Source organism: Erythrolamprus reginae, chromosome 1 (assembly GCF_031021105.1).
Source record: "Erythrolamprus reginae isolate rEryReg1 chromosome 1, rEryReg1.hap1, whole genome shotgun sequence".
NCBI classification, from domain to species: domain Eukaryota; kingdom Metazoa; phylum Chordata; class Lepidosauria; order Squamata; family Dipsadidae; genus Erythrolamprus; species Erythrolamprus reginae.
This window is the reverse complement of record NC_091950.1, coordinates 386,726,991-386,799,079: the sequence shown is the minus strand read 5'-3', so window position 1 is coordinate 386,799,079 and position 72,089 is coordinate 386,726,991. Positions and strand designations below refer to the sequence as shown.

The 72,089-nt window shown below is 40.6% G+C and overlaps 2 long non-coding RNA genes across 2 annotated transcripts; both read right to left on the bottom strand.

The window, feature by feature from the left end:
• Positions 1 to 1,091: 1,091 nt before the first annotated feature.
• LOC139157736 (uncharacterized) lies at positions 1,092 to 9,953 on the bottom strand. Its single transcript, XR_011557560.1, has 5 exons — positions 9,875 to 9,953; positions 6,515 to 6,621; positions 4,286 to 4,412; positions 2,285 to 2,414; positions 1,092 to 1,266 (listed from the first exon to the last, which is right to left on the bottom strand). It is a non-coding gene; the product is annotated as an uncharacterized lncRNA (long non-coding RNA).
• Positions 9,954 to 22,710: 12,757 nt separating this feature from the next.
• LOC139157737 (uncharacterized) lies at positions 22,711 to 34,262 on the bottom strand. Its single transcript, XR_011557561.1, has 5 exons — positions 34,176 to 34,262; positions 26,152 to 26,258; positions 24,560 to 24,695; positions 23,411 to 23,540; positions 22,711 to 22,899 (listed from the first exon to the last, which is right to left on the bottom strand). It is a non-coding gene; the product is annotated as an uncharacterized lncRNA (long non-coding RNA).
• Positions 34,263 to 72,089: the final 37,827 nt, after the last annotated feature.

Below are 72,089 nucleotides of genomic sequence, written 5' to 3'. Positions count from 1 at the left end.
ATGTTAAGTACCACCTGACCTGCTCTCTGGCACTATATTAATCATATTATATCTTCTCTCCATGTGGTTTTCTTGGTGAGAAATACAGAATCACCATTGCTTGCACAATATACACTATGAATTGATGCCTTTGATATTTGTTTGTTTATTCCCCTTTATTATTTTTTGCAAACAACTCAAAGTGGTAAACATATTGAACACACTTTCTTCCTATGTTTCCACACAATAACAGTGGATGTGCAGTGGATTGGGCTAAGGGAAAACGACTGACTCAAAGTCACTCATCTAGCTTTGATGGCTAAGGCCAGTACTGTCACTAAAGTGATATAGGAAAAGGAGTGGTAGAACCTGGTAGCAGAATTAAAAGGTGGATCCATCTGGAAATCCTGTGTAGCCAGAAGTGAAGTCATTCTAACCCCTTCAGTTCTGTTGACACTTATCTAATTTCAAGCGGATGTCAATTGCTAGTTGAAAATTTTCCATGTATAAACATGATAGCAATACATCAGTTTAATTGGATCTTTGATATTTTGTGTCTCACAATTGATGATCCTCCAGCCTTTTCTTATATTGTTGCAGCTCAATAAAGTGCCTATTTGTTTAGGGTAACCTTCATGCCTTTGATAACCCTGCTGGGAATATACATGCTTGTCATACAGTACTGGCATTCGTTGGTCATCCCACCCAGGTATTCTGCCCCACCATGATGAGGCAACACAGCAGGACGCATGGGGGGACGAGGGTTTGGAATGTAACATGGTTACTATATTGTTGTTATTGTTAATTGTGAAGATGTGTCTGCTCCATCACAACCCCATGGACAATGTTCCTTCAGGCCTTACTGTTTTCTACCATCCTCTGGAGTCCATTTAAGCTGATGCCTACAGCTTTAGTGACTCAATCCAGCGACCTCATTCTCTGTCATCCCTTCCTTCTTTTGCCCTCAGTCTTTCCCATTGATATCAAGTTATATTGTTAGCCAGATATAACTCATTAATTTTTTTTAGAATGCATGGATTTTTCTACAGAAATAATTCCTGAAAATGTGGAAAAAAGCATCAGCAAAAAGAACGGAGACTGAGGCATGGCCATGAAGTATGGAAAGTAGCAGTTTTAATGCATATGAGCTTCAGCATTTGACAAGAAAACAGCTTTTTAATCAGCAAGATATTAACTCTTAAAAACCAACATTTTGGGGAACTTAGGTAATTTCCGAATGCTCCATCAACTGTTAGAGGGTATTCAGATGTTTTTACTTAGCAGGAACTGAAAAATAATGTAGAAGGAAGCTGGTTGTAATCACCACAGTCATATTAGTTATATAAAGCCATCAGATTCTGAAAACAACTTAACAATCATGGGCTTTCCCAAAAATGCCCATATAACACCAACACTCCGCACTCTGCATTGGTTGCCGATCAGTTTCTGGTCACAATTCAAAGTGTTGCTTATGACCTATAAAGCCCTCCATGGCACCGGACCAGATTATCTCAGGGACCCCTTCTGCTGCATGAATCCCAGCGACCAGTTAGGTCCCACAGAGTGGGTCTTCTCCGGGTCCCGTCAACTAAACAATGTTGTTTGGCGGGGCCCAGGGGAAAAGCCTTCTCTGTGGCAGCCCCGGCTCTCTGGAACCAGCTCCCCCCAGAGATTAGAATTGCCCCCACCCTCCTTGCCTTTCATAAGCTCCTTAAAACCCACCTTTGCCGTCAGGCATGGGGGAACTGAGATACTCTTCCCCCCTAGGCCTTTACAATTTATGCATGGTATGTTTGTTTGTAGGTATGATTGGTTTTAAAATAAGGGTTTTTTAGTTGTTGTAGTATTGGATTTACATGCTGTTTTTATTATTGTTGTTAGCTGCCCCGAGTCTACGGAGAGGGGCGGCATACAAATCCAATAAATAAATAAACAAATAAATAAATAAATAAATAGGCATGAAAAAAGCTGAGAAAGCCCTTCACCCAAAGAAGTTCCTCAACTGGCAATTGATATCATGGTTAATAAGGGAGGGAAAGAGGGCAGTAGGAAGTAATTTCAATCATTCTTGTCAACTTTATCCCAAGAAATTCATTAATAAGGAAACTGAAAAAAATGCCTCCTGCTCTTTTGCATGACTGTGGTCATTCTGTTTCTCCCTTTAGGTAAGGAAATACAGTATCTCTAAAATGATGACCCACCAGGTCACAGGTTATCTAATGTTATAATTATTGCCCTGAAGATATATATAGACAATACTAATGAGAACTAAGGAAGAAAAATATTTATGTGTAATTAGAGCTACCTGAATGACTGTCACAACAGTTTATTTTGGTGCCTCACTTTCATCATAAAATATTTGTGAAGTTGTCGTTTCAGGAAAAGAAGTTTCAGCTGGCGAAGTTGCATGTACACACTCTGGAAGCCACCATATTCTGTACATAGAAAAGGAATAAATTATTTCAAATAGAAAACTATTTTGTAGGTTTAGAACATGGGTGTGAAACTCAAGGTGTCATCTTAGCATCATGTGATGTATCACAACATTTTCCCCCTTTGTGGAGCTGGCATGGGCATGGCCTATGCAAGTTGCATTCAGCCAATGGGCCACCAGTTTGATATCCTTGGTATAGAGGATTAGATAAAGGATCTTGAGGATTGACTACTGCAATGCTCTCTCTACATGGGGCTACCTCTGAAGAACGTTCAGAGACTGCAATTGATCCAAAATGCAGCTGCGCGAGCTGTCATGGGCCTTCCAAGATATGCCCATGTTTCAACATCACTCCGTGAGCTGCATTAGTTGCCAACTAGTCTCCAAATGCAATTCAAAGTGTTGGTGTTGGCCTTTAAAGCCCTACATGGCTTAGGACCTGATTACCTAAGGGACTATCTCTTGCCTCATGTATCCCATCGACCAGTTAGGACCCACAGGGTTGGCCTTCTCCAGGTCCCGTTAGCCAGACAATGCTGACTGGCGGGCCCTAGGGGAATGGCCTTCTCTGTGGTTGCCCCTGCCCTCTGGAGACACTCCCCCCAAATATCTGTACTATTCCCACTCTCTCGGCCTTCCAGAAGAGCTTAAAAACACATTTATGCCAGCAGGCATGGGGCTGTTGAACTTGGTTGCTTTGTGCCAGCCCCCATTATCGTATGACTGTTGGAGATGGGACAGAATTGTATGAGGTGGGCTGTCTGTGAGATGTTTTAAGTTAAGGGTTTTTTTTATAGTGTTGTTTTATTTCATTTCAATTTCTTCCATTGTTATGTATTAATACGTTGTAAGTTGCCCTGGGACTCAGGAAAAGGGTGGCCTAGAAATCAAACAAACAAACAAATAAATAATAAAATAAAAGATAAAAGAGTCCCTGTGAATTTTACTTTGCTAGTTTTTGCAACTATAGGGGACAATGCTCATCTCTGTTTCGAAGCCATTGAGTCAGGTGGCCAGCATAACCACATGAGGCGCTGTTATTTTACCACATAAATTGTACTTATTTATATACCCACATTTGCATATTTTTGAACTGCTAGGTTGCCAGGAGTTGTGGGAGGATGGGAACTCACCCCATCTCATGATATTCATGTCCCAAACCTGGGCTACCAGCTTTCCAGTTGATAAGCCCAGTGTCTTTACTGCTGAGCCACTATGCCACTCATAAAATGTTAAAAAATATCTTAATTAGACATATAATTGATAGTTGTTTGATTGTAGGTTGACACATGAGTGAATTTTTAAAAATTGCCTTGAAATTATTAAGAGGAAAATAAAATATTAAGGGTTAACAATGGATTCCTTTGAAGACCTAATTTTTTTAAAAAAGAGATTGCAACCCTTTGATCTGAATACTGTACAAACTATCACATATTTTTGCTAAAAGAGCATATAGCCAACGAACAGAAAATTGCATGGACAAACTCTTATGCCTTATACAATTTTATAGAGTAGAACAAGTAATATTCCAATATGCACATTAATCTGATAGACAGCGATCTATCATGCTCCACATAGCTGGCAACAGTAAAGAAGCAGGGCAAGTACAAATTTCAGTTTCATGTCTTTAATGCTAGTCAGAAGTAAATGCAGAATGTACACACTTAATAGTTATTTTCCAGGAATATTATAGTAAATTAATACAGATCTCTTATATTTCTACACATTCAATATTGATTCTTGAATTGAATAACCATACTGTAAATTTAGAACCACCAAAATTTAGATTGGAAACTATGAAAGCAAAAATCAAATAAAAATGTTGATCTGATCCACAAGATCTGTATTTGTACCCTGGGAAAACTGACTTACTTTGCACAGCACTGGAGTTCTAATTTACAGTATCCATAGAAAGTAAAACAATCAGGACACAGAAGGTCTTTTGGATAACAGAAACCATTAAGACGCTGTTGACAATCATGTTCAGTTCCAGACAAATCTACATGAAAATTTAAAAATATATTTTAAAATCCTTTGTGCATTATACTGTATAGAAATACAAACATATATAAAAGTATCTCCTAGATACACGTTCCTAAGCATGATTGTGGGTGAAATATTTCAACTCAAATTACACAGATGTCAATGTAGGGAGAGGGAGAGAGAGGGAGTGTATTTGTGGGGGGGGGGGTATATTTTTGCTGATAATGAAAAGGAAGAGAGAGTAGTATAGATCTATTTTGATCTTATTATGCTCTCATCAGTTAGATCTCATCAGCTAGCCATACCCTTACCGGGAGCTGATAATAAGCTCAAAATAGATCTATACTGTACTAGTCTCCCTTCCTTTTCACTATCGGCAAAAATATGCTACACATGTACATTATAGTTTGTCGGCTTTGAAAAAGTTTTACTGTATTGGATATGGCCCCTGGAGGGGCTGAGAGGCAAAAAAGGAAGCATATGCTCCTCCCATATTTGGGTATATATACCGTATGTAGGTTGTTGTGAATTCAGGTTCGACGTTTTGGCAAAATCACCTTCTCCATCTTCAGGCTGAAGTTATTAGCTTCTGCTACTCTGAGTATGAGCAAAGACACTCAAAATACAGGGGGGAAACCCAAACTCACAACAACCTACATACATATCTAGATATTTTGAAAATCTACAAAAACAAATGCAGAGCTGAAGGGATTGGATATTGTAGCCTAGAGGATAATTCTCTGCCTTACAAGGCAAAGGTTGCAGGTTCAAGTCCCAGTGGGTATGGCTAGCTGATGAGGCCAAAATAAGGCCAAAATAGATATATCCTAGTCTCCCTTAATTTTCAAATTCAGCAAAAAAACATGTGACATATATATATATATATATATATATATATATATATATATATATATATATATATATATATATATATAAAAATAAATTAAGGGAGATTAGGATAGCACTGATGAGGCCAGAACAAGGCCAAAATAGTGCTATCCTAGTCTCCCTTAAGTTTTTTTAAAAATCAGCAAAACATGTGATACATACAGAATATAGTTTGTCGGCTATGAACAAATTATCTGCCTTGGAAATGGCCCTGGGTTTGGCCAAATGTAGCTAAATATATTACATTGCAATGTGTTTCAAGACTGTTCATTTTTCTACCCGGACCAACTACAGCTTTCAGAAAGAGATTCAAAAAGAAAAGATGATAAATCTTCATAGCTGATAACCAGAAATTCTCCTTGTACATAACCTTCTTTACAAGATTATTAAGGAGGACATTTTTGTCCAGTATGTGTGGACCTTGTTTATTCTTGAGTTTTTAAAATGTATACTTAACAATGGAATGCTAATATACATACTTTACATATTATTTTCAAACATATTGAATTCATCTACAATATCATTTTGAAAGGACCTAAAATATTTCATAAAGATGTCTGGCAAAATTCCATTTCACACACTATTACTATATTAATGTAGCTAAATATATTATATATCTCAGGGACCACCTTCTGCTGCACGAATCCCAGCAACCAGTTAGGTCCCACAGAGTGGGTCTTCTCCGGGTCCCGTCAACTAAACAATGTCGCTTGGCGGGACCCAGGGGAAGAGCCTTCTTTGTGGCGGCCCCGACCCTCTGGAACCAACTCCACCCAGAGATTAGAATTGCCCCCACCCTCCTTGCCTTTTGTAAGCTACTTAAAACCCACCTCTGCTGCCAGGCATGGGGGAACTGAGATATTCTTTCCCCCTAGGCCTTTACAATTTTATGCATGGTATGTCTGAATGTATGTTTGGTTTTTATATTAATGGGTTTTTAATCGTGTTTATTATTGGATTATTATTGTATGCTGTCTTATTATTGCTGTTAGCCGCCCCAAGTCTCCGGAGAGGGGCGGCATACAAATCCAGTAAGTAAGTAAGTAAGTAAGTAAGTAAGTAAGTAAGTAAGTAAGTAAGTAAGTAAGTAAGTAAGTAAGTAAGTAAGTAAATATATATATATATATATATATATATATATATATATATATATATATATATATATATATATATAAAAATATAAACAAACAAACAAACAAATAAATAAATAAATATTGCTCATTTGTGTACCTGGACCAACTACAGCTTTCAGAAAGAGAGTCAAAAAGAAAAGGTGACAAATCATCACGGGTGATGGCTGAAGTAAAAAGTTCAGTGTTCATGGACAGAAAGTATTCCTGTTGGGAAATAAAGAGTTAGTATCCTCATTGACAAAGATGAATAAGGCAGATCATTCTTTCAGCCAAAATGAGAACTGCTGCCCTGATCCAGACTGAAATAACACCCTCTCCCAAACTCTCATATAGGAACACTATCCAGGCAAAACATTTATTTACTTATTTTATTTATTTATTTATTTATTAGATTTGTATGTCGCCCCTCTCCGCAGACTTGGAGCGGCTAACAACAGTAAAAAGACAATATAAACAAATCTAATATTAAAAGTAATTTTTAAAAACCCAATTTAAAGTACCAATCATACATACAGACATACCATGCATAAATTTTATAAGCCTAGGGGGAAGGGGATATCTCAATTCCCCCATGCCTGACGACAGAGGTGGGTTTTAAGAAGCTTACGAAAGGCAAGGAGGGTGGGGGCAACTCTGATATCCAGGGGGAGTTGGTTCCAGAGGGTTGGGGCCACCACAGAGAAGGCTCTTCCCCTGGGTCCCGCCAAACGGCATTGTTTAGTCGACGGGATCCGGAGAAGGCCAACTCTGTGGGACCTAACTGGTCGCTGGGATTTGTGCGGCAGAAGACAGTCCCAGAGATATTCTGGTCCGATGCCACGAAGGGCTTTATAGGCCATAACCAACACTTTGAATTGTGACCGAAAACCGATCGGCAACCAATGCAGACTGCGGAGTGTTGGTGTGACATGGGCATATTTAGGAAAGCCCATGATAGCTCTTGCAGCTGCATTCTGCATGATCTGGAGTTTCCGAACATTTTTGAAAGGTAGCCCCATGTAGAGAGCATTACAGTAGTCGAGCCTCGAGGTGATGATGGTGATTCCCTTGCAACATGTTAAAATTCTGTGGTGCATTTCCAGGATCCAGTCCTGTTGAGTCATTGGCAGTAAAGCTATGAATAAATTATTGCTACAAGAGAAGATGCTCACTTCTACCAGGAATAGCATTCAAATTCCCCCTCCCTCTGGTTCTGGGGGTGTGGCTTGGTGTGGGGGTCATGTGACTGAATGGGTATGGCCAACTTGACATCACTCACAGTAAAGTGGGGCATGACCACTTCACCAAGTCATGCACATAGAACTGACAGAAATGTTCGGCCAAATCTTATAACCTGGCTGCTTCTCACCTCCTCCTTCTGTTTGCTCTGTGTGTATGAGCCTGAAGAGAGAAGGAGTGAGTGGGAGGGGCAGGGTGGGGCTAGTCAGTGGTGTGATTCATTGGTTTTTGAACTGCGCATAATCGCTACCACTGGTTCTATAGACTCTTTCCAAAACTGCTGAAATTCTACCCAAACACTTTGATGCATCAAAGAACTAGTGCAGGGGTGTCAAACTGGCAGCTCATAGGCTGGAGGCATCATGCACAGGCCATGCCCACCCCAGCTCCATGAAGGGGAAAATATCATAAATGTCACGTGATGGAAACGTGACATGGCGAGTTTAACACCCATGAATTAGGGTTACTAGACTGTAATGACTGGCAATCTCATAGTCTTTTGTTTTTATGCTCCCATAGTTCACAGTGTCCCAATGCATAAAGTCCTATTTAGTTCATCTATTGATTCACACTTCTTGACTACTTTCAGATTCATTCATGATATGAGAACAGATGTATGCCTGCAAATTAATAGATGTTATACATTCAAAATACTATGGCTAAGAATATTCAAAAGTATAAAGATCAGAAAAAAATGCAGACATACTGCTATCTGGAACTAACCAGAACTCTTGCTGAATTCAACAGCAAATTAAGCAACCATGAACTTCCTTCATTCTTGCTTATAAATGGGGACTAAGCAACCCTCCCCTGCAAATCCCACTTTTTTACACTTTCTGTAGAAATATTTCTTTCTTTGTATATATACTTATAAAAATAATAATGGCAGAATATAAAACAATAAAATAATGAACATATGAACGTACAGATGTGTGGAAATAAAAAAAATGCATTTAAATCATATTTTGAACTTGAGTAACAACAAAGTTTTTCCATTTGCATGGGAAATAAATTCTAATCTGTTCAGATATATTTCTTGCATTCTTCCATATCCACTTTCCATTCCTGGGGTTTATACCTTTTAAAGCAATCTGAGTTTCACATTGTAAAATTATTTTTATCTATTAGTCCCTTTCTAATGGTCAATTTAAGACTGAAAGGCTGAACTCTTGAGCAAGAATGAGCCATCAATGAGCTGCAGGTGCCCTGCACATCTTCATTCTTTTGGGTGGTCTCTAGAATCATCCAACAAAAACTTGGGGAGAAACAATAAAAAACCAACTAAAACTGACATATTAAATCTTACATCAGTAAAAAGCTTTTTTCCATCCTCCAAATTCATAGGTTTCATTCCATGCCCTGTACTGAGATCTTTATTATATTATTATTATTTTTATTATTATTATTATTATTATTATTATTATTATTATTATTATTATACAATTTATGTATGGTATGCTTGTATGTATGTCTGCTTAATAATGGGTTTTTAAAAAATATTTTAAATTGTAAATTATTAGATTTGTCATGAACTGTTTTATTGTGTTGTGAGCCGTCCCGAGTCTACGGAAAGGGGCATCATACAAATCTAATAAATAATAAATAATATTATTATTATTATTATTATCATCATCATCATCATCATCATCGTCGTCGTTGTTATTATTATTGTTATTGTTATTATTAATTAGATTTGTATGCCACCCTTATACATTATTCTATTCTTACCTTATAGGAAATAAATAAATATATATATATATATACAGTGGTATCTCTACCTAAGAATGCCTCTACTTATGAACTTTTCTAGATAAGAACCAGGTGCTCAAGATTTTTTTGCCTCTTCTCAAGAACAATTTTCCGCTTACAAACCTGAGCCTCCGAAACTAGTCATAGTATAATATAAGTGGAAAAGCCAGGGAAAAGCCACCGTGGGGCCTCTCTAGGGATCTCCTGGGAGGAAACAGGGCCTCTACCCTTCCTGTGGTTTCCCCAATCGCATGCATTATTTGCTTTTACATTGGTACCTATGGGAAAAATTGCTTCTTCTTACAAACTTTTCTACTGAAGAATCTGGACATGGAACAAACTAAGTTCGTAAGTAGAGGTACCATTGTACAAGCTTGCCTCCATGATGCTAAATAGATTTAGGCTAAACAGACAAAGAAAGAGAACTGCTATTCCCTTGAGAGACACCCCCAGCACATATGAAAGCCTTCTTCCATCTCCCAATTCTCACCTTTACCAGGACCGATAGGTGGACAAAGCTCAAATTTCATCTATGGTTGTTGCTTTTATCTAGAGGGTGTTACCAGATCCCTCCCATTTTCATCTGTTTTTCCCCACCCCACACCTGGCTGTAAAAGTATGCTATCAACCAGTAACTAGGTCCATAGGAGGTTGAAAATTGCTTTCAGAGATGTTGAGAAGAATGATCTATTTGCACCAGAAGGTAGTCACTAAAGGTTTGCAGAGTTTTTAAAAAGTAGTTTATATTTATTTATTTGTTTGTTTGTTTGTTTGTTTGTTTTGATTTGTATGCCACCCCTCTCCGTAGACTCCTTTTCAAAAAGCTTTGACAAAGAAAGCAGACCTCAGTTTCCACATGTCAGAATGGAGTGGATATACTAAATGTGACTGAAAGTCTTTGCACATGTAGAACCCTCCTATTCTTGGAGTGATCAAATGAGACAGATTGATCCCAAATCAAATAGTTGGTTCTTTAACATGCATCTTTCATTGTCATAAAATGAAATCCAAAGGGCTGGTGCTTCAGACATTTCCAAATAGACAAAGAAGATACTACTCTACTGAGGCATATCATTTTAATTTGCTTCTGGGCTTAGTCAGTATTTCAAGCATTGAACTGAGTGTATTTTTAGGCAGGAACAACTGATTCTCTTGGAGTAGAAAAAATAATAATCTCTTCTGTTGGTACTATTCATTAATATAACAATAAATAGATCTTTATACTCACACATATATCTAGCCATAGTTTCAGGTAGTTTAATGAAGAATGCTGAATTATTAAATTAAGAGGCAATATTAATTGAGTAATAAACAAAGTCCTAACTATCAAGACTTCCAATGTAAGTAAAGAAACCTAGAGAAAGTTGGTAAGCTTTACAATCAGATTAACTGACTGATTTTCTCTTTGTTTTTATACAGATAAATTTTGAGCTTGTGAGAAAAATCAAACTTGTCTGTCAAGTCTGGTTAGAGTAATTTTCTTTTCTTTCTTCCTATACAAAGATATTTGTGTGTGTGTGTGTGTGTGTGAGAGAGAGAGAGAGAGAGAGAGAGAGAGCACATGAGAGAGAGAAAAAAAAACATTTTTCTTTTTCAGATAGACGAAGTTAGACAATGAAGGCAGTCTGGAGACTTTATATTTATTTATTATTTATTTATTTATTAATTACATATACACCCGCTATTCTATTAGATTACAATGTCACATATCCTTACCAACATCTCCTTTCTCTTTTCTTTTCTTCTTTTTCTCTTCTCTTCTATTTCTTTTCGCACTTTATAGATTCACTACTTTATTATATACTGTGCACACGCATTTTATATTTTTTGTTATGTAATGTAATTGTGGTCACAATAAAGTGATACAGATTACTTTATGTATAGTTTAAGATTTGTTTTATTATTATGTAATGCTTTTCTTTTCCCTTCCCCTTTATTCCTATTACCCCTCCGCACCCTTTTTAACTATTTAAATTCAATAAACTCTTTTTACATATAATTTATTAATTGGATTTGTATGCTGCCCCTCTCTGAGGATGCGGGGTGGCTCACAACATATCAGTACGACATAACAATACATCTAAAATCCAATTAATATGGCTAAAAAGACTTAAAAACTCTAATATATATTTTTTAAAAAACATTCATTACCATTCACTCAAGAAAACATACTAAACATTAGTTGATCAGGGGGCTAAGATCTAATGGCCCCAAGCTTGACAGCATAAATGGGTCTTTAAACTTTTACGGAAGGTGAGGAGGGTGGGGGCAGTGTGAATTTCCGTGGGGAGATGATTCCAGAGGGCCAGGCCCCCCATAGAGAAGGTTCCTCTCCTAGGCCCTGTCAAACAACATTGTCTGGTTGACGGGACCCTTAGAAGGCTGAGTCTTTGGGACCTGACCGGGCGCTGGGATTCATGCGGCAGAAGGCGGTCTCAGAGGTAATCTAACCCAATGCCATGTAGGGATTTGTAGGTCATAACCAACACTTTGAATTGTGTCCAGAAACTAATCGGCAACCAATACAGTCCGCTGAGTGATGGTGAAATATGGATATGCCTTGGAAGGCCCATAACCGCTCGCGTGACTGCATTTTGTACAATTTGAAGTTTTCGAACATACTTCAAAGGTAGCCTAATTGTTTTACTAATGCATAATTTTTACTATCTGAAGGAAATCCATCAAATTCCAAGAGAAAAATAAAATGCAGATGGCTGTTTATGCCAGGATAAGGCATAAGAGGCTAAACCAAGAGGATTAGGAAGAACTGAAGAAGTTGCACTTTGGACATTGCTTGACTGGTTTTAATTTTTCTACACCCTACTGGGAATTTGTGCCAAAATGGCAAGTCATCTATTGGTTAAATACTTCCTCTTATATACAAAGGCACAGTGAATTAACACACAAAAATGGTCGAACCCTGGGAATTATTCTGAAAATTAAACTTGTGTTTATTCATAAAAAGTACAAATAAATTATCTCTTTTCTCAGAGTTCCTAGCCATATATTTACAATTTAAGAGCAAGTAATTTGTAAATGCTTAGCCAATCCTCTGACTGTACACAAATAAATTAATACACAATATAAAATGTTCTATAAATGAACTAAATAACCAGGAAATAAAAAAGGAAAATATATGGTGAAATGGTTGGGGATATTTAAGTTTCAGTTTTATTATATTTCTGGTCAATATTAATTCTGCTCCTGTAAATATTTGGCTTAGACATTTGATTTATATTGGCATATTTCATGTAAGAAACTGGGCTATTCCTTTAAACACAGTTTTGCTTAATCAACAAACAACACAAAAGATTCATTCATAAAGCAGCTTCTGAAAACAAAATGAAATGTTCTCAGCTTTGGTAATCATTTCCTATTAATGTTGCTATGGCTCAGTAAATAGAAGGGTTTCTATATATCTCAATTTTATTATTGATTGTTTCCTGATTGCTTATTTGAACCCTATGACAATCATTAAGTGTTACACCTTATAGCAGGGATCCCCAAACTTGGCCACTTGAAGACTTGTGGACTTCAACTCCCAGAATTCTCCAGCCAGCTATGCCACAAGCTATGCTGGCTGGAGAATTCTGGGAGTTGAAGTCCACAAGTCTTCAAGTGGCCATGTTTGAGGACCTCTACCTTATAGCATAGCTAGAGGTATAACAAGCAGGAAGAGGGAGATTGTGATCCCACTATATAGAGCACTGGTGAGACCACATTTGGAATACTGTGTTCAGTTCTGGAGACCTCACCTACAAAAAGATATTGACAAAATTGAATAGGCCCAAAGATGGGCTACAAGAATGGTGTAAGGTCTTAAGCATAAAATGTACCAGGAAAGACTTAATGAACTCAATCTGCATAGTCTGGAGGACAGAAGGAAAAGGGGGGACATGATCGAAACATTTAAATATGTCAAAGGGTTAAATAAGATTCAGGAGGGAAGTGGTTTTAATAGGAAAGTGAACACAAGAACAAGGGAACACAATCTGAAGTTAGTTGGGGGAAAGATCAAAAGCAACATGAGAAAATATTATTTTACTGAAAGAGTAGTAGATCGTTGGAACAAACTTCCAGCAGATGTGGTTGGTAAATCCACAGTAACTGGATTTAAACATGCCTGGGATAAACATATATCCATCCTAAGATAAAATACAAAAAATAGTATAAGGGCAGACTAGATGGATCATGAGGTCTTTTTCTGCAGTCAGTCTTCTATGTTTCTATGATTCTTGATGAACACGGTTAAGCCAGCAATTTTTCAAATGTTAGCTCTTGTTCAAATGTTAGCTAGGGCAGTGTTGTATTAGATCATGCAGCACTTTGCTCAAATGTTCTTGCTTATCCTTCTAATTGTTGCAACATTGCATGGTTCTGGGTGAACCAACCAAGAAAACAGAAACCCTTGGCAATTTGTGTTGCTTTAGCTGTCTGTGAGGAATTGATGTTAGCCATGACTGAAGAGGGGAAGGACTATTTCAGATAGCCTTATTCATGGGTTGGAATGAGATGAACACAATATCATGAACATAACAGTATATATTTTTTCTTGGGAATCAGTTTTGTACCCTAGTGGCTACATGGGTTAAGTCTATGTAGATTTCTAGAGGGCATTTCAGAATTGGTTTGTGTGACATATCCCTCTAAAAAGTTGGCAGAAAATGTTTGTGTCATATTTACATACAAACAGCAGCTTAATAAACCTTTTCCATAAGTGTTCAACTTCAATTTGAAAATTCTGGTTCTATTTTTTTTTTCTGGTTACTTTCCTCAATCCTTGTAGCATTCAGTTTAACATCACCAATGCTCCAGACTTAATTTTTTAAAATCACTGTTATATCAGGAATGTGACAAATAAGGTGCCTGCCTGCTTGGATTTTAAAGTCCTATAACATCTTAACCTGTTCCTTTTCCAAAACCATCTCAACTTGATGGTCCCAGAGGTTATTGCTAAATTCAAACTCAAATGTCTGGCAAAGTTTTCAAAAATTTTGGCAACTCAATATTGAAAATGTCCATTTGTGAAAGTTCACTACAGTGGAACCTCGACATACGAGCAGCTCTACTTACGAGCTACTCGAGATACGAGCTGGGAGAGGAGAGAAATTTTTGCTCGACTCCCGAGCTCAAATCCGGGATACGAGCCGAGAAGAGCCGGGCTGGCTTGCTTTGCTTCCTTCCCGAGCTGATGCAGAGCCAAATAAAGCGTCACGCCCCCCCCTGACGCTTTCGGCGGCTTCCGAAGCGACGCTGGGCTCTTTTGCCACCAAAAGCGTCAGGGGGGCGTGACGCTTTGTTCGAGTGGCTCACTCCGGAAAGGAAGGAAAGTAAACCAGCCCGGCTCTTCTCGGCTCCTATCCTGGCAGTTGGTGAGTGGAGAGGCGGTCGCCTCCCCTGCTGCCCCACTCTGGGGGTCCTTGGCTTCTGCTGGGGGTGGGGGGGTCCGCGCACATCGAAGAGGCACCTCTCGCCTTCTGCCGCTGGCCGCCCGCCGTGCCGCTTTCCTTCTTCCCGTCGCACCTTCCAAAGCAGCGCTGGGCGAAAGAGAGCGGGCGGCCAGCGGCAGAAGGTGAGAGATGCGTCTTCGTGCGCTCGATCTCGGGGGTTGGGGGCGAGCTTGCCACCAGGCTCGGCTGGGGGGGGCTTGGCTTCTGCTAGGGGGGGCGGCGGCCGGGTCCGGCTCCCGCCGCTGACGCGCCCCTCTGACGGCGTTCGGCGGCTTCCAAAGCACAGGGAAGGCTTAAGCCGCCGCCTTTTCCCTTCCCTGTGGGAGCGCCAGACCTCTTGTCTGCCAGGCCCGAAGGCTCGCCTGGAACGCCAACAATGCCACCGGGCCGATTGCCGAGCGGGGGCGGGGCGCGGGAGGAGGCAGCGCCCCCCCGGACCCCTCAGGCCGCTCCGCCCGGGATGGGGCTCGACCCGGGTGGAGCGGCCTGAAGGGTCCGGTGCGGCGCTGCCTCCTCCCGCCCCCCGCTCGGCAATCGGCCGGGCGCCATTGCTGGCGTTCCAGGCGAGCCGCCCGGCATAAGCAGCAGTTTCGTGGGTGCTGGCAAGCCCCCAGGTCGGCTGCAGTCTTTTAAAACAGCCCCGCCGCTTCTCCGCTGACTCCTGAAGCCAAAAGCCAAAGGCGAACTTCCGCGCTTCAGGAGTCAGCTGAGAAGCGGCGGGGCTGTTTTAAAAGACTGCAGCCGACCTGGGGGACTTGCCATCACCCACCCCCCACCCCCCAACTCAGAACCGCGGCGGCGGAGGAAGGCGAATGCGGCTTGGAAGCTGGGAGGGGGGCGGAAGAGCTAAGTGGCCAAAGACGTTCCGCCCCCCTCCCAGCTTCCAAGCGGCGAAGTAACGTGAAGGATTGGAAAGCTGAAAACGCCCAGTTTCAGCTTTCCAATCCTTCACGTTACTTCGCCGCTAAATCGTGTGGCACCGAACATGCTTTGGGGGTTTAGCTGGGGAAGAGAAGTAGCACCTTCCAAACCCCCAAAGCATTTTCGCTGCCACACGATTTAGCCAGGAAAGGAGCAAAGGAACGTGGAGGATTGGGGAGCTGAAAACACCCGGTTTCAGCTTTCCAATCCTTCACGTTACTTCGCCGCTAAATCGTGTGGCAGCGAACATGCTTTGGGGGTTTGGAAGGTAACATGCTTTGGGGGTTTGGAAGTAACGTGAAGGATTGGAAAGCTGAAACTGGGCGTTTTCAGCTCCCCAATCCTCCACGTTACTTCGCCGCTTGGAAGCTGGGAGGGGGGCGGAAGAGCTAAGTGGCCAAAGATGTTCCGCCCCCCTCCCAGCTTCCAAGCGGCGAAGTAACGTGAAGGATTGGAAAGCTGAAAACGCCCGGTTTCAGCTTTCCAATCCTTCACGTTACTTCGCCGCTAAATCGTGTGGCACCGAACATGCTTTGGGGGTTTAGCTGGGGAGGAGAAGTAGCACCTTCCAAACCCCCAAAGCATGTTTGCTGCCACACGATTTAGCCAGGAAAGGAGCGAAGGAACGTGGAGGATTGGGGAGCTGAAAACGCCCGGTTTCAGCTTTCCAATCCTTCACGTTACTTCGCCGCTAAATCGTGTGGCAGCGAACATGCTTTGGGGGTTTGGAAGGTGTTGTGGTTCAGTCTGGGACCCCTCCGGGAATGGCTGACCTTCTGTCGGTTTCCAGCTCAGAGGGAGAGGCTGAGGAACAGGAGGTGCAGACTGACGAGGAAGAGGAATCCCAGGCTGAAGAAGAAGGACAGCCAGAGTCCCACCAGGGGGAGCTCTCCCCAGCAAGCAGCCTGGATTCCTTAGGGGAAAATGCTCAAGACATCATAGATATGCGACAAAGGAGAGCTAATCAGAGACGGACTCAATTGGCTAAGTATTTCCAGCATTAGAGGTCACAGCTGGGTTTGGGTGTGGTGCTCTTGGGAAAGGATAAAAGGCGGACCCACCCTTCCTGGCTTGTGGAGTTTTATCTTGGAGATTCGTGAGACCTGTCTGTGAACTTTGGTGGCTTACAATCCTGGTTTGTGCCTTGGACTATTGAAACCTTGGGGGGGGGGGTGCCAGCAAGAAGCTTGTGGTATTGACTGGACATCAGGACCCTGCTGTAACGTATTATAGCCTGTCTGTTGTGAAGACAGGTTTTCCTTTGTGCTTATTTTTTCCAGCTATAAAATACTTTTGGCTTTTACCAGAGTGTCTGGCTGTTTTTTCAGTTGGTGTTGAGGTCTGGGAAAACCCAGACAGAACAGAAGGTAACATGCTTTGGGGGTTTGGAAGTAACGTGAAGGATTGGAAAGCTGAAACCGGGCGTTTTCAGCTCCCCAATCCTCCACGTTACTTCGCCGCTTGGAAGCTGGGAGGGGGGCGGAAGAGCTAAGTGGCCAAAGACGTTCCGCCCCCCTCCCAGCTTCCAAGCGGCGAAGTAACGTGAAGGATTGGAAAGCTAAAAACGCCCGGTTTCAGCTTTCCAAGCGGCGAAGTAACGTGAAGGATTGGAAAGCTGAAAACGCCCGGTTTCAGCTTTCCAATCCTTCACGTTACTTCGCCGCTAAATCGTGTGGCACCGAACATGCTTTGGGGGTTTAGCTGGGGAGGAGAAGTAGCACCTTCCAAACCCCCAAAGCATGTTCGCTGCCACACGATTTAGCCAGGAAAGGAGCGAAGGAACATGGAGGATTGGGGAGCTGAAAACGCCCGGTTTCAGCTTTCCAATCCTTCACGTTACTTCGCCGCTAAATCGTGTGGCAGCAAACATGCTTTGGGGGTTTTGGAAGGTGCTACTTCTCCTCCCCAGCTAAACCCCCAAAGCATGTTCGCTGCCACACGATTTAGCGGCGAAGTAACGTGAAGGATTGGAAAGCTGAAACCCGGGCGTTTTCAGCTCCCCAATCCTCCACGTTCCTTCGCTCCTTTCCTGGCTAAATCGTGTGGCAGCGAACATGCTTTGGGGGTTTGGAAGGTGCTACTTCTCCTCCCCAGCTAAACCCCCAAAGCATGTTCGCTGCCACATGATTTAGTGGCGAAGTAACGTGAAGGATTGGAAAGCTGAAACCGGGCGTTTTCAGCTCCCCAATCCTCCACGTTCCTTCGCTCCTTTCCTGGCTAAATCGTGTGGCAGCGAACATGCTTTGGGGGTTTGGAAGGTGCTACTTCTCCTCCCCAGCTAAACCCCCAAAGCATGTTCGCTGCCACACGATTTAGCGGCGAAGTAACGTGAAGGATTGGAAAGCTGAAACCGGGCGTTTTCAGCTTTCCAATCCTCCACGTTCCTTCGCTCCTTTCCTGGCTAAATCGTGTGGCAGCGAACATGCTTTGGGGGTTTGGAAGGTGCTACTTCTCCTCCCCAGCTAAACCCCCAAAAAATGTTCGGTGCCACACGATTTAGCGGCTAAGTAACGTGAAGGATTGGAAAGCTGAAACCGGGCGTTTTCAGCTCCCCAATCCTCCACGTTCCTTCGCTCATTTCCTGGCTAAATCGTGTGGCAGCGAACATGCTTTGGGGGTTTGGAAGGTGCTACTTCTCCTCCCCAGCTAAACCCCCAAAGCATGTTCACTGCCACACGCGAGCGATCCAGGAGTCCAGGAGGGGGAGAGAAAGAGAGAGGGGGGAGAGAGAGAAAGAGAGGGATAGAAAGAGAGAGAGAGTGAGAGATGCTCAGTGAGCCTTTGAAGTTGCCTTTCTTTCTTTCTTTCTCTTTTTCTTTTCTCTCTTTTACCTTCCCTTCCTCTATTTCTTCTTTTCTTTCTCCTTCCCACCTTTTACCCTCCCTCCCTCCCTTCACTCATTCCTCTCTTACTCTCCCCTTTCATACGTTTCCTTGCTTCCTTCCTCTGTTCCTGTCCTTCCCCTTTCTTTCTTTCTTGCTCTTTTTCTTTCTCTCTTTTACCTTCCCTTCCTCTATTTCTTCTTTTCTTTCTCCTTCCCACCTTCTTCCCTCCCTCCCCTCCCTTCACTCATTCCTCTCTTACTCTCCCCTTTCATAAGTTTCCTTGCTTCCTTCCTCTGTTCCTGTCCTTCCCCCTTTCTTTCTTTCTTTCTTTCTTTCTTTCTTTCTTTCTTTCTTTCTTGCTCTTTTTCTTTCTCTCTTTTACCTTCCCTTCCTCTATTTCTTCTTTTCTTTCTCCTTCCCACCTTCTTCCCTCCCCTCCCTCCCTTCACTCATTCCTCTCTTACTCTCCCCTTTCATAAGTTTCCTTGCTTCCTGTCTCTGTCTCTGTTCCTGTCCCTTCCCCCTTTCTTTCTTTCTTTCTTTCTTTCTTGCTCTTTTTCTTTCTCTCTTTTACCTTCCCTTCCTCTATTTCTTCTTTTCTTTCTCTTTCCCACCTTCTTCCCTCCCTCCCTCCCTTCACTCATTCCTCTCTTACTCTCCCCTTTCATAAGTTTCCTTGCTTCCTTCCTCTGTTCCTGTCCTTCCCCCCTTTCTTTCTTTCTTTCTTTCTTTCTTTCTTTCTTTCTTTCTTGCTCTTTTTCTTTCTCTCTTTTACCTTCCCTTCCTCTATTTCTTCTTTTCTTTCTCCTTCCCACCTTCTTCCCTCCCTCCCTCCCTTCACTCATTCCTCTCTTACTCTCCCCCTTTCATAAGTTTCCTTGCTTCCTTCCTCTGTTCCTGTCCTTCCCCCTTTCTTTCTTTCTTTCTTTCTTTCTTTCTTTCTTTCTTTCTTTCTTTCTTGCTCTTTTTCTTTCTCTCTTTTACCTTCCCTTCCTCTATTTCTTCTTTTCTTTCTCTTTCCCACCTTCTTCCCTCCCTCCCTCCATTCACTCATTCCTCTCTTACTCTCCCCTTTCATAAGTTTCCTTGCTTCCTTCCTCTGTTCCTGTCCTTCCCCCTTTCTTTCTTTCTTTCTTTCTTTCTTTCTTTCTTGCTCTTTTTCTTTCTCTCTTTTACCTTCCCTTCCTCTATTTCTTCTTTTCTTTCTCCTTCCCACCTTCTTCCCTCCCTCCCCTCCCTTCACTCATTCCTCTCTTACTCTCCCCTTTCATAAGTTTCCTTGCTTCCTGCCTCTGTTCCTGTCCCTTCCCCCTTTCTTTCTTTCTTGCTCTTTTTCTTTCTCTCTTTTACCTTCCCTTCCTCTGTTTCTTCTTTTCTTTCTCCTTCCCACCTTCTTCCCTCCCTCCCTCCCTTCACTCATTCCTCTCTTACTCTCCCCTTTCATAAGTTTCCTTGCTTTCTTCCTCTGTTCCTGTCCCTTCCCCCTTTCTTTCTTTCTTTCTTTCTTTCTTTCTTCTTTCTTTCTTTCTTTCTTTCTTGCTTGCTTGCTTGCTTGCTCTTTTTCTTTCTCTCTTTTACCTTCCCTTCCTCTATTTCTTCTTTTCTTTCTCCTTCCCACCTTCTTCCATTCCTCCCTCCCTTCACTCATTCCTCTCTTACTCTCCCCTTTCATAAGTTTCCCTTGCTTCCTTCCTCTGTTCCTGTCCCTTCCCTCTTTCCTTCCTTCCCACCCTCCGTCCATTCATTCACCCATTCCTCTCTTGATCGCTTAAAGCCGGTCCCTGGTGCAAAAAGGGTTGGGGACCTCTGTCCTACAGGATTGGGTGGCAGAGAAGTTGAACATATGTAAATTTAAAAGTTTAAGAAAGTTTACAAGTTAAGTGAAAGAAACTTCATTATTCATTTATATATACATGTACATTTCTTCATTAAAACATGTCTTTCTGCATAATTTAGACTAACTTTGTGAGTTTTTTGAGGGCTGGAACCAATTAAAATTATTTACATTAATTCCTATGGGGAAAAGTCGTTCGAGATAAGAGCTGCTCGACTTAAGAGCCCAGTCCGGAACGAATTAAACTCTTATCTCGAGGTACCACTGTATAGCCATTGATCAAATGGGCAATCGCTTCATCTTTTTCACTACAACAGTGATATTTACTATTATTCTTGACAAATTTTCACTTTTATCAATTAGTTGACCAAGTTCATTCTTGCGTCTCTAAAGTAAAGCCTTTAATTTTTTTTTCTTCATGACTCCTGCTACTACTATTATTATGATGATTTGTTGCACCATCAGTGAGATGTTTAGACTGGATTACTCAAGTACCTCTTTCCAGTGATGGGCTACCAAATTTTTTACTACCACGCTGTAGGCGTGGCTTATGCATTTTGTTTTAACATCTTTCAGTTGCAATTTGGGTGCTGTGAGGTGGAGCTGTACTTTTGCTACCCCACTGCGTTCCTCCCTGTCCGGGCAGTAGCCCACTCCTGATTATCTACTTTATAAAGTGTATGTGCACACACGCACTCACAGCTCTTCTAAAATTATAGAAATTCAAGCTCATTTACTGTGATAGGAAAAACATACCCAGAGCCCAGAAGGGAAAAAAAGAAAAAAAAAATCAAAATTTTGCTACTGGTACTGTGTAACTGACCAAAATTTTGCTACCGATACTGCATATCTGACCGTACCCCGTAGGAGCCCATCATTGCCTCTTTCACATTTTCATCTCCAATGATAGCAAAATTTCAAGACAGGGAGCCAAATAGATGAGTCAAACTTTATATGAAATTGTAGGTCATAGTAGGCAGATCCATCATGGAAACTGATGAAGTCATGCATAACTGTAATTATATTTTCAAATGTTATTAACCAACACTTGGAAAGTTTATTTATTATTTTAAATAACATAAAACTTTCTATATATCTTGTCTCAACATAGCAAGAGAAATGTCACTAATTTTCAGCACATTTGGAGACCCAGAGGCTACAAAAAGATGTTTGAGAGCAACATAAGACTCATCAATTGTCTCTATTTGATGCTGGTGATGTCACAATGGTACCACAGATGTGATTCTGTCAGTGCCAGTCTGGGGAACCCCCATCTTTTTTACAAAAATTGTGAATTTTTCCATCTGGATGGCTTCTCCTCTTCCGCTGCTTGAAACATGGCCCTCTCACCTGTCACCGGGTTCATACTGACCTTTATTTCTTCGTACGAAACACAGCTGATCAGCTGTGTTTCAGGCTGATTCCTGATGCTGAGCATGGGCAGAAGCCAAATTGCATGAAGGGATGTTGGGGTGGTGGTGATATCACTCCTGATTCTTCTTTTTATTGAACTAGACAAACACAATTGCTGCACAAAACATCGCAATGCGAACCGATGGTGAAGGTAAGTGGAGCCCAGATCAGTTTTACATTCTTTTAATCTGTCATGACTTGATATCAGCTTAAGGAGAAAACACCATCTTCATAAACATTCACTCCTTACTAGTAGTGATAATGTTAGCTAGTTCAGTAATGAAACATCTGCATAAAAATGACCAAGCTTGGAGGGCACCAATTACCCCCTCATTTTCCACCTTGATTTTTAGAAGGTGGTTCTTCTATGTTCTTGATTTTGAGCTGCTGACATTTGAAAAATACTTTGTTTCCCAGCCTAACCCTGAATGCTTAAGGATCTAGGAAGAATCAACTGCAGCATATATTCTACATCTGGAGAGTTCAGTGTTTCTTTGCTGTTTCCTTCCATTCTGTCTACCAAAGTCTTTCACAGAAGAGGAGGTACTTTAGAAAGGATAAAAAACTCTTCTTCATAGTATTATTAGAGGAATGTGGGTGAAGAGATAGCTTTCTATGTCTGGTAGATATAGAAAGGAATTCTGGGTAGAAAAGTGCAGAAGGGCTAGGTTGTATTCATTCCTAACTAAGGTTTTTCTGTGCATCTTGTTTCCTTCCTCTTTTTCAGTTAAATGGATCACAGGAATGGAGTCAAGGAGCTTATTACAATGAGAGGCAATCTCCTTCCACACCGAGTTTCCACAATTGGAAGAAAGTGAAGAGAAAAGCATCAGCAAAAAGAACAGAAAACTGAGGCATGGCCATGAAGTTTGGAAAGTATCAGTTTTAATGCACATGAGCTTCAGCATTTGACAACAATAAAGTTTTTTAATACAGCAAATAAAGTATTAATTCAATATTAATTCACAATAAAGCATTAATTCATAAAAACAAACATTTTTGGAAATTTATGTAATCTCCAAATGCTCCATCAATTTTTAGATGATACTCAGATGTTTTTACTTAGCAGGGACTGAAAAATAATGTAGAAGAAAAGTTGGTTGGTTGCTTGCTTTCTATACTGGTTATAGAAAGCCCGAAGATTCTGATATTTAATCGAATAACAACATAGGACAGATATGAATAAAATTGACAATAACAAGAGGGAAGCTTGGGAAGTAATTGATCAACTGGAGTAGCCATTTTTTAAATGCCCTCTACCATGTTAATATTGAAATACTGGTAATTGATAACATAGTTAATAAGGGAGGGAGAGAAGGGCTATAGGAAGTAATTTCATGTCAGCTTAACCCACCCCCCAAATTCCTCAATAAGGAAGCTGACAAAAGTCTCTCCTGCTTCCATTGCTCTTTTGCATGATTGTGATCATTCTGTTTCTCTTTTTAGGTAAGGAAATATCTCTGAAATGCTGACCCAGCAGGTCACAGGTTATCTAATGTTATAATTATTACCCTGCACATGTATAGACAATATTAATCAGCACTAAGGAAAAAATATGTGTAATTTGAGCTACGCCAATCTACCTGAATGACTGTCACAGCAGTTTATTTTGGTGCCTCGGTTTCATCATAAAATATTTGTAAAGTTGTTGCTTCAGGAAACAACACTTCAGCTGGTGAAGTTGCATATTCACACTCTGGAAGCCATGTTTCTCTGTATATAAAAAATAATATATTATTTAGATTTGAAAACTACTTTGTAGGTATAAAAGATTAGGTAAAGCAGTTGTAACTTTCACTCCAGTAATCTCCAGTCATCTCTGATTCAAGGCCATTGAACTTGTGGTGAGATTTCCATGGTCATGTGGCAAGCATGATGTCACAGAGGTCTGTAGTTTCCCACCAAAGTGGTACCAATTTATCTACTCATCTGTCCATCTAATCACATTTTCATGCTTTCCAACTGCTAGGTTAACAGGAGCTGGGGAAAGTTGGGAGCTCACTGCTCAGATCTCAAATCTGGGCTGCTTGCTTTCCAATCAACAAGCCCAGTGTCTTTACTGCTGAGCCACTTCCACCACCCATAAAGGATTAAACTATTTGTTAATTAAATGTATAATTGGTGTTGTTTGATTGTAGGTCGATACATGAATGGTTTTTTTTTTTTCAAAAAACATGTCATGGAATTATTAAGTGGAAAATAAAATGTTAAGGATTATTGATGGAAGTCTTTGAAGACCTTTTTTTTTAAAAAAAGCTTTTAGCCCTTTGATCTGAATTATGTATAGTAATAGTGTGTGAAATATTACACTATCACATACTTTATTTACAATAGCACATAGCATACAAACAAAATTACAAGGACAAGGATTTTGTAGGGTGGAACTAGTCATAATTTGGTATGCCCATTAATATGATAGACAATGATCTGTTGTGTTCCTATTTTGTTCAGCAGGAAAAACACAGATTTCAATTATATACCTTTAATGTCAATTGAGAGTAAATGCACTATATAGATAATTAATAGTAATTTTCCAGGTATGTAATAGCACGTAAATTAATATGGATTTCTTTTATTGCTACCCCATTGAATATTAATGCCTGAAGTATGAAATAACCATAAACTAAATTCCAACTAAATTCAGACTATAATTGAGATTGGAACCTGTAAATACAAAATGCCAAATAATTTTGTTCTGATCTGTGTTCTGTACTCTGGGAAAAATGACTTACTTGGCACAGCAATGGAGGTTAAATTCACAGAATCCATATGGGATAAAACAGTCAGGACAGGGAAGGTCCTTTGGATGACAGAAACCATCTAAACGATATTGACAATCAAATTGACCTCCAACACTAGCAGCAATATCTACATGAAAAATTATATATATATATATTTGTTTTAGTATATTTTCCCAAGTATAGGTATGCATATCTACCTATACATATGTACATATACCTATACATACATACATACATATATATATATATACATACATATTTGTTTTCATAGATTTTCACAGGTACAAGTATGAAGGTCTTGGCATATTCGGGTTTACACAGGAAGAAACCTGAATATGCCAAGACCTTCATACATACATACCTACATGCATACATACATACATACATACATACGCACACACACATACACACGCACACATACATATGACCAAAAATTCTCTTTCTACACAACCTTCTTTACAAGATTATTAAGGAGGACACTTTTGTCCAGTATGTGTGGACCTTGTTTATACATGAGTTTTAAAAATAATAATAATAATAATAATAATAATAATAATAATTATTATTATTATTATTATTATTATTATTATTATTATTATTATTTATTGGATTTGTGTGCTGCCCCTCTCCGTAGACTGGGGGCGGCTAACAACAACAATAAAAACAACATGTACAATCCAATAATAAAAACAACTAAAAACCCCTATTATAAAGCCAAACATACACACAAACATACCATGCATAACTTGTAATGGCCTAGGGGGAAGGGCTATCTCAACTCCCCCATGCCATTACAAGTTATGCATGTATACTTAAAAATGGAATGCTAATATAGATACTTTATGTATTATTTTCAAATATATTAAGTTCATCTACAATATCATTTTGAAAGGACCTAAAATATTTCATAAAGATGTCTGGCAAAATTCCATTTCACACACTATTACTATATTAACGTAGCTAAATACAGTGATACCTTGTCTTACAAACTTAATTGGTTCCGGGATGAGGTTCTTAAGGTGAAAAGTTTGTAAGACGAAACATTGTTCCCCATAGGAATCAATGGAAAAGCAATTAATGCGTGCAAGCACAAAATTCACTCCGTTTTGCCAGCCGAAGCGCCCGTTTTTGCACTGGTGGGATTCTCCTGAGGCTCCCCTCCATGGGAAACCCCACCTCCAGACCTCTGTGTTTTTGTGATGCTGCGATTTCACTGAGGCTCCCCTTGCTGGGAAATCCCACCTCCGGACTTGTGTTGCCAGCGAAGCGCCCGTTTTTGCGCTGCTGGGATTTCCCTGCTGGGATTCCCCTGCAGCAGCACAAAAACATGGAAGTCCAGAGGTGGGGTTTCCCATGGAGGGGAGCCTCAGGGGAATCCTAGCAGTGCAAAAACAGGTGCTTCCCTGGCAACGGAAGTCCAGAGGCAGGGCATCCCAGCGGCGGCAGTGGGTTTGTAAGGTGAAAATAGTTTGTAAGAAGAGGCAAAAAAATCTTAAACCCCGGGTTTGTATCTCGAAAAGTTTGTATGATGAGGCGTTTGTAAGATGAGGTATCACTGTATATTACATTGCTCATTTGTGTACCTGGACCAACTACAGCTTTCAGAAAGAGAGTCAAAAAGAAAAAGTGACAAATCATCACGGGTGATGGCTGAAGTAAAAAGTTCAGTGTTCATGGACAGAAAGTATTCCTGTTGGGAAACAAAGAGTTAGCAATCTCATTGATAAAGGTGAATAAGGCAGATCTTTAAGGAAAAATGAGAACTGTTGCCCTCATCCAAACTGAAACCAAGTTGTCTTCCCAAATCTTGCATAGGAACACCAGATATACAAAACATCTCAAAGGTGCTTTTTCAAAAGACAAATGGGCTGGTTTCTTTTTTCCTTGAGAAAGGGGAAGAAAACATTTTACTTTTCATTCAAAAGATTCATCAGTTCTGAAGCTTCTTCATTGAGAAGCAAAAGTTTCTTCTTCCTCAAGGAAAAAAAACAAAACAACTCCCCTTCACCCTCAATCCAGCTGGATATTTGGCAGAACTATGACCTGGATGAGTGAGAATCTCCACAGATATGCTTGTCAATCAATCAATCAATCAATCAATCAATCAATCAATTGGATTATCTGAACAGATTATTATTGCCCTGCAACATGTTAAAATTCTTTGATGCAGTTCCAGAATCCATGTCAACTGCTGAGAAAACTATGAATAAACTATTGTTCCAACAGAAGTTGCTCACTTCTACCCAAACAATTTAATGCATCTAAGAATTATTGGAACACCGCTATCATGTCACCCAGGGGTGAAATCCACTGAAGTCTGCTACTGGTTCACTTTGTGCTTGCTTTGTGTGCATGCCTAGACGCCACAGGCACTACTGTGCAGCACTGAAAAGGAGCATTTTCAAGCCACCAGAGTCTGCAAAGGTTAGTAAAACAGCGAGGACGGGGGGATATCAGCTGTGCCATGTGATTTAGATTAGCTAGAAAGCAGCAAATCATTGGATATACCAGTTCGTCAGAACCAGTAGAATTTTGTTACTACAGGTTCGGGTGAAATGCTACAAAACTGGTAGCATTTCACCTCTGATGTCACCCCTAATCCTTCTTTTCATTGAACTAGACAAACCCAAGTGTATAAAGCCCTTCATGGCACTGGACCAGATTATCTCAGGGACCGCCTTCTGCTGCATGAATCCCAGCGACCAGTTAGGTCCCACAGAGAGGGTCTTCTCTGGGTCCCGTCAACTAAACAATGCCGCTTGGCGGGACCCAGGGGAAGAGCCTTCTCTGTGGCGGTCCCGGCCCTCTGGAACCAACTCCCCCCAGAGATTAGAATTGCCCCCACCCTCCTTGCCTTTCGTAAGCTACTTAAAACCCACCTCTGCCGTCAGGCATGGGGGAACTGAGATACTCTTTCCCCTAGGCCTTTACAATTTTATGCATGGTATGTCTGAATGTATGTTTGGTTTTTACTTTAATGGGTTTTTAATAGTTTTTACTATTGGATTATTGTGTATACTGTTCTATTATTGTTGTTAGCCGCCCCGAGTCTCCAGAGAGGGGCGGCATGCAAATCCAATAAATCAAATCAATCAAATCAAATCAAATTCCTGCAAATCATTCTTCATATAATTTAGAGCTTAGTCCCCTAATCATCTTTGTTGCTCTTCTCTGTCCTCTTTCTAGAGCAGGGGTGTCAAACCGGCAGCCCATGGGCCGGATGCATCATGCACAGGTCAGGCCCACCCCAGCTTCACAAAAGGGAAAATGTCATAATAAATTAACGTGATGGCAATGTGACATGGCAAGTTTACCACCTTGAACTAGGGTTACCAGACTGTATTGACTGGCAATCTCATAGTCTCTAGGCTCCCATAGTTCACAATGCCTCAATACGTTATGTCCTATTTAGTTCATCTATGATTGGTTCAGGCTTCTTGACTACTTTCAGATTCATTCTGAGATCGGGATGATGTGAGCACAGATATATGTCTGAAAATTAATAGAAGATACACATTCAAAATACTGTGGCTAAGAATTTTGAAAGATTTAAAGATCAGGAAAAATGCAGAAATACTGCTATCTGGAACTAACCAGAACTCTTGCTGAATTCATAGAAACATAGAAGACTGACGGCAGAAAAAGACCTCTTGGTCCATCTAGTCTGCCCTTTTACTATTTCCTGTATTTTATCTTAGGATGGATATATGTTTATCCCAGGCATGTTTAAATTCAGTTACTGTCGATTTCCCAACCACGTCTGCTGGAAGTTTGTTCCAAGGATCTACTACTCTTTCAGTAAAATAATATTTTCTCATGTTGCCTTTGATCTTTCCCCCAACTAACTTCAGATTGTGTCCCCTTGTTCTTGTGTTCACTTTCCTGTTAAAAACACTTCCCTCCTGAACCCTATTTAACCCTTTAACATATTTAAATGTTTCGATCATGTCCCCCCTTTTCCTTCTGTCTTCCAGACTATACAGATTGAGTTCATTCAGTCTTTCCTGATACGTTTTATACTTAAGACCTTCCACCATTCTTGTAGCCCGTCTTTGGACCCCTTCAATTTTGTCAATATCTTTTTGTAGGTGAGGTCTCCAGAACTGAACACAGTACTCCAAATGTGGTCTCACCAGCGCTCTATATAAGGGGATCACAATCTCCCTCTTCCTGCTTGTTATACCCCTAGCTATGCAGCCAAGCATCCTACTTGCCTTTCCTACCGCCCGACCACACTGTTCACCCATTTTGAGACTGTCAGAAATCACTACCCCTAAATCCTTCTCTTCTGAAGTTTTTGCTAACACAGAACTGCCAATGCAATACTCAGATTTAGGATTCCTTTTCCCCAAGTGCATTATTTTACATTTGGAAACATTAAACTGCAGTTTCCATTGCTTTGACCATTTATCTAGTAACGCTAAATCATTTACCATATTACAGACCCCTCCAGGAATATCAACCCTATTGCACACTTTAGAGTCATCGGCAAATAGGCAAACCTTCCCTACCAAACCTTCCCCTATGTCACTCACAAACATATTAAAAAGAATAGGACCCAGAACAGACCCTTGTGGCACACCGCTTGTAACCTGACTCTGCTCAGAATACTCGCCATTAACAATTTATGCAACCATGTCCTTCCTTCATTCTTGCTCATAAATGGGGCCTAAATAACCCTCCCCTACAAATTCCACTTTTCTACACTTTCTGTGGAAACATTTCTTTCCACAGAATATACTTATAAAAAGAATAAAGGCAGAATGTAAAACAATAAAATAATGAACATATGAACGTGCAGATGTGTGGAAATGTAAAAAAATGCATTTAAATCATATTTTGAGTTAGAGTAACAACAAAGTTATTCCATTTGCAAGTGAAACTGATACTTGCGTGGGAAATAAATTCTAATCTGTTCAAATATATTTCTTTCATTCTTCCAGGTCCACTTTCCATTCCTGGGGGGTTATACCTTTAAAGCAATATGAGTTTCACATTGTAAAATTATTTTTTTCTATCAGTCTCTTTCTAAGAGTCATTTTAAGACTAAAATGCCAAACTCTTGAGCAAGAATGAGCAATCCCTGAGTAGCAGGTGCCCTGTACACCTTAATTTTCTTTTGTGGTCTCCAAAATCATCCAGCAAAAACTTGGGAAGAAACAATTGAAAAAGCAAGTAAAACTGATATATTATATTTTATCATACTTGCAAAAAGCTTATTTCCATCCCCCAAGCCCATAAGTCTCATTCCATTTCATATACTGACATTTTCATATATCATTCTATTATTTCCTTATAAGAAATATATAATAATAATTAATAATAATAATAATAATAATAATAATAATAATAATAATAATAATTTATTAGACTTGTATTCCACCCCTCTCCGAAGACTCGAGGCGGCTGACAATAAAAGCTTGTCCTACATGATGATCAGAAGCAACGTGAGAAAATATTATTTTACTGAAAGAGTAGTAGATGCTTGGAACAAACTTCCAGCAGACATGGTTGATAAATCCATAGTAACTGAATTTAAACATGCCTGGGATAAACATATACCTATCCTAAGATAAAATACAGGAAATAGTATAAGGGCAGATGGACCATGAGGTCTTTTTCTGCCATCAATCTATGTTTCTATAAACTGGAGGTTAGGCTAAACAAAGAAAGAGAACTGCTATACCCTTGAGAGATGCCCCCAGCACATATTAAAGTCTGCTTCCATCTCCCAATTCTCACTTTTACAAGAACCGATAGGTGGACAAATCCCATCTATGGTTGTTGCATTTGTCGAGAGGGTGTTACCAGATCCTTCCCACTTTTATCTGTTTTTCCCCACCCAACACCTGGCTATCTTACCAGGAAGTAGGTAAATCTAATAAAATAGAAGGTCCTGATGCTAGCTTATGACTGAGCTTTAGACAATCATATAGAATCACTCACGATTTCAGAGTCCGACTCACACTGTAGTTTTTAAAAAATGAATCAATACACAACATGAAATATTCCACAAATGAATTAAATAACCAGGAAGTAAACAATACAGGGTGAAATGGGTGGTGATATTTAAGTTTTAGTTTAATTATATTTCTGGCCACTATTAATTTTATTTGCCCCGGAAGCGGAGTAAAGACGCTGAGACAGTGTATGGGTTAAATACAGGGTTACTTTATTAAATTAGCATAAATTTAAATAACGTAAATTTAAATACGTAAATTTAAATATTCAAATTCAACTATAAACAAAGGACCTGCAGAAGCCAAAAACTAACGGGGTGGAAATTCCTGCCAGAACCTTCCTGGGCAACATTGGGCAAAACTCCTTGCTGAACCAGGTGAAGGTAGCCACCTTCACCTGGATCTGAGCCACGCCCTTCGGCGTGTGGGAGAAGCTCACCCTCCAATCCCTGAAGGAAATTGGATCCGGTGAGTCCCATGGGCATTTTCTCTCCAATCCCCGAAGTTGTAACAACCTATAGTTCATGGAGAGAGGTGGTCCATCATCCTTTTAAAAGATGCCCAAAAGGAGCATGCGCAGTTGCTCCTACTGCCCATTTCCACCCCTCACCTGCCACGGAGGGGGGTCAGATCTCAATCTTGGCCCCCTGACTCCCCCCCCAACCTCCTGTACTAATTCCTGGAGGCACCTCTGTAGGTCCGAAAGGGAAATGGCATTCCTCTTGTCTGAGAGGTGAATGTTGTCGGCTCGGTAGAGCCAGGGCGTTAAAAACTTTATCAGAGGATGTTTTACTATGTAACCCCCTAACTCCCTTACCACCTAGCCAATAGCCTGGTTAACCTAACCTGGCTTGTTGATGGCCTTAGGTGATATAGCATTCCGCCAGCCAGTCTGGGCAGAATGTCGGACCACACGATTCGCGTGTCTGAAAAACAGCAGAGATGGTCCAGAGGTCATCGTGGATTCCATTAGGAATCCACGAATCCATTAGGATTCCAAGGCCATTGCGCCCAAGGTGGAAAACCAGCAACTTGGGGGCTCGCCCAGAACGGCACTGGCCAAAAACCAGAGGGAGGAGCACCTCCCAACATAGGCCCAGCGGCCTAGCAAGTAATGATGATCCACGGCCCAGAGGTCACGTGGGCCTGGCAGCTGGACCACAGGCCCAGGGATAGCGTGATCCGAAGGCCGATTGTTCAGCATACCTGCCGTCCATGAGACAAAGCTGTGGCTCCCAAGCCACACCGCATTCCTAGAGGCAGACTGGCTGGGAAACAAAAACAAAGTTAACATGGCCGGTAAACTGAGGCCCTCAGTATGACTGGAAAAACCGATGACCGCCAATGGCTGAAATGCCTGAACAATTGTAAATGGATGCCACCACCAATTGGCAGCGCCAATCCGGGGAGAGTGCCAAAACAGATGGGTCAGGATCTATCACCACCAGCCCTGGACTTGGCAGTCCAGGATTGGTACTAGTGTGGGGGTCCCTTTGGCGTGGCGGAAACTATCTTAATGTCATGGAAGGCCCTTAACCGCAAGAGAAGAAACCTAACCTTGGATATTGGCGCTAAAGTGATTGGCCCGAGGCAATGATGGTCCTCCCTGGGTCAGCGTAAGCAAAGGGAGACCCCCTGTCTTGCTGTACTGCATGTCACTCCATTGTAACGTGCATAAGCTGTTGTCCTTAGATGTGGCCCAAACCTCACTCCTAAAAGCTCCCAAAAGAGCATCATGGCTGTCGTGTGGAAAAGGCAGGCTTTGAATGGGATGTACACAACCTAGCCCACGTCCCGCTTAGGGCAGACACCTGTGGAATGGATAAAGGTCTCCGGGCATTGTCAACCTTATGGGTGTCCAGAGCCGAGGCTCCGCTCACCAAGAAGCGAACTGGGCGCATAACCCATTCGCTCCTTGATGATAGGGAATTAACCACGTGGACAACAGCGAGGTTGTTGCACCAAAAGTGGACAGTCCAGTTAGCTAACTGCTCTCCCCACAGTTCTATGGCTACTATTAACGGAAACTTCTAAGAAAGTGAGATCACTGCAAGTGAGATCACTGCATGGCCCAGTCAGCAGGCCATGGGGAATGGCACCATCTGTCGCCGAGTTTCTCCCCAAAACCGAGGGAACCCAATGCGTCAGAGTGTAATGCAAGTCTGCTTGGAAAAGCAAATCCTGCCGCCAAAAGGAAACCCTATTAACTGGTTCAGGAATGTCTGCCTATATGCAAGTCTTCCCTGGCTCAGCACTGAGTTGCACCCAATGAGGGGGTGAGCTCAGGTCCTGTTAAAGGGGGGGAGGGAAAGGGGCCGAGGACCCTGCCCTCATCGACTTCCTACTTGATCTTTGCCCTAACTAGCTCCTCCTTTCCAAGAACCGATTCAAAGTTCCATGAAAGGAAAGCTGTATGGGGGCCTCGGTAGGGTATTCTAAAAACCCTTACAAAAACCTCGAAGGATGACGGCCGCGCGATTGCGCGGTCGATATCCCCGGAGGAGGCTGGCCAGCCGGTCAAGCCTGACTGGACTGTGGCCCTTTCGCTTGAGTTGTAGATGGTTTGTTTCTGCCTGGGCAGGTGCAGGCATGCGTTGCATGCGTGCCGCTGCATTTGCCACAGGTGTGGTGGAATTTACAAGAAAAGCATGTGCAAGAACCTTTGGCACTAAATTCAAAACAAAGCTGGGTGAGTCGATCACCCTGCCACGCAGCAGTGTGGGAGGCAGCAGGCTCCTCATCCTCCATCAGGTGACCACTATCGGTCCTCTGTCCAGAGCCGGACTTCTGGATGGTGTGGAACCATAAGTCAGGCACCTCCCTGTCCCATGGCAGGGAGTTATCAAACGCCACCCTCATCCTGAAGGACTCATTGTATTTTTGCCACGCATCCCCTTTCACCTCGAAATGGGCCATGGCAATCAAATTGATGTATTTGAGCAGTGCTGCCGCCCTACCCGGTTCCTTCTGAATCACGATTGACGTGTAAATCAAAAAGGCATAAAGCCATGAACTAAAGCATCGTGTCACCTTCACCTTCTTGGCTCGATTAGTTCGGGCCTCCTCATTCCTTTCCTTTTTGGGGACCTCCTGGTTGAGCAGGGTGTAGAGGTCAATATAATCCCCCGCCAGATTTTCTCCCGAATGGATGGATGCAGGTGATACCCCAAAGGGGTAGATGGGAGGCCCCAGGGGATAGCACCCCCAGTGGCCACCAGGGGGTCGGCCAAAGTGGCCACACTGGTCTGAGCCGCCCCGGCAGCAGCCATAGCGGCTGTCAAGGGAGGCAGCTGCTGCATGGCTGTTTGCACCCCCGTCACTGTGGGTCACTGTGGGCAGTACCCCTGTCCCCACTCTCCCGGGTACACTGGATGAAGGAGCCAAAAGCCCCAAGGGCCCAGATATTGTAGGAAGCCACTGGGCAGGGGTAGTTACACCCCCAACCCCCGCTACAGCAGGGGGCGTATTTACCTGTGTGATCCCGGTAGTGGCCACGGTTGGGGGGCGGTGGCACCCCAAACTTGGGTGCAGACTGCTGGTGTGCTGGTCCCCGGAAGAGGGAGCCCCAACCCCCCCAGGCACCACCAAGGGGGTTAGTGTGGTTAACTCCTCGTGACCCAGTGTAGGTGTGTTGTCAGAAGACTCACCCCCGCCATCCTGTCAGGCCCCAAGGGCCAGAGAGTCTGGGCTGGAGGGTTGTGTTGCCAGGCCACTCCCTTCCGTGGCTGTTGTCTGTGACTCTGTGGGGCCCAGTGGGGCTCATAAAGCAGCCAAAGGTCTGGAAGTCGCCGGCCTGTGGTTCACCCCGAAGGCAACCTCCCAACGTGCATCCATCCAGTCCAGGCGATATAAAATGGCGGAAAAAGAGCAGACACCCTGGGTTCAGCGCACCCCACCAGGGGCTCCACTGAGAACCACCCCCATGGGGTGGATGCTGCCTCCCTCATCTCCCTGGCCCTAACAAAAGGGGCCAGCGTCCTACGAGGGTGTGACCCAGGGGAGGCCACGGTCGAAGCCTTCCTTTTGGGAGTCATGTCTGAAAAACAATTAGTCAGCCAACCTCCCAGAAAAAGGTTCAAAAATATCGCTAGATCAGGTGTAAACCTGACCTGGTTGGGCAGTGTGCCTATGGGCAGGTGCCTGGGCCCCTAAGCCCCCTGGCTGGGAGGGTCTGAGGATTGGCCTTGGCAAAAACAGGAGGGCCACCCGGCAGGGAGGGGGGGAGTACCTACACCCCTGAGGCCCGGCCTGAACCCAAATGGGGATGGGCCCACAGCAATCGCCCTACCCCAGGTGAAGAGAAGAGAAGAGGAAGAAGGGAGAGGGGGTGGTGGAGGGGGGAGTATTTTAATTCCCCCAAGCTCCCTACACCAAAGTCCTGTAGGCCTCTTGAACTGCTACTTCCAGCTGCTAAAAAAACCCCTTTAACTGATCCCTAGAAACCTGTGCCACCACCCAGGCCCCAAAAGACTGACATCTGTTCGCTTCAGAATCCAACAGGGCAAGGAGGAGGTCCTGCTCGGACCACCCTTAAATAGGGTGACCCAGGTCCTCCCCCCAGGCCCTGCATGCAGCGCGCCACCTTGGCGCGCTGCCAAAAGCTGAACTTCCGGTTTCGCTGGAAACCGGAAGTTCGGAGCTCTGCAGAGCTCGAGGCAGCGTCCCCCGGCTCCGGGGGCAATTTCGGCCAGCGGTTTAAGCTGCCGACCAGGCATTTCTGTAAATATTTGGCCCAGACATTTGATTTATGTTGGCATACTTCATGTAAAAACTGTGCTATTCCTGTAAACACAGTTCTGCATAGTCCACAAACAACACAAAAGATACATTCATAAAGTATTTTCGGGATGAAAAATGAAATGTTCTCAGCATTGGTAATGGTTCCTAGTTAACGTAGGTATGGCTCAGTAAATAAAAGGATTTCTATATATCTCTATTTTATTATATTGTCATTGATTCACATGATAGATTAAGCCGGAGATTTTTCAACAAGAGCAGCAGATTGTATAATAAGATTATATATTAGATCATACAGGACTTTGCTCAAATGTTCCTGGTTGTCCTGCCAATTGCTGTAACAGTGCCAGGATCTGGGTAAACCAACCAAGAAAACAGAAACAGTTGGCAGGCAAAAGCTTGTGTTACTCTAGCTGTCTGTGGAGAATAGATGTTAGGCTTTTCTCTAGCCTGTTATAGCTGAATATTGCCCTGAGTTGAAGTAAGCACATTTCCCAAAATAAAACTAAGAAAGTTTCACCTGCTCCTTCTCTCTCATACTCATATCTGGAAACCAATGTGGATAATAGTTGGACTAATGATGGACAAGGAATAAAGAGATCCAGCCATCCCTAAGTCACCATAGAGAGCAAGGTTATATACTGTACCAGATTGTGGCAACCCTAGACTGGAATCATTTCTCCACTGACATTCACTTTATCAACATAAAGACTATAAATCACTACCTTCAATTGTAAAGGCTTTCATTCCACAGAGCATAATTTTTGGCTGATATTTACTTGCATTACAGATATTCAGAAAGTTAGATAATTACTACTTGTTAACCTGCATTGTTAAATACATAAGAAAAATATGAAATAAAAAAAATGACAATATTTATATGATGTAGCTAATCTCTATTATAAATTCCAAATAGAGAACTGATGTAGCTTGAGTCTCACGTTGCTCTCAAACATCATTTTGTGGCCTCCGGGTCTCACCAATTGTGCTGAAAATTAGTGACATTTTTTTCATCTTATGTTGAGACAGGAAATATAAAAAGTTTTATGTTATTTAAAATAATAAAGGAACATTCCAAGACTAGGGTAACAACATTTGAAAATATCATTACAGATATGCATGACTTTTATCAGTTACCTTAATGAATCTGCCTATGATCTACAATTTCATATAAAGTGTTACTCCCTCTCTTGAAATTTTGCTATCCTTGAAGATGAAAATGAGAAGGAGGGTATGTGATTAAAAGTTTAATAAAAACTCTGAGTTTTGAAGAAAGAAAACATGTATTATTTACAAGGCCCAGTGTATTGCCTTGGCCCTATAAAGTTCCTTTTGTGACTGCAGAGATTATTTATTCTACTTTTATTGATTGATTGATTTTGTCCATTGCACAATGAGAGTTATATTGGGTATACATATAGTAAATCTATAATGAAGGTTATAGAGGATATATTCATAGTAAAGTATATCTAAGAAAGAAGAGAAGAGAAGAAATAGAAATAAAATATATCAGTGAAAGAATAGATTAAATATAGGTAAGAAGAATATGATAAAGAATAGAATAAATATAGGTAAGAAGAATAGGTATAGGAGATATAGGAGAGCAATAGGACAGGGGACGGAAGGCTTATGATGATGACTTTTGATGGGGAGGATGTAGTCACTATTTCCTAAAAAGGATGCTACACCAAGAGACAACAGCTTCCTTTGTTCTAGTTTGTTAAAATACATGATAACCACCAGTCAATTGCAAAAGGCAGCTTTATTTGGTATAGCTTATATACTGTAATGATAGCTTTAACACAGCGGTGTCAAACACAAAGCTTGTGAACCAGTGGTGGCGGGATTCCAATTTTTTGGGCCAACTCTTTTGCGTGGGAGGCACAGAAGTACATTGAGTTGCTCAAAACACTATTTAATTAATTGCAATTCATTAACCAGGTACTTACTCTTTAAAGGCTCATGCTGGTTGTTTCTAACTTCTAGTAAAAGTTGTCAGGAAAGTTCCGCATGGAAGAAATGCTAATAACTCTCAGAATTTGTTTAGAAAGTAAAGTTAACCAGAATCTCAGGGCCAATCTAGACGTGCCACGGGAGACCACTAAACAGTAGGTGGAAAAGTCCAGTGGTACCTCTACCTACGGACGCCTCTACTTATGAACTTTTCTAGATAAGAACCGGGTGTTCAAGATTTTTTTGCCTCTTCTCAAGAACCCTTTTCCACTTACAAACCTGAGCCTCCAAAACTGTAACCGGAAAAGGCAGGGAGAAGCCTCTGTGAGGCCTTTCTAGGAATCTCCTGAGAGGAAACAGGACCGGAAAAGGTGGAGAGAAGCCTCCATGGGGCCTCTCTAGGAATCTCCTGGGAGGAAACAGGGCCTCTACCCTCCCTGTGGCTTCCCCAGTCACACACATTATTTGCTTTTACATTGATTCCTATGGGAAAAATTGCTTCTTCTTACAAACTTTTCTACTTAAGAACCTGGTCACTGAATGAATTAAGTTCGTAAGTAGAGGTACCACTGTATTCCTTCATTCCATGTTATCAGTCATAAATATATATGAATGAATATACTGTATTAATATATATTTATAACTAATATAAATATCAGTATGGCAAGATGAAGAAAAAATGCACTGTTGCTAGACCTGATCTCTGCCGTCCAAAAAGCCCTGCCTTTCTATCTCTGCCTTCAAGAAATCAACCAGGGCATTCAAAATGTTCACTAGTGGATTTAAGTCAGTGGTGGGTTGCTACCAGTATGGCCAGGGGCTGATTCCACTTACTGCTAATACCGGTGCACTTCCTGTGGAGCTCCGCGTCCCCAGTGTGCACATGCACAAGTCGGAGTGAGATTTTACTTCTGTGCATGCGCAGGAATGAAATCTCGCAAAGCTGCATGGGATTTCACTGGGTTTTTTTGCTTCTGTGCATGAGTAGAAGCAAAAAAGCGGCAGCAATCACTAAAATCTCACACAAGATTTTGCTTCCTGTGCATGCGCAGAGGCCAAATCTCATTCAGGCATGTGCCCTGCTGGTCACCCAGAGCTGCGCACACAGCTCCATTTTTGCTACTGGAACAGCACCCCACCCACCCCCGTTCCAGTAGTAACCCCATACTGAGTACGGTCCAGTTCTACAACCTGGTAGAGGCGTGACGCCCACCCACACTGGACATTTCTGCAACATGCATAGAATCATTGCTTGTGCACATGCACAAACCAGTAGCGATGGGATTAAGAACCCATCACTGATTTGAATGCTAACTCCCCATCTCCATCATCTTCTATGATTACTGGCATTTTATTTTAGTTCTGCTGTTCTGCTATTACTGATATCACACCAGTGAAGGGCTACCAAAATTTTCATTACCACACTGTGGCTGTGGCTTATGCAGAATGCATTTTCTTTCAACATCTTTCAGTGCAAATTGGGTGCTCTGGTGTGGAGCTCCATTTTCACTACCCCACTGCGTTCCCCCCGGTCCAAGCAGTAGCCCATTCCTATATCAGACTGAATCTCAGAGTTGACACAATGAGATCCATTAAATCCTATCCTTTATTTGGATTCAACTAATGGACAGTATTTTAGAAACATAGAAACATAGAAGACTGACGGCAGAAAAAGACCTCATGGTCCATCTAGTCTGCCCTTATACTATTTCCTGTGTTTTATCTTAGGATGGATATATGTTTATCCCAGGCATGTTTAAATTCAGTTACTGTGGATTGACCAACCATGTCTGCTGGAAGTTTGTTCCAAGTATCTACTACTCTTTCAGTGAAATAATATTTCCTCATGTTGCTTTTGATCTTTCCCCCAACTAACTTCAGATTGTGTCCCCTTGTCCTTGTGTTCACTTTCCTATTAAAAACACTTCCCTCCTGAACCTTATTTAACCCTTTAACATATTTAAATGTTTTGATCATGTCCCTCCTTTTCCTTCTGTCCTCCAGACTATACAGATTGAGTTCATTAAGTCTTCCCCGATACCTTTTATGCTTAAGACCATCCACCATTCTTGTAGCCCGTCTTTGGACCCGTTCAATTTTGTCAATATCTTTTTGTAGGTGAGGTCTCCAGAACTGAACACAGTATTCCAAATGTGGTCTCACCAGCGCTCTATATAAGGGGATCACAATCTCCCTCTTCCTGCTTGTTATACCTCTAGCTATGCAGCCAAGCATCCTACTTGCTTTTCCTACTGCCCGACCACACTGCTCACCAATTTTGTCAAACTAAAGCTATAAACTACTAAATACGTTGAGGTTGTGACTATCCTGGATCCTTTCTGCCCTCCCCATCAATCACAGCACTATGCAGTCTCTTAATCTGGGTCTCTCTCTGGGGAAGATCTGTGTTGCCAAAACTGCTTCTTATGCACATGCCATCATAAATTGCCAGTCTTGTATGAGAGGGCAGTCTCGTATCCAACTGAATCTTCTGGAGTATAATAATAGATTTTACATTTATATAGCTGTTGCAAATGCCAAATTTGACATTAAATTTAATAATCCTAAGAATCTGCCTGGATTTCATTGAAAAGACAGGTAGAAATAATATCACCAACCTTCTCTAAACTCCAAATTATCTCACTCAGGAATTTATAATAGCTTTTTAATAGCATGAGATAAGCCAAAAATTCTGTAAATGATTAAAATAGAACTGCCATGAGATCAAGCATTAAGTAACACTGCTGTCTGGAAAGGTTACTTAAAAAAAAGGATTACCGAAAACTCTTATTACTCATATCCGATTCTGATGGCATCAAAGGTATCAAAGGCTGAAGTCAGGCCCACATTTTCCAGGTTCCCCTGCCACAAGGCAGTTTCCATGCAAAATTTGAGTTTACATTCTGTGAAACAGATTTGAAACATTTATTTCCTCCCAAATGTGGACTTGATTAACATTTTATCAGGAGGTGAGATTAGCTACAGAGTTTAATTATTGAAATCCTCCCTCCCTCCCTCCCTCCATCATAATAGAATAGAATAGAATTTTATTGGCCAAGTGTGATTGGACACACAAGGAATTTGTCTTGGTGCATATGCTCTCAGCGTACATAAAAGAAAAAGATACATTTGTCAAGAATCATGTGGTACAACACTTAATGATTGTCATAGGGGTCAAAAACACAGAAAGCAAATAAAAAATATGTAGAAATATCCACCTAAAAAGGACTCTTTCTTATTAAATATTTGGAAAGGCTTAAAATTGTGAGTTAGTCCTCCTGCTATCAGTGAAAAATATGACAGAAAATATGACAGTTACAGACATAAATGATAGATGAAGCTGAGTCAACACAACTCAAAGAAGGGGCCAAGTAGTCTATCGTGTCAGCTGTGAAAGAAAATCAAATTTAGAGTTTTTGAGCACTGTTTCTCAAAGCTAGGAGAGCCAAAGGGGCATTTAAGGCGGATATCAGAATCATGCATATGATGGCCACTTTGTCTGACCCATTCTGCAGAAACTACTGCATTGAATCCTAGCTGAATATGAGAGTCCAAAATAGGATGTATGGCTTCCTACTTTCTTCAATGACTATTACTTAGAAGTTCTTAGATTTCTTTTGCATTTGCCTGTCTGAGAGGCAAAACCTGACAAAAACCCAAAGACCATCTTCATTAATGTTCAAAAATGGAAATTGGAAATCTCCCTACACTTTACCACAGGGCTTCATAGTTGACCTGGTCAATCAACTAGAAAGACACTCTCTTCACTCTTACTTATTTCCTTCCATTAGTTATATAAATAAAAACCAAAATGACTTTCTGTGAAACTAAAGAAATAATTGAAGGCTTAGATCATTTTGTTAATTTATTGTCTGGAACTTTAATGGAATTTACATTATAACCCAAGGGCACTGCTAAATAAATGGGCTCTAAAGTCATTGGTCATTTCTTTCCCTGAACTGATGTGTAATACGATATTAAGCAATCCCTTCAGACATTCTGACATACTCCCCAAAGGTTTAAAGCCATGGAAATTTCCTACCGTTTCACAAGGTACATTATCCTATTTCAAGTAATTTATATGCCTTAACCTGATTTTGACCTTCTTGCTGATGGGAAAATACCTATCTTGCTGACTTCTGTATCCCTATTATCATATTTCCTCCTTCCTCTTTTGACATGTTTACTTCATTTCGTGATTAGCCATCATTTTCATAGGTGATACAGATCTGCATTAAATTGCCATGTTGCTCAAAGATTCTGAGAACAGCTATTCAGTGCCAAACCTTCCTGCTCATAGGCACTTTCCAGATATGTAGGCTTTAACTTTCACAATGGTTAGCGGTGGCCATATTTGTTTGTAGGTTAGGTAAAGAAAGCACTCTACAAAAAGTAACAATATTAGTTAATTCTGGCTAAAGGCAAGAAAAGAGAGTATTCCTGGATACAATTTTTAGGGCTGGCATTAAAAGAGGCTAACATTTATTTAATTCTCATTTAAATGCAGTCTTGCCTACTTTCAAATTTTTAAAAAAATGAGAAACAAAATTAAGTTGTCCTCTGAAATTTGTGGAGCATCATCACTCAGAGTCTGGCTCCCAGAGCATCACTGGAATGGTGGAAGTCTCTGGTGGTTGACAAGGGAACATGCTTTCTAGAACCGCAGAGGGAGACTGTGACCATAGATGCAAGTACTCTGGGCTGGAGGGGCTCACTGGAGGAGCAGGGTGGCCCAGGGCACATGGACCTTAGAAGAGACTGCTTGCAGCATAAATCTCTTGGAGCTACGGGCAGTCACACTAGCCCTCTTGCACTTTGAGAGTCAGCTGCAGGGACGACACATGCTGGTAATAATGGACAATGTGACTACCAAGGCACACATAAACAAGCAAGAGGGGATGAAGTCGAAACAACGTATGGCGGAAGCCATGTCATTGGGTCTGTGGGCAGAATAGCTTTTAGGGTCCCTGACAGCAGAATACATCTCAGAGACCAGCAACGTCAAGGCGGACTGATTCAGCTGACACAGCATTGACCGGATGGAGTGGTCTCTGCACCCTACCCTATTCCAGGAGATAGTTCATTGATTCGGCCATCCAACAATAGACCCGTTTGCCACACCGACTGATGCCCAGTTACCCAGGTTCATGACATGATATCAGGTGCAAGGGTCTGAAGGCATAAATGCCCTTCATTGTCAGTGGCTGGGGGGGTTTCTTTACGTTCCCCCCCCTTACAGTCATACCCAGAATAATCAGGAGACTAGTTCAGGAGCAGGCAGAGATGGTCCTTCTGGCACCATATTGGCCCAGAAGAGCATGGTTCGTGGACCTGAAGTCTCTAACCATCGCTCCCTCTTGGAGGGTCACAACGACACAGTGGTCACTGTCACAGGGCTCGATCCAACATCCAGATCCAGATTGGTTGCAACTCATCACTTGGCACTTGAGTGGCTTATCTTACCCCGTTAAACCTTACATTGTTTAACGGGGAGTACCAGATAATCTAGGTGAAATAATGGTGGCCTCCAGAAGACCATCCAGGGAGAAGATATACTCATCCACCTGGAAGGCCTTTTGCTGATGGTGTGCAGAAACGAAACGTTTCCCCCTAGATCTACCCATCATTGATGTACTGCAGTTCCTAAGACAGGTACTGGCCCTGAGGCTTTCCCTCAACACCCTTAGGTATCAGGTGGCCACTCTGTGGATCATTGGAGTCCCTGGGGACACATGATCTAGTGAGGAAATTCTTTAAGGGGGCATCCAAGATCTGCCCTCCAGTAGTGCACAGATTCTTGATCTGTGATCTGGGGCTGGTGTTAGAAACCCTCTCTAGGAAACCATACGAGCCAGTGGGCTCTGCCCCACTGGGGCTCCTGATGATTAAAATGACTTTCCTGATAGCAATCACCTCAGCCCAGAGAATCTCAGAGCTTGCAGGCCTCTCAGTCAGAGGGGACTGTGCGTCTTCCACAGCAACAGGGCGATCTTGTGGATAGACCCAACGTTCAGTCCGAAGGTAGATCCATTTTTCATAGAACGCAAGAGATAGTGCTATCTACCTATCTCGAAATAGGAGGCAGTCTGGCCTCTGACTATATATACATTAATAAAGCCCGCTGAACATAAAAAGGGCCTTATTAATGTATATACAGAGAAAGGCGACAATCCATAAATCGGAAGCACTGTTCCTTTTGTTCCATTCGGCTTCATTGGGCCGAAAGGTGTCAGCTCCCTGGATTAGGAAGGTGATTTTCTCAGCATATGTATAGGCAGGTCTCCCTCCACCAGAAGGGATAACTACTCACTCAACCTGTAGTGTTGAAACAATTATGGCTTGGTTGACCAGGACCTTTTTTCGAAGAGGTCTGCAAAGCAGCGGCATGGTCATAGCTTATTCTCTTCATTAGATGGATGCCTACGCCCACAGGGAGGCGTACTTTGGGCGAAGGGTACTTCAGAAGGCAGTACATACTAGGGCAGCTCAATCAGAGCCTAGTAGCCCAGCCAGGTAGAGGAGGATGGTTTGGAATGTTCCATTCTTGAAGGCTAGCTCCCTCCATCTTGGAGAAGGGGTGTTGGTATACACTGATATGCCCTTTCTCAAATGGGGGAGCTAGCCTCCAAGGCTCTCTCCTACTACTTGTCTGATTGAAGCTCGCAGAACAAGAGACTCATGTCACTATAGGGAGGATAGCACACTGAATCTAATCATGTCCTTCATCTAAAGAGGGGGAGGACAGGAAATGCTTTGACTTTTATAACCTTTGATTCAGTCCTAAATGGTCATAAGGCAGTCTTAACCCAATCTTTGAGGCTATCTCCCCCACTTGAGAAAGGGCATTATCAGTGTATACCAACACCCCTTCTATTAATAAAGGTTTGAGAATGGCTGCAAGAACTTGGATGGCCACAAGGTGGCAGCCATAAAATTTTTGTGCAATACATGTGAGAATATTGAGATGAGAAAGGCAATTATTTCAGTACAGGAATTTCAGTACAGGAAATCAGTACAGTATCAACAAATGGAACTTTAGTCTCCCTTCAAGCTTTCAAAAGTATTTTTGGGAAGACAACTCTGAGAAAACATGGCACCTGTTTTTCAAGGATGTTTTTAGGAAAATGTTCTTGTGTATTGTTCAGATAGCAACAGTTTATGATATTTAATTGTTAAACTAGTTTTGAGGTAAGCCATCTGAGATAGAAATGAGAATCAATTCTTAGCAATTCTTAAGAGGAACTCTAATATTCCCTATCCATTTTGCTTCTGGAATCCTTGCTGCCACTCTGATTGTTCTGGTTAACTTCCAAAACCAAGAATTGTAAGCATATGGTATGTGTTTAATTGAGTTGTTGTTCCCCACACAGTCGCTTTCCATAAAATTTTGATTAATCAATCCGTAAAATATTTGTGTGCTTGCTTGAGGACTTGCAGCACCTTAAAGCAGCTATAATATTTTATATCCAAATAGCTTCACTAAACAGAATTAGAATCAGTATCAAAATAGAGCTGGAAGGGAGGTCTTTTACTCCAGCCCTTTGCTCAAGCAGGAAATCCTATACTATTTGTCAAACTACCATATTTTCCACAGTATAAGACGCACCGTAGTATAAGGCGCACCTAAATTTTAGAGATGGAAAACAAGGGAAAAAAGTATTCTGAACCAAATGGTGTAATAATATATTATTTAATAGAATACCAGTGTAGCAGAATACTTTTTACAACCATGTACTCTTTTTACAAACTTCAGCACAGGGATTGATCTCTCTCTCTCTCTCTCTCTCTCTTTCTCTCACTAAACAAACAATTCCAAATGGTTTCTGATTAAACCCCTATACAGTAGGACTATGAACTGCTCTTGAAGCTAACCCAACCTTCTTTTACACCCAAGCATGCAAGAATAGATATCTCATTTTCTGTTTCCTTTTTTAATTCATCCAAACTTTTTATCTTCTCTGCATGTTCTTTTCTTAGCTTTCCCCATAGAATCATCTTCTGCAATCAGTGCTTCATCTTTTTTTGCTGAAGTTTGTTGTGGCCACTTAACTTACACTAGTCCTATAATCAGTTTAGAATATTGGTCCTTATAGCCCAAGATTTCTGTATTAGAGCTGTGTTGGAGCAGTGGTTAGAAACATAGAAACATAGAAGACTGACGGCAGAAAAAGACCTCATGATCCATCTAGTCTGCCCTTATACTATTTTCTGTATTTTATCTTAGGATGGATATATGTTTATCCCAGGCATGTTTAAATTCAGTTACTGTGGATTTATCTACCACGTCTGCTGGAAGTTTGTTCCAAGGATCTACTACTCTTTCAGTAAAATAATATTTTCGCATGTTGCTTTTGATCTTTCCCCCAACTAACTTCAGATTGTGTCCCCTTGTTCTTGTGTTCACTTTCCTATTAAAAACACTTCCCTCCTGAACCTTATTTAACCCTTTAACATATTTAAATGTTTCGATCATGTCCCCCCTTTTCCTTCTGTCCTCCAGACTATGCAGATTGAGTTCATTAAGTCTTTCCTGATATGTTTTATGCTTAAGACCTTCCACCATTCTTGTAGCCCATCTTTGGACTCATTCAATTTTGTCAATATCTTTTTGTAGGTGAGGTCTCCAGAACTGAACACAGTATTCCAAATGTGGTCTCACCAGCACTCTATATAGCGGGATCACAATCTCCCTCTCACTGCTTGTTATACCTCTAGCTATGCAGCCAAGCATCCTACTTGCTTTCCCTACCGCCTGACTGCATTGTTCACCCATTTTGAGACTGTCAGAAATCACTACCCCTAAATCCTTTTCTTCTGAAGTTTTTGCTAACACAGAACTGCCAATAAAATACTCAGATTGAGGGTTCCTTTTCCCCAAGTGCATTATTTTACATTTGGAAACATTAAACTGCAGTTTCCATTGCTTTGACCATTTATCTAGTAAAGCTAAATCATTTACCATATTACAGACACCTCCAGGAATATCAACCCTATTGCACACTTTAGAGTCATCAGCAAATAGGCAAACCTTCCCTACCAAACCTTCCCCTATGTCACTCACAAACATATTAAAAGGAATAGGACCGAGAACAGACCCTTGTGGCACACTGCTTGTAACCTGTCTCTGCTCAGAATACTTGCCATTAACAATAATTCTCTGATGTCTACGCTTCAGCCAGCTGCAAATCCATTGAACTATCCAGGGATTAAGTCCAACCTTCACTAATTTATCTATCAGCTCTTTATGTGGAACCGTATCAAAGGCTTTGCTGAAGTCCAGATAGGCAATATCCACGGCACCACCTTGATCCAACACCTTTGTGACATAGTCAAAGAAATCAATGAAATTAGTCTGACGTGATTTGCCTTCAGTAAAGCCATGCTGATTTGGGTCCAATAAGTTATTGTTTTTAGGTGCTGATTTATCCTCTTTTTGAGTAGAGTCTCCATCATTTTAACTATAACTGATGTCAAGCTAACTGACCTCTAGTTACCCGCTTCTTCTCTACTGCCCTTCTTGTGGATAGGCATAACACTGGCCATTCTCCAATCCTCAGGAACATCTCCTGTTAACAGGGATTGGTTAAACAAATCAGTCAGGGGGGTAGCAATGACAGATCTGAGTTCTTTAAGAACTCTGGGGTGGATGCCATCTGGACCCATTGCCTTATTTATCTTTAATCGTTCAAGTTCTTCTAAGACATCAGCTTCTATGATCACTGGAGATGAATCCATACAGCTGGAAGCAATACTATATCCCTCTATAGTATTATTTTGTAAGGTGTCTTTTGAGAAAACTGAACAGAAGTAGCTATTGAAATGGTCAGCGATCTCCTTATTCCCATTAATGATGTATTATTCCCGGTACATGATGCTGCAGTTTTTCTTCTTCCTATCACTAATATGTCTGAAGAAGGATTTATTTGTTTGTTTGTTTGTTTGTTTGTTTGTTTGTTTGTTTGTTTGTTTGTTTATTTATTTATTTATTTATTTATTTATTTATTTATTTATTTATTTATTTATTTATTTATTTATTTATTTATTTATTTATTTATTTATTTATTTATTTATTTATTTATTTATTTATTTATTTATTTGTTGGATTTGTATGCCGCCCCTCTCCCCTTCTTTACAGATTTGGCAATTTCTTCCTCTTTTGAGGCTTAAGCAGCATATATTATCTGTTTTGCCTCCTTCTGTCTCATTTTATTCACTTCTCTATCGCTATACTTCCAGACTCTTTATATCTCCTTTAGGCAGTCTTTTTTTCATTGACTATAGTCCTTACATCATTGCTAAACAATAGCGGTTTCTTCTTCCTTTTACCTTTAGTTATTTGTCTTACATATAGTCCAGTGGCTTTTAAGATGGCCTTTTTTTAATACAGTCCACTGGGTCCTCGCTCCTGCCATTTTATCCCTCACCTTTAATTCATTATTTAAATATTCCCCCATTGCATTAAAATTTGTTTTTCTGAAATCCATTACTTTGGTTGCAGTATAGGATTGCTCACAATCAGTTTTTACATCAAACCACAAACATAGATGGTCACTGCAACCTAAATTTTCTCCCACCTTGACCTCTGAAACCCAATTCCCATTCGTAAAAACTAAATCTAGAATATTCTCCCCTCTAGTTGGTTTCTTAACCAGCTGTGCCAGAGCTGCTCCTGTAAAGGCCTCTACTATATTCTTACTTTTGTATGTAAGGGCACTGGGGATATTCCAGTCAACATCAGGCATGTTGAAATCATCATAACCACATATCTCCCTTTACTGCCATTTGGGTAATTTCATCCACCCTCTTGTTGTCATATTCCTCAGATTGCCCTGGAGGCCTATAGATCACCCCAATTCTAATGACAGAACCTTCTTTATTTTGCATGCAAATCTAGAGAGTCTCCAGATCTTTACATGTATTTTGAATTAGTTTTGTTTTTAGACTTTCTTTAACATAAATGGCTACTCCACCTCCACTTCTCTCTATTCTGTCCTTCCTATACAGTGTATATCCTGGTATGGATATTTCCCATTCATTAGAATCCTTAAACCATGTCTCAGTTATGGCAACCAGATCCAAATTATTTCTAGATATTATGGCCATTAACTCACAGAACTTGTTGCTCAAGCTTCGAGCATTCGTGCACATTACCCAAAGAAAATTATTTTCATTATTAGTTTGCCCCTTATCATCAACAACTACATCTATTTTATTTGCAGCTCCCTTTTCATAAGCTTCCAGAAACTGATTTATCCTCATTGGTCGGGGACAGAAATCATCCACATCAGTTACATCTCTGTCCCCTTTACTTAGTTTAAATGCCTGTCCAAAAAAGTTCTGAATTCCTCATCGAGCACCTGGGCACCTCTGTATGATGGATGCAAACCATCCCTCTTATACAACTCCCTATTAGACCACCTACTGACATCATGGCTTACATAGCCAAAACCTTCAGCTTTACACCACTGCCTTAACCACACATTAAACTCTCTGATACAAGTTGTTTTATCCTCCTGGCCATAAACCGGTAACACCTCTGAGAAAGTCACTGAATCAGTTATTTTACCCAGCTCCACACTTAGACATTGAAAATATCTTTTTACTACATTAACATTTCTCTGGGACAAATCATTTGTGCCAAGATGCACCACCACATCAATGTTATTACCTTTAGTCACAGCCTTGACAATGTTTGTAATCCGCCTCCTGTCCCTGTCGGCAGTGGCCCCTGGGAGACACCTCATAACCTTCACCACATCCTTACTCTGTCCCAAATCAACACCTCTAACAGTCGAGCCACCCACAAGAAAATGTGTCCTCTTTTTATTTCTACTAACTGCACTTGATGGTTTGGTGACACTATGCATCTCACTTACAACAACTTCCCCTTTGAACATCCCCTCATTCTCCGCCTGAGGGGCCTTGCTAACATCCTTACTATTTAAATCCGCAAGAACATTATAGGAATTTGATACAGAAAGACCAAAATTGCTATGTTTTTGCTCGACTGCACGTAATCTTCCTGAACCGACAGTTGTCCACACAGCCCTCCTCCTTGGGGGGCGCTGTGGCAGTGGAGGCTGCACACGTGGCTGCATTACAGCATGTAGCTTGGACAAGCTTTCCACTTCTGACGGCAAGCTACAAACTAAGGACTGCAATCTAGAGATCTCACCATATAAACTTGATGTCCTTATGCAATGAGGGCAGCACCCCAAGTTCCACAAGGTACTATGGAACACAACACCCAAAGTGTTACACTGCACCAAGCCAGTCATCTTAACAATGTATTAAAATACAAGTACTTAGCGCTACCAAACTTTGCTGATTTTGGTTTATAGTTATATGATTCGCGCGCCGTCACTACCTTTCTCTCTCCTTCTCTGTGATCTGAAAGTGCAATTTAAAATGGCTTTCCCCTCCTTTTTATCCTTCCCAGTCTAGTCCTGCCCCAGCCTAATCTGTGAGTGGTCTGTGCTTGAACACAAACTGCCAATAAAATTGTCCCTTACAGCAGTGTTTTTCAACCAGTGTGCCGTGGCACACTAGTGTGCCGTGAGACATGGTCAGGTGTGCCGTGAAGAAGGAAGCTCAGTTTCCAGTTTTGCAACTTTTTGCTGAGCAAGAGAGAGAGAGAGAGAAAAGGAGAGGAAGGGGTGGGGGGAAATGAGGAAAAAGAGGAGGAAAAAAGAGAAACGAGAAAATGATTGAGGCAGAGAATGAGAGGAAAGAGAGAGAAACAAAAGAGAGAGAGAAGTGACTCTTGATTTAAAGCATATGATAAAAAAGCACCCAAAGAATAAGAGAGAAAAACCCCCCAGCCCTCAATTGGTTTTGGAAATGGTTCAAGAGTGTATACACACACACACACACACACAAAGGGGGGGACACAGGGATGGAAAAAGAGAGGAGAGTGTCTTAGAGTGTCATTTTGTGTCATTTTGGTTGGTGGTGTGCCCCAGGATTTTGTAAATGTAAAAAATGTGCCGCGGCTCAAAAAAGGTTGAAAATCACTGCCTTACAGCTTGAACACAAACTGCCAATAAAATTGTCCCTTACAGCTTGAACACAAACTGCCAATAAAATTGTCCCTTACAGCCAGTAATATCTGCCCCACCTCCTTGAATTCAAAAAATACAAAATGTAAAAAGCACTAGCTTTCTCTCTCCTTCTCTGTGATCTGAGATTAGAGCATTATTGCAGGCTACTTCTGCTGACTGCTGATTGCGAGCAGATTGACAGTTCTGGTGTCAAGAGCTCAAGGTTGACTCAGCCTTCTATCCTTCTGAAGTTGATAAAACAAAGACCCAGATTGCTGGGAGCAAGATGCTGACTCTGTAAACCACTTACAGACAATTGTATGCTTAGTAGAATAACAGAATTGGAAGCGACCTTGGAGATCTTCTAGTCCAACCCCCTGCTTGGGCAGGAAACTCTATACCACTTCAGACAAATGGTTATCCAATCTCTTCTTTAAATCTTCCAGTGTTGGAGCATTTACAACCTCTGGAGGCAAGTTGTTCTACTGATTAATTGTTCTATCAGGAAATTTCTCCTTAGTTCTAAGCTGCTTCTCTCCTTGATTACGGTAGTTTCCACCCATTGCTTCTTCTCCTACCTTCAGGTGCTTTGGAGAAGAGTTTTCCTCCCTCTTGTTTGTGGCAGCCCTTGAGATATTATAACAGTATTATCATGTCTCCCCTAGCTCTTCTTTTCATTAAATTGAGTTGACATGTGTATTTCTATTTACATCAACCAATGCATCCATCTGGTCTAAATAAGAATAAGCACCTAAATAAGAATTGCAAAATATGTCTTCATTCACACAGTAGTCTGTTTCCAACTCATGTTGGATATTGATGCTAGTGTTTGCCATATATTTTGGTGTGAACCTGAGTCTTCATTTTATACACACATTTTTAATGCTATTGCTACATGTTGGCCTTTCCCTTTTTATTCCTTATATACTGGTAATACTTCTGAAAAGATAAGCCTGCAACCTATACTACTAAGTTCATACCCCAAGCTCTGGAAGTCATTCTGCACAAAGAGTACATCTTTTTGGGACAGATCGTTTGTGCCAAGACCTATAATGGCATCAACATCACAGTCCTTACTGGCATTCTTGACTATCTTAAGAATACCCCTCTTGTCTCTGCTGGCAGTAGATATCTGACCTCTACTGACCTCTACTGGCAGTAGACATCTGACCTCTTTCAAAACCTTGTTAACCTTTCCTAAATTTACATCCCTTACAATTGAATCACCAACCAGAAGGTGACTTCTCTTTTTGGATACTTTGCTGCTCCTGTGTGCCAATTTGAAAAGAGTACTTCGAAACACAGCTGTAAAACAAGTATTACACTGAACTAAGCCAATTATTTTGAAATAAAATACAATCATAGTCTCAAACACACTCAATCCTCATGTTGAAGAGGATGGTTTTTTCATGTCATGATCAGAAGTTTTTCCCTTAGCTGTTGGAAAAATGGTTGGAAATAATTTAAAATATATTTATATGATGCAATCATTCCTTTTTTATGCAGATATACCTACAAAATATCATGCAGTGCAACATTTTTACATTGTTTCAAGTAAGATTCATTTCTAGAGTCAGAAAGCAAAGGACTTGATGATGGAGAGTGGAGGGATATTAAGTCCCAAGTTAACCACTCCAAACTTGACTGTAAAAAATACGACTTTAATAATTGAGTTGTCAAAGCACGGAATTCACTATCAGACTCTGTAGTATCATCCCCTAACCCCCAACACTTTACCCTTAGACTATCCACGGTTGACCTCACCAAGTTCCTAAGAGATCAGTAAGGGGCGTACATAAGTGCACCAGAGTGCATACCATCCCCTGTCCTATTGTCTCTCCTACATCTCATATATATTCTCTTCTATCCCTATATCTTTTTCTTTCTTTTTTAAATTGGAAATGTTTTATTTATTTTTTATATTTTTAAAACTTTATTAATTTTCATAAAATTTAACAAACATACAAACAAATTTAAACATAGAATAGGGGTTACAATTTCCCCTCTTGTCGTAGAAGTCAATTTTGTTTACAGAAAAAGAATACATTATTAATATCTTAAGTCAACATATTAATTTAAGTGAAAAGAAGAAATTTTACTCAACCTTACTATAAAAAAATTAATTCAAAAACAGGAAGAGAAAAATAAAAATAAATCATTTTAGTATATTTGTAATTCTCATATAGGTTTTACATTTAATTTTTCTTCTTCATTCTTATTTATCCATATATACACCTTATTCCAAATAATATAAAATTCTGATTCCTCTTGATTATTTAACCTTCTTGTCATCATATCCATCTTGGCGCAGTCCAATATTTTCTTAATTACCTCTTTTTCTGCTATTCTCTCATAGTTATATTGTGCTCCTTTATTTTCTCCTCTATTCTCCCTTTAATACATTCTACCTGATTATATCCTCTATAACCCTCATTGTATATTACTGTGTATTGGACAAATAAAATAAAATAAATAAATCCTGGGAATATTATCTCCCTGTTAAGAAACCACACTTGTGACATCCCAGGCAGAAGAGGCAATCTACTCGTTCATTGAAGTTATCTAAATTGAAGAGGCCTTCACAAGTTCAGTGTCTGATGCAACAGGATTTAAATTTGCATGAGAGGCAATGCTTATCTGATGGAAACACAAAGGCTTGCCTGGTGTAGTTCGATAGATGCTTCTGTTACATGGATTTTGAAAAGGCTAATCCAAGGAATTTGAACTCATTTTAGTTATTTGTGGGATGAATTTGATACTGAAGAGGTATATGTTTATGAGGAGAATATGCATGGACATAACATGGAAAATTTTGATCCTAATTATGGATTAGTGTGATCCTAATTATGAGACAAAATGAAATAAATGATATGAATATTTCAGTTTCTGCATCTTACCGTTTGCAGCAAGGCTCGTTGACGTGACAAACTCCTATCTTGTTTTCACCAGAAGCACATGCTCTCTTTCTGCAAATTCCCTTTTGTAAAACGCAAGCTCTTGAATTCAATATCTTGTCTGCTTCCCCTGGAGAAGAAAGAGAAAGCGAAGCTAATCATAACCTTTTCAAAATTTGTTACTATGATGTATTGTTTTAGGAATACATATAGAAAATAATCCCTTAATTAAAAAAAGAATATATTATTTTTCCAGACAATATTTTAACTAGAATCTTAGATTCTTTACATATAGTTTAAGAAGTTTGGTTATTTATTTACTTTCTGGTTTAAAATGTTTGAGAATTGCTTACCAGTCTTGAAAAAGTATACAGAAAACTTTCAAGAATATAGTAGATGAAAGCAGTTTATAAAACCAACCCAAGAGTATTGAATAAAGCATGAAAAATTAAGTTTCTGTTTTCTTGTTTAGTTTGGCAGGTCTACTCTATTTTGTTTAAACAAATGTTTATTTCTGAAGGGCTTGATGCTATAGTAGTATAGTTTCAAAGGGCTTGATGCTATAAAGATAGTATAAAAGTTTCATCAGAATTCACTTACCCAGATCAGAAAGAATCACCAAGGTGAGGAAAAGAAGAACACACCAAGTCTTTATAGTTATGGCAAGTTCAAGGTGGCTGGTTATTCTTCTCTAGTTCAGTCACCAAAAGAAGTCTAGAAGGTATGTTCCATTCCACCTTTTAATAAATATCAATGACAACAAGACAGAGGAACAATTGGATTGGCTGTTTCTTCCTCTGTTTCTTGATGTTAATTGGAAGAGATGGTATTTTCCTTAAGTGGCCAGACAACACCACTGGAAATGATAATTGGCTTATTTCTACTGTTTAAAAGAGAGTGGTTTCCTAGCCAAGTAAATCTTTTACCAGATAATATCCATAATCCAGCTGATAGTTATCATGGATAAAGATTGTCTGATTACCTTTCTGACCAGGATAACTCTCAGGGCCAGGATATTTCCAAATTGGACTATGGTATCCATTGGAAGGAAGTTACCACTGAAGAGTATTTCCACTCTTTAATTTATTAATAAGATATCTGGAAAATAGAATGTTCAAACTGACTGCAGTATAAAGAGGAAATAAATGAACACTTTTATCACATTGGCTTCTTTTTCATTAATGTGCATAAAATATTGATGCTTCATTTCAAAGTCTTACACAATTATTTTTTTAAATGTAACCAGAATTGCTCATAGTTGTGTTTACAAATTACTCTAACTGTTCTCTTGTATGTGGTATCCGAGGTAAAGGGAAAGAAAATTAATTTGACCAGCTCTCATCTGTTAGTTTTTGGTTCTAAAAGCACCATGAATTCCCTTCCCTTTCCTCTTTTGCATGAGGAGCATTACTTCATTCATTCTTTTTTCATTATGGAGGGTGGAAGATAGTAAGATGGTTTCTATTAGGAAAGATGTCTCTTTCCTAATTTTTACCATTATTGTTAATAAGGATCTTTGTGGAATTGAAAAAAAAATCACAATGTCTTGCTGCCTGTGAGATCTATTCACTTTTTTATATTTGGAAAACTTAAGAATAAAACAACTGTATTATATAAAAACATGGAAGGGTGGTGTGAAATTTAATTTATTTGCATTTTGCATGGACACACTGATAGAATGATACCTGATGCTCCAGGATTTCCATTCCAGGACCTACTTGGAAGAAAAGAAAAGGTGGGAATTTGATGAAACATGCATTATTTATCTGCAGTACAAATGTAGAGAGTAAATCTGACATGATTTAGGTTTTGTTGAATTCCTAAAAAGTTGTACCTACCTATTGTACCTTAATATGGGACATTGTATTTTGTCCTCTGCCATTGTGAGGATACACTAACTGGGTCTCAGTTTTCCATGCCTATACTCTATATTTAAATGTAGAGGTATATTAGAAGATTATATTAGAAGGGTGTATAGAGGTATATTAGGAGGTGATTCCCTGAGGAAAAACTGTGAGGAACTGGAGTAGACATATGATGGCATTCAAACTGATCAAGAAACAGTTTTTTCTGTGTTGTAACAATTTATTACAATCACTTGTTACTTATCATAAGAGAGAAACTCAGTATTACATGGGCTTCTGAATCTCCATTGATGGGAAGATAGAGAATAATTGTCTCTGCTTTGTTTCTGAAAACCTTTTGGCTCCTTTTGGAAAAAGGCTATTAGATCTCCATTGCCTTTAATCTAATACAACAGAGCAATTCTATATTTTCATTTATTCATTCTGAAATACCAAGTAGCCAAATAAACGTAATGGGGATCGTTATCATTTTGGAAAGATCTGAAACACTGCAGGGGCCAGGAGTGGGTTCTAACTTACCTCACTGCTGGTTTGCTCCCTACCGCGCCATGTGGCTATGCCTTGTGGGCCCACATGTGCTTTGCGCATGCATGCACAGTGCCAAAAAATAACCCTCCCCTCAAAAGCCAAAAACAAGATGGTGATGCATACACAGTGCCAGAAACCTGGCTTCTGTGCATGCACAGAAGAAGAAAAAATCATTTTTTTTCAAAAAAATAATATCCAACCCCCAAAATGTGGTGGTGTCCATAGACTGACACTGACAGATGTGGTTCCATGATACCATCATGTTATCATCAGTAGGTTGCTACTGGTGTGGACGAACCAGTCTAAACCGGGAGGAACCTACCTCTGAGGGTAATAATATGGAAAGAACAATGTGAGCATCCATAAGTCTTGAACAGTAAGATCTAAAATAGAAACAGTTCCTATATACTAGAGATAAAAATGTAATCATTATTGTATGTTTCTCAGAATTATCATTCAAATGAACAACAGTGCCGTATAACTCTCTTTGTGAAAAGGGAGGTTTTAAATTTTGTAAAAATAAATAAATAAATGTAACACTCCTGTCTAGTCTTTCTTTAGACTAGCCATGCCCAAATCCTGCAATTGTCCTTCATATGTTTTAATCTCCAGGTGTTTAAATTTTGCTTTTTTTTGGACTTTCTCCAATGTCTTTTTTGTAATTTGTTGACCTAAACTACATGCATTACCTGCAGTATTTCAGGTACATGCAATGCCTGCAGTATTGGCGGGGCCCAGGGGAAGAGCCTTCTCTGTGGCGGCCCCGGCCCTCTGGAACCAACTGCCCCCAGAGATTAGAAGTGCCCCCACCCTCCTTGCCTTTCGTAAGCTCCTTAAAACCCACCTCTGCCATCAGGCATGTGGGAACTGAGATATTCTTTCCCCCTAGGCCTTTACAATTTATGCATGGTATGTTTGTTTGTATGTATGTTTGGTTTTACAAATAAGGGTTTTTTAGCTGTTTTAGTATTGGATTTACATGCTGTTTTGTACTACTGTTGTTAGCCGCCCCGAGTCTACAGAAAGGGGCGGCATACAAATCCAATTAATAATAATAATAATAATAATAATAATAATAATAATAATAATAATAATAATAATAATAAATTGGATTTGTATGCTGCCCCTTATTATTATTATTTCAGGTATGCTCTTACTAAGGCTTTATAAAGTGGTATTAATGCTTCCTGTGGTTTTGATTCAATGCTTCTGTATATACAACCAAGGATTGTATTAGGCTTTGGGGCTTCTTCTGCAGATAGCTTATTTTTAAGTTATCAACAACTAGGATTCCAAGACCCCTCTCAAAGTTACTGTTTCTGAGTCAGATCTTGCCTAATCTGTATTTGTACCTTTCATTTTTCTGCCAAGGAGTAAAACCTGGCTTTTCTCCACATTAAATTTCATTTTGTTGGAGAGGCCCCAAGTTCAAGTCTGAAGATCTTTTTGGATCATGAGCTTGTATTTTAGGGTGTTGGCTATTCCTGTCATTTTAGTGTCATCTGCAAACTTGATGAGTTCCTCTTCTGTCTAAGTCATTTATGAATATATTAAAGAATACTGGCCCTAAGACAGAATCTTAGGTCTTAGGCTACTTCTTACTCCCCTTCAGGTAGATGTAGTATTACTAAGGACTACAGGTAATCCCTGAGGCATGACAGTTCAAAGTTACGGCCTAATTCCACTCAAGTACTTATGACACAGTCTTGAAATTACATATGTTGTAGCACTATGGCAGTCATTCGCACATAGAAATGACCACAGAGATTCTGCAACATTCACGCTGCCTATTCTCCCCCACTCCCTGCCAGGTCTCTATAATCACTAGGCCTTTGGATAATACCCTTGTGAAGATCCAGGGACCCTTATGTTTCTTGACCTTTTTGCGCTTCAGGCCTTCAGTGCATTTGCAGAGAAATGAGGCCTGAAGTATTGCAAGATCACATGAGATCAGTAGCACAAGATTTTCTGCTACTGATCTCACCCCTAAGGATAGTTTAGGCCTCTGTTCTCTGCAAAAAGAGGCCTAGGGCAAAGGCTTTGCAAATGGAAGGGAGGCCTGAAGCACTGAAGCCTTCCCTCCATTTGCAAAAACTGTTTGCTATTGAGAATGGAGGACAGGAGGGATGTGTCCATCCCTCCAGGCCTCCATTCTAACTGGCAAAGGGCTTCTCAAACCCTTTGCCAATGATAACATAGCCCCCATTCCTCATGGCCTTTATTATTGTCAGGAAAAGTCCTTCTCAGGCCCTTTGCCAGTGAGAATGGAACCATTCTGTGTTCATCCCTCTGGGCTCTGTTCTCATCTAGAAAGGCCTCCTCAGACCCTTTGCTGATGAGAATGGAGACCCAGAGGGGATGCATGTGGCCATCTGAGCCTCTGTTCTTATTGGCAAATGACCTGAAGAGGACTTTGCTGAAGAAATTGGAGGCCCAGGGGGCCCATCTCCCAACTCTACCCACAAAACACATCATAACAATCACACTCATAGTTCCCCCACCTCATGTGTCTCAAATCCTACTCTATCACAGACTGTTGAATTTCTGTTCGAAATTGGTGAACTCTTGAACACTGCTGGATAATAATGATTACCAAGTTCCTTAAATAGATATTCATTAGGATATTGGAAACATTTTCTGGGACACAATTAGAAACTCATAGCAATTTAACAAGCACAGTTGCTTCCTTTTCTCTGATCAGAACTTTTCACAATAATTGTATTTTACCTTAAGCCCATCAACAGCTTAGCTTTAAAATACACAAACAATTGATCTGATTGCTTTAAGGGTTCAGAGATGATTCAAGCTGTAGTCATCCAGATAAATGTTTAGAAAGGAAGAAAGGTTGAAATTAGCAGGGTTTCTTTTTCCCTTTCGCTTCTGCAAAAGACCAGATGGTTTGCTGAGTACTGTGTGTGAAGGGGCACAGGGGGTTAGCTATTTCTTTGTTTTTGCTTTTTTATTTTAAGGGGTAGGATGATTGATTTCTATTTTTTTTAAAAAAAATAGTTTTTATTAAAGTTTGAAAAACAACATTAAATACAAAGCACACATTCAAAAACAACATGACATGACATGACATGGGATAACATAACAACAAGCAACTTAGAACTAAGGAACATAAGAAGCAACTTAGAACTAAGGAGAAATTTCCTGACAGTTAGATCAATTAATCAGTGGAACAGTTTGCCTCCAGAAGTTGTGAATGCTCCAACACTGGAAGTTTTTAAGAAGATGTTGGATAACCATCTGTCTGAAGTAGTGTAGGGTTTGCTGCCTAAGCAGGGGGTTGGACTAGAAGACCTCCAAGATCCCTTCCAACTCTGTTCTTCTTCTTATTGTTATCATAACATAACATAACATAGCATAACATAAGTTATAGAACAGTGATATTTTATGATATATGATGTTATCATAAAATATCACTGTTCTACAGGTAAAAAGTTGCAAGCATGAAAACAGCTGTTCTTACATAATTTTGGGGTGCTTAAAATGAAAATAATATTTAAAAATGTATATTGGCTCTAGTTTCCATTATATAAGCAACCAACTAATGAAGTAAGGTTATTAAAATGCATGATGCAACTTATACCATATATTAAATGGTCAATATTGGTGACCAATAGAAAACTACCATGCACACCAAGATGATGCAGTATTAGCCAACAGCCAACCACAACATCTGTGGTTTAATGTTGGCCATCAATATACATTATAATCTAGATGAGTGGAGGTTGTTTGTTGATGCTTCCAAGATGAATCTTAAAGCTGTGTCACTGCATAATTGCAATTAGCTACCATCTGTTCCAGTTGCTTATGCAGTTGCAATGAAAGAACCATATGAAAACTTGAAAGAGCTCTTAAGATGCATTAACTACTATTAAATATCTGCTAAGGATGCAACAACTACAATCAACATCAATGGTCAATCTGTGGTGACCTGAAAGTGGTTGCTATCTTACTTGGTCTTCAAGGTGGATATACTAACTATTGGTGCTTCCTGTTTGAATGGGACATTCATGCGAAAGAATTGCACTATATCAAAAGACACTGGCTGCTACGGCAGACACTGCAACCAGGAAATAAAAATGTAAAACATCCAGCACTTGTAGACAGCAAGAAGATTTTACTACCTCAATTACACATCAAGTTGGGATTAATGAAAAATTTCGTGAAGGCAATGGACAGGAATAAAGCAGCTTTCATTTCCATTGCTTAGTGATGCAAAGGAATTTTTGTTGGTCCTTACTGACCTGATAAATAAATGTTATTAGATCCATTCATATTTTCCTCTCGTCCCAAGTAGAAACCATGTACAAAGGTTGCACTGAATGATATTTTTTGGTTACCAGCTGCAGAATGATTACAAAATAAATGAATGATTATACCATCCCAATATATTTCAAATTATTTCCCACCATTTCTAAAGAAAAGACTTCTGGGGCCAGCTATTTCTTTGCTCTTGGTTCTCCCTCATGGATAACAAGGTCCTCATAAATTTCATTTTGAAATCACTCCTTAGTGCCTTTCTAAACTGCTTCTTGAACATATTGCTGAGATTTGTGGCTAGCAGGACATATAGAGGAATAATGAAAGCGGAAAGTGTGCAACTTAATTTATCTTTTTATAGCCTAGAATGGAGATCCTGTTTTTGTTCAGGATTTGCAGTATTTTGAAGCAAAATTTACCTTTCTTATAAATGTTTATGGATCATCCTAAGCTCTTATTTGTATACGGCAGTGATGGTGAACCTATGGCACAGGTGCCACAGAATCATATCTGCTGGCATGGGAGCCATTGCCCTAGCTCAGCTCCAGCGTGCATGTGTGTGCTGGCCAGCTGATTTTTGGTTTGCACAGAAGCTCTGGGAGGGCATTTTTGGCTTACAGAGAGCCTCTGGGGGATGGGGGAGGGTATTTTTACCCTCTGCCAACTCCAGGTAAGTATTTGGAGTCTGGGAAGGGTGAAACATCAGCCTTTGGGCCCACCAGAAGTTGGGAAAAAGGCCGTTTCTGGCCTCCAGAGGTATTTCCGGGGCAGCAGGGGAAGCTGTTTTCGCCATCCCCACCATTGAATTATGGGTGTGGGCAGTCACGCATGGGTGATAGCACGCTCACACACTTTTTTGGCACCCAAGGGAAAAAAGGTTTGGCATCACTGGTATAGGGTCTTCCCTATTTCCTGCATTCTGAAGCAAAGGTGTGATGTATTTCCTTTAGATTTTCTTTCAAGCATTGGTGTAGTAAGATTATGGCTTGGAAACCTTCTCAGAAACGATATCCTAGTCATATTATCTGTAGCTGATAATTGCAGGAGATATCCAAAACATTTATCTCCTCAATGATCTGCTTGTCTAATAGCCTATCCAAGTTGGTTCATAAAAGCTAAATAGAGCATATAGGTACATAGGCTTCTGAACATGAGTTGTTATGAAAAGGTCAATTGTTCCCACCCATTCTACATTCATTTGTCTCATGTTGAATTGTCTTCAGGATTAGAGCAGCCCTTCATCCCATTCTGTAGTATAAGTTAAGACTCACTGAACAATTATGAGGAAAGGTTCTCCTCAAACAGTAGATAGGAGGTAATGATTTTTGAATGAAGTAAAAGTATATGGAGTGCATTAGTCTAAAAACAATGGGAACATTGTGCACAAGAGCCCTGCCTTCACAGAAAAATAAGGTCTGGGAGGCAAGACGTTGCCGTGTGAAGGAAAAGAAGAGCTACAATCACACAGTACTTTCTATGATTTTGCAGATAAGGGATTGCAACAGGTTTTGAAAATCACATACACAATGTATCAGTATTGGGTTGCTACCAGAACTGTAGCAGACAGTGCACTGGTAGCAAATATAAAGCTACGCACGCAGTTTCAGGTCGCTGGCATGCGGGCACACATGTCCCAATAACATTTTGCTTCTGCAAATGCACGGGAATCAAAATCTCACAAGGGGACATGCAGGTGCATTAGATTTCAGAAATCTTTTGATTCTACGCATGCACGAAGCAAAAAAAATCACCAAAATCTCTTGTGCGCATCCCCTTGCAAGATTTTGCTACTTTCACATGCGTAGAAGTAAGACTGGGACGCATACGTGCACCCGCCAACGACCCAAAGCTGTGCATGCAGCACACAAGTAGTGGTGGGAGTGGCAAGTACAGCCTGCACTGTATGTATTTAAAGAAAGAATTGGGCTAATTAGTCTTTGACTTGGCAATGTCAAGGCTTTCCAAGTTTGCTGAATCAAAGATCAGGGGCCATTGACACAAAACGAGCCATAGGAATCAACAGCCAGAGTCATGCAAAGGGAGGAAATATTTTTTCTTCCTCCAAATGCTTCCTTCTCTTATAATGCTGGTAGTATGATTCCTATTAAATTATGCAAGCAATATCTGAAAATATTTCAGATTTCTTTTCTATTCATTGATGTTTCAAGTACGCTCAAACCATTGTCACAGTGGTTCCTTTCAGAGGCAATTTCTCATGGAGTGAGAAATTGGTGCACGTTGTATGTCTGTCTTTGTCTCTTTCTATGTGTGTCTTTGTTTGGTTTTCAATGAGATTGATCTCTAGAGTCAGAAAGCAAAGGACTTGATGACGGAGAGTGTAAGTCTAAGAATCCTGGGAATTTTGTCACCCTATTAAGAGCTGCCCAAAACCACACTTGTGACATCCCAGGCAAAAGAGGCAATCTACTCATTCAGTGAAATTAATGAGTCTAAGCCCCTCTCTAAGCAGGTTACAGAAAACCGCATATTGCCCCCAACAATCTGGGTCCACATTTTACCCACCTTGGCAGGATGGAAGGCTGAGTCAACCTTAAACCAGTGATGAGATTTGAACTGCTGAACTACAGCTAGCAGTTAGCTGAATTAGCCTGCAGTGCTGCACTCTAACCACTTTGCCACCCCGCCTCAGTGAGTAGTCTGGCCCTTGACATCGGCTGGCTTTTGTCTGTCCATTATACCATCATTTTCTATGCAGTATAAGATATTGATTATTTATATTTATGTTTTCTTTTATAATCCCGAACAAAAACAATTCCAGTTTTAGTTCTACTTTTTGTTCTATAATTTCCTCTATCCACTTTTGAATCTTTCTCCAATATTTTTTTTAACCTCTGGCACATCCACCACATGTGGTAGTACATAATAATAATAATAATAATAATAATGATAATAATAATTTAATGGATTTGTATGCCGCCCCTCTCCGCAGACTTGGGGCGACTAACAACAATAATAAACACAACATGTACAATCCAATAATAAAAAACAATTAAAAACCCCTATTATAAAACCAAACATACACACAAACATACCATGCATAACTTGTAATGGCCTAGGGGGAAGAGCTATCTCAACTCCCCCATGCCTGGTGGTATAAATGAGTCTTGAGTAATTTACGAAAGACAGGGAGAGTGGGGGCAGTTCTAATCTCCGGGGAGAGTTGGTTCCAGAGGGCCAGGGCTGCCACAGAGAAGGCTCTTCCTCTGGGGCCCACCAAATGACATTGTTTAGTCGACGGGACCCGGAGAAGGCCAACTCTGTGGGACCTTATCGGTCGCTGGAATTTGTGTGGTAGCAGGCGGTTCCAGAGGTAATCTGGTCCATTGCTATGTAGGGCTTTAAAGGTCATAACTGTTCTGTCTGGGTGCCCCCAGACTTCAACACCAACTGGAAAAAACAGCCAGACACGCTGGTAAAAACAAAGGCACTTTATAGTTTGAAAAATAAACACAGAGAAAAACCTGTTCTTCCCAACAGGCAGGCTATGAGACTTCACAGCAGAGTCCTGACGGCCAGACAATACAGCAGACTTCTTGCTGGCACACCCACCACTGTAGAGAATAAGACCCACACCTTTTTTCCCAAAGGTTTCAGTATTCAAAGTCACAAACCAGAATTCCAAGACGCCAAAGATCACAGCCAGGTCCCAGGACTCCCAAAGATAATACTCCACAAGCCAGGAAGGATGGGTCTGCCTTTTCAGCCTTTCCGGAGAGCACCACACCCAAACCCAGCTGTAGCCTCTTTAGTGCTGAAAGTACCTGGCTAATTGTCCCCTTCGTTGTGTTGCTCTTCTCTGCCGGAGATCGATGATTGCTTGTGCATTTTCATCTAAGGAATCCAGGCTGGTTGCTGGGGGGAGCTCCCCCTCGGGAGACTCTGGCTGTCCTCCCTCAGCCTGAGATTCCTCCTCCCCGTCTGCCTGAACCTCCTGTTCCTCATCCTCCCCCTCTGAGCAGGAAGCCGGCAGAGGATCAGCCGTTCCCTGAGGGGCCTCAGACGGAATCACAACAATAACCAACACTTTGAATTGTGACCGGAAACTGATCGGCAGCCAATGCAAGCCACAGAGTGTTGAAGAAACGTGTGCGAATCTTGGAAGCCCCACGATGGCTCTCGCAGCTGCGTTCTGCACGGTCTGAAGTTTCCGAACACTTTTCAGAAGTAGCCCCATGTAGAGAGCGTTGCAGTAATCGAACCTCGAGGTGATGAGGGCATGAGTGACTGTGAGCAATGACTCCCTGTCCAAATAGGGCCACAACTGGTGCACTAGGCGAACCTTGATCATGTTTACATTTCCAACATTTAGCTCTTATATTTGCAGACATCTTTGCCAATCTTAGCATATCAATTCCAGATATGCTAAAGGAGTCTTATAATGCAAAGCTGACTCACCCGCATTCCAGTCCAGATCTAGCAGCCAATTGTGGTTTACAGTCCCAGAATAATAAAACTATTTATAATATGGTTGCCCCTCACTGATATCAAGGTCCTCATAAATTTCATTAAGAAATTAAGGTTAGCTGCATTTCCAAATTGCCTCTTGAACATATTGCTCACATTGGACAATAGCACATAAATACAGTACATGGGAAAGAGGAGAGTGGAAGGTGTGCAATTTATTTTATTCCTTATAGTCTTGAGTGGCTATGACTGAAATCCTGTTTTTGTTCAGGATTTACAGCATATTGGAGTAAAATGCTTTCAGTCTTCTTATACTCTTCTATTTGTCAGCTGGAGGAAGGGCTCTTAGAGTTCAAGGTCTTCACAGTTTTCTGCATTCTGACATTAAGTGTAACAAAATTGGTGATAATTTTATTTATTTATTTTATTTATTTGTTTGTTTGTCAAGTACGTATTGGTGATATACTAAGATATAATAATCTACGAAAACAAATATAATAATATATATATATATACATGGTACTAGTAAAAGAGAAACATTAGGACAGGGGACGGAAGGCAATCTGATGCACTTATGCATGCCCTTTATTGACCTTTTAGGAATTGGGAGAGGTCAAGGGTAAATTTTTGGGAGTTAGGTGATGATAATATAGAGTCTGGTAGTGAGTTCTATGCATCAACTATTCAGTTATTAAAATCATATTTCCGGCAGTTGAGTTTAGAGTGATTTACTTTAAGTTTGTATCTGTTGTGTGCTTGTGTGTTGTTGTAGTTGAAGTTGAAGTCAATGACTACAGGAAGGACGTTGTAGCATCCTACATAGCTTCTGCTCTGGTAATCTCACACTACTAACCAGAGTATATAAAACTTTCACCAGACCAATCCTTGAATACAGCACATCTGTCTGGAACCCACTCTGCATTTTGGAGATAAACACTATAGAAAATGTCCAGAGATACTTTACTAGAGCAGCCTTCCAATCCTCCACTCACAATAGAATACCTTACACTATTAGACTTACAATCTTAGGTTTAGAAAGCTTAGAACTACGTCGCCTTAAATAGGACCTAACCATAACCCATAAATTTCTCTCCGAAATGTTTTTCTCCAAGGGTGTGATTGGAAGATTGTGGTTTGGAAACCTTCTCAGAAAACATATAATAGCTGATAAATGCAGCCAACATCCAAAAATGTATCATTCCTCGGTCATCTGTTTGTCTAATACCATCCAAACTGATTCAGCGTAAAAGCTAAATGGAGCAAGTAGGTACACAGACTTCTGAACATGAATTGTTAGGAGAAGAGTAATGGTTTCCCCTATTTAACAGCTCATATATATCAAAACACTCATTTGGTCCCATGCGAAATTGTCTTCAAGATTAGAGCAGTCTTTCCTTCCATATAGTATAAGTTATGATTCACTGAGTAATTATGAGGAAAACTTCTCAAGCAGCTGATAAAAGGTAATGATTTTTGAATGAAGTAAAAGTATATGGAGTGCATTAGTCTGAAAGCAATGGGAACATTGTGCATAAGACTCTGCATTCTCAGAAAAAATAAGGTGTGGAAGGCAAGATGTTGCTTTGTGAAGGAAAAACAATGCTATGTTTTTCTAAATGAGCCATGCAACATGCTTTGTCAATCACATACACAGTATCTGCAGCTAAAGAAGGAATTGGGTTAAGTTTCCTTTGACCTTGGCAATGTCAAGGCCTTCCAACTTTGTTGATTCAAAGATCAAGGCCCACCAGCACAAAATGAGTATAGAAATCAACAATCACAGAGTCAAATGAATAGAGGAATGAACTTGAAGGAAAATCATGGAAATTTCAGTTCCACAGAAGTAATGTGTCCCAATTTTTAAAAATACATTCTTTAAGAACTGGAGATTTCTAGATTCAAAAATTGTTGTGGTATAATGCACAAGGACCAGGAGCAACTGTTGATGTCCTACCAACTTTCCCATTGACCTTTTTTATGGGAAGCTGGAAGAGTTTATCCAATCATTTATAAATCCAGATTATTTTAATAAGAATAATTGTTTGAAAGCATTCAAACCAGTAAGGATTTTTCTCATGTTTTTATAAAGCTTCTATAATCCAGATTCCATCAGACATTCGTGTAGAAGAAGATGTTTTTTCCATGTCTTGATCAGAAATCTTTCCCTTAGCTAATCCTAAATGGAATACTATTGGTATGGTACAAGCATTCATTTATTTTTTAATCTTTTTGCAGCTAGTAACCAATAAAACATCATTCAGTGCAAACTTTCTACATGGTTTCTACTTGGTAGGAGAGGAGAATACCAATGGATCTAATAACTTTTATTTATCAGGCTGGTTTCTGAAGTCACCTTATTCCTTTTTATGCAGCCACAGGGTCTCTTCTAATGGTATTATTCCTGTTAACTCATGCCAACAATATTTGAAAATATTTTAGACTTCCTTTCTTTTTCTCAATGTTTCAAGGGTACTCAAATCATTGTCATAGTGCTTCTTTTCAGAGGCAGAAGATAGGATTTGTGGGATGAGAAATTGGTATATATTTTATGTCTCTCTCTTTCTGTGGTTCTCAGTGAGACTCATCCCTAGAGTCAGAAAGCAGATAACATTGACTATAATTGAATATTTAAAACAACATAGTAATAGATAGGTGGCATTATTTTTTCTAGATACAGAAACAGCATTTGACAATATGAACTGGGCCTTTATGTTTAAAGTGGAGGAAAAGATGGACTTTAGATTGGACTCAGTGATGGGCTCCTAGAGGAATGGTCAAGAACGCAGTTCCGGTAGCAAAATTTGGAGCTCCATCCCAGAGCACCCAATTTGCACTGAAAGATATTGAAACAAAATGCATAAGCCACACCCACAGTGTAGTAAAATTTTTTGTAGCCCATCACTGATTGGACTTTATATATCATTTGAATATTCAGAAACCTTGGATTATGGTAAAAGGAGATTTGACCATGAATGTAAAATTCAGACAGGAACAAGAAAGGGATGACTTTTATCCTGATTATTATTTATTCTAGTGTTGGAACTGTAAAAGAAAGATATTAGAGAAGATAAACCAAAAGAGCTGCAAATTAAAGTGCACAATTACGAACTACATGCATTTGATGATGATTTGGTATTGATTATGCAGACCTGCTAGAGAACATTGAATATGTTACAAGGAAGACTTAAATGTTTTTCGCTGATAAAGTCGCTCGGATCCGGGCTGATCTCGACTCCAATTGCATAGCAGTATCGGCTGACAATGAGACAGTTGAGGTGACTGGGGCTAAACGTCTTTGTCCATCAGTCTGGGAGGAGTCTGACTTGGTGACACCTGATGAAGTGGACAAGGCCATTGGAGCTGTGAGTTCCACCACCTGTCTACTGGATCCGTGTCCCTCTTGGTTGGTTTCGGCCAGCCGAGAGGTGACACGGAGCTGGGCCCAGGAGATTGTCAACACCTCCTTGGGGAGGGGATCCTTTCCAGGCCTTTATAAGGAGGCACTTGTGCGCTCCCTCTTCAAGAAGCCTTCCCTGGACCAAGCCGTGTTTAATAACTACCATCCAGTCTCCAACCTTCCCTTTATGGGGAAGATTGTTGAGAAGGTGGTGGTGCTCCAACTCCAGTGGTCCTAGGAAGAAGCCAATTATCTAGGTCCTCAGCAGTCTGGATTCAGGCCCGGCTACAGCACGGAAACTGCTTTGGTCGCGTTGATGGATGATCTCTGGCATGTTCTCTGTCCTGGTGCTTCTTGACCTCTCAGCAGCTTTCGATACTATCGACCATGGTATCCTTCTGTGCTGGCTGGAGGGGTTGGGAGTGGGAGGCACCTCTCCGGTTGGTCGCAGTGGTGTTAGTGGGGGGTCAGAGGTTGACATCTAGGTCTCTCCCTTGTGGGGTGCTTCAGGGGTCAGTCCTCTCCCCCCTGCTATTCAATATCTACATGAAACCACTGCGTGAGATCATCCAAGGGCATGGGGTGAGGTATCATCAATACGCCGATGATACCCAGTTATACATCTCTACCCAATGTCCAGTCAACGAAGCAGTGGAAGTGATGTGCCAGTGCCTGGAGCCTGTTTGGGCCTGGATTGATGTCAACAAACTCAATCTCAACCCAGACAAGACGGAGTGGCTGTGGGTCTTGCCTCCCAAGGACAATTCCATCTGTCCATCCATTACCCTGGGGGGGGAACTACTGACCCCCTCAGAGAGGGTTTGCAACTTGGGCGTCCTCCTCAATCCACAGCTAACATTGGAACATCATCTTTTGGCTGTGGTGAGGGGGGCATTTGCCCAGGTTTGCCTGGTGCACCAGTTGCGGCCCTATTTGGACGGGGAGTCATTGCTCACAGTCGCTCATGCCCTCATCACCTCAAGGTTCGATTACTGCAATACTCTCTACATGGGGCTACCTTTGAAAAGTGTTCGGAAACTTCAGATCATGCAGAACGCAGCCACGAGAGCCATCGTAGGGCTTCCAAGATTCGCCCATGTTTCTTCAACACTCTGTGGCTTGCATTGGCTGCCAATCAGTTTCCGGTCACAATTCAAAGTGTTGGTCATGACCTTTAAAGCCCTACATGGCATTGGACCAGATTACCTCCGAAACCGCCTGCTACCGCACGAATCCCAGCGACCGATAAGGTCCCATAGAGTTGGCCTTCTCCGGGTCCTGTTGACTAAACAATGTGGTTTGGCGGGCCCCGGGGGAAGAGCCTTCTCTGTGGTGGCCCCGGCCCTCTGGAACCAACTCCCCCCGGAGATTAGAACTGCCCCCACCCTCCCTGTCTTTCGTAAACTACTCAAGACTCACATATACCACCAGGCATGGTGAAATTGAGATATTCCTTCCCCCTAGGCCATTACAAGTTATGCATGGTATGTTTGTGTGTATGCTTGGTTTTATAATAAGGGTTTTTAGTTGTTTTATTATTGGATTGTTACATGCTGTTTTTATCATTGTTGTTAGCTGCCCTGAGTCTATGGAGAGGGACGGCATACAAATCCAATAAAAAAAATAAAAAAATAAAAAAGTTTGGAAAAATGATGGGTTTAAGAATAAATAAAATAAAGACAACAATATAAAGAACATGAATGTGGAAGTTCACAAAAAACTGGAATTTAAAACTGGTTTTAATTTGAAAAAATAAAGTATTTGGAAATGTTTCTTGCTGAGGAAAATTCTAACATTAACAAAAATAATTGTAAAATATGTAACTATTTTATAAATAAATAAATAAAGATAAATAAAGATAAAATTGGATTTAAATATGTGACAAACATGTATGTATGTGTGCATGTAAGCATGTATATATTGAATTTATATTGCTGCCTATTTATCCATGGTGAATTTGTTATTAATGGAAAGAATTTCAGTAATTAAAATAAATGTACTACCTTGTACCTTTCTATTTCATACTATATAAATACTGATTAGAGATTCCTCTTTCAAACAGTGGCAGAAAGATATATCTAAATTTATTTGTTAAAATTAAAACGAAAAGCAAGAATTAAATATATAGATCTCAAAGCTTTTGATTTGAGATTTGAGTGGCATGTCTATTTGTGGTATGACAATATTAAAGTTAACCCTGATTTTCAGATTCCTACTATTAGGAAATCAACTGGGTGTGTATGGTGGAAGTATAATAGAAGATTAGATGTTACTGCCATTGTGGCTATCATCTCAATATGTGCTACATAGAACAGCGATAATATCAGAATGTAAATGGATGACATACCAGGACATTGATATTTAAAAAAGAGGGAATCAAGATAAAGGCAAGAAAACAATTAGTCATGGAAGGATTTACTTGTGATTGGTTTAATTATGATAGAATTTTTGAAAGATTCAAACTTGATAAAAAAAGGATTTGTTTTCACAGGAACTAAATGTGAACTGGATGTGAACTGGTTATTTGGCTCCTCCCACACGCTTTAAGGGCATGGCCAGAAACCAGGTGAAGGTAGCTTCCTTCATCTTGTTCAGCAAGGAGCTATGCTCATAGTTGCCTAAGAAGGTTATTTGTGAATTATTTCCGCCCCAAATTGTTTAGTGGCCTCTGCAGCTCCTGGTTATTTGGTTGATAATCAGTTAAAGTTCATTTAACTTTAATAAAGTGACCCATTTAAATCCCAGCTCTTTGTTGTCCATGTTCTTATTCTGTATCCGACGCGAGGATGGAACACTGCTGTCATGTCACCCCTAGTCCTTCTTTTCATCAAAACTAGGCATATCTAATTCCAGCAATCGTTCTTTATATGTTTAGTCTCCAATCCCCTAATCAACTTTGTTATTCTTCTCTGCACTCTTTCTAGAGCCTGTAAGGCAATATGAAGTGCTCTAAATGCTATTACTATTAGCCTAACAGCTTTAACTGTTTAAAATATCTAAATTATTGATTATATTGAAAAGTCTACTGCATTGCTAGCCTAACATACTGTATTTTAATAATCTATATTTATGGGTTATCAATTGTAGTTCTATTATTGTACTTTCAAAATGTGCCCATGTAACACCAACACTCCGCAGTCTGCATTGGTTGCCGATCAATTTCCGGTCACAATTCAAAGTGTTGGTCATCACCTATAAAGCCCTCCATGGCAACGGACCAGGGTATCTACGAGACCGCCTTCTGCCGCACGAATCCCAGTGACTGGTTAGGTCCCACAGAATGGGCCTTCTCCAGGTCCCGTAAACAAAACAATGTCATTTGGCGGGGCCCAGGGGAAGAGCCTTCTCTGTGGCGACCCCGACCCTCTGGAACCAACTCCCCCTGGAGATTAGAATTGCCCCCAACCTCCTCGCCTTTCGTAAGCTCCTAAAAATCCATCTCTGCTGTCAGGCATGGGGGGACTGAGATATTCTTTCCCCCTAAGCCTTTACAATTTATGCATGGTATGCTTGTTTGTACGTATGTTTGGTTTTACAAATAAGGGTTTTTAAAGATATTTTTAGGATTGGATTTACATGCTGTTTTTGTTGCTGTTGTTAGCCGCCCTGAGTCTGCAGAAGGGGCGGCAAACAAATCCAAATAATAATAATAATAATAATAATAATAATAATAATAATAATAATATATTAGTGCTATGATGGGTTCAGATTATTGGTTTGCCTATAGAGTTGAAGTCATTGTGCTATTCAGCTGCAACTTCCAAATATGCAAGGAGGGTGGTAGGCTTTAAGTCTTATCTGACCAATATGAATTTGCCAGAATTGTGAGTCATTGTATAAATTACAAGTATTTCATGATTATCATTGATTAGGATTATCAATTGGAATTTGGACAAATATTAGATTTTTTCAGTATTCCAACAATGTCTTTCAGTGACACAGAGGGACACATACAATCATTTGTAAAGCCTGATAAGTTTAATAAGAATAATTGTTTGAAAGTACAAGCAGCAAGGCTTTTTCCTCATGTTTTTTTTAAAGCTTCAATGTCATCCAGATTCAATCAGGCATTCATGTTGAAGAGGATGTTTTTTCCATGTCATGATCAGAAGTCTTTAGCTGTTGGAAAAATGGTTGGAAATAATTTAAAATATATTTATATGATGCAATCATTCCTTTTTTATGCAGATATACCTATAAAATATCATACAGTGCAACCTTTTTACATTGTTTCTATGAATGGATCAAAAAACTGCTAATCCATCAGGGTTGGTTTATGAAGTCATCTAAATTCCTTTTTCTGCAGCCCCAAGTTCCCTTGTTAAATATTATGGCACATTGTCCCTCCATTCCACTTATGGGCAATAAAGAGGCAATAAATCTATGGGTCTCCATAGACCGTTTTGCTTCCAGTATTAATATGAAGTGAGAAATTGGTGTATGTTGTATGTCT